This window comes from Pinus tabuliformis, chromosome X (assembly GCF_031772625.1).
Source record: "Pinus tabuliformis cultivar Carrire ecotype Pingquan chromosome X, CPIR1, whole genome shotgun sequence".
Classification (NCBI taxonomy): domain Eukaryota; kingdom Viridiplantae; phylum Streptophyta; class Pinopsida; order Pinales; family Pinaceae; genus Pinus; species Pinus tabuliformis.
Window position 1 is genome coordinate 908,540,923 of NC_142308.1, and position 72,089 is coordinate 908,613,011.

Below are 72,089 nucleotides of genomic sequence, written 5' to 3' on the forward strand. Positions count from 1 at the left end.
TGCATACTCAACATGGGGACAATTAGAAATGTCAAAACAATTTAAAATATGAAGTTGCTGCTAAATTAAAAACTTTAGTGCAATAATTTTGTGAGAAAGCTTAAATAAGTAGAGAAAAAATTCAATTTACTTTAAATTCATCAAAATGGTTTGAACGAGCGACAAACTTTGCTGAAACATTGTGGAAACACTCGAAATCCACTTTCAATATTTTGAGAAAACTCTAGAACGTAATGTATAACAAGATTATGGACTATTTTATGTGTTATGCAATACTTACAGGAAAATATATTGCTATCCTAAAAACAAGATGGATTCACATTAAAATTTCAATTTGTCGCTCTATTTATAATAGAACGACCACTCTCTCAAGAGTTATCTCTTGAGCATTGGCTAACAACACTTTATAGCATCAACGCTCTAAACAATCAACTGCTCCAAATTCCATGGATGGCTAGGGTTGTGGTTTTCTTTCTCTTGATATGACGACTTCTTCGAATAGAGGAAGCTACTCATGATTCCTTCAAAAATATTGTGATTGATATTTTAATAGTAGTCAGTTAAAAAACCTTAATTTCATCTATTTCTTATTTTCTATAAAGTTTTCAACTTTATTATCTCTTTTGTGTTGGGTTGTGTTATATTCTTTCCATGACTGACCTACATAGTAACCTGGGGATTAGAGGGGGGGCGGAACCCCCCATTCATTGAGCCGATTGCACAGCGAAGGGTTCATAGGGGAGGCTGAAGCCTCCCTATCCTGGGGGTTTGAGGGGGTTGGGTAGCCCCCATCTATGGGGTCCGGGGCAGTGCCCTGGGAAAAAAACAATTTGGACCCTATATTAGGTTGGGTAGACCTACCTATGGTTTTTGGTCCATGGTTTTGGATGTGATGGTTTTTGGTCCATGGTTTTGGACGTGATGGTTTTCGGTCCATGGTATTGGATACTTCAGCATGTATAAATATGTATTGTAACATTGAAATAAATATAATGAAAAATCAAGCTGGTAGCCTCGGTTTTCGGATCCAGGGGAAAATCTTTGTGTATATTTGTTTTATGCGTTATGCTCTCGCATTGTTTATTTTCTATGTTTTAGAATTTGTATGCAACTAATTTCTTTACGGGGTTCAAACCTACATTTGGTATTAGAGTTTTTTTGGCTTCAAGGGGATGCCATTGTTGCTGAGGGGTATCGCTCGACCTGTGGTAGACTCTATTCAGTGAGAGATCTACGGGATCGATTCTGGTGGTGAAAGAAGATGGCGAGCAGTGGAAAGATAGAGATCGAGATGTTTAATGGTCAGATTTTTGAGTTGTGGAAACTCAAGATGGAGGATTTGTTGGTGGATAAAGATTAGTGGATTGTGGTAGATCTAGGTACTAAACCAACGAGAGTGTCCGATGAAGAATGGAAGAAGTTGGATCAGAAGGCTAAGAACACAATACGATTGTGTGTCTTAGATTCAGTATTGTTGAATGTATCAGGGGAAGCTATGGAGAAGGCTTTGTGAGAGAAGTTAGGGACTTTGTACCAATCTAAGTCTCTGGTGAATAAACTATTCCTATGGAAAAATCTATATAACCTGAGGATGAAAGATGGAGACTTGGTGACAGAGCATCTGAACGCATTTAATACAGTGGTAAGTCAGTTATTATCGGTTGATATTAAAATTTCAAATGAAGATAAGCGCATCAGTTTGTCGTGTTCTCTACAAATTTGTGGGATAGTCTAGTTATTGTAATAGGTAGCAATGCAATTGCCTTGCAGTTTGATGAAATAGTCTCATCCTTGCTGACGGAGGAGATGAGATGGAAAAAATATGGAGAGCTAGAATGGTGATGCCTTATCTGTACAAGGACGGTCCTAGAACAAAAACAAAAATAAGTCATCGAGTGCGAGATCTAAATCTCCAGGAAAACCTGTAAAGGCGGTATGCTGGAAATGGAGAAAGGAAGGGCACTACAAAAGGGACTGTAAATCTAAAACTCTTGACAAAGGAAAGGGATCTGATGATGCTTCTTCTGCAAAGGTGAAAACCACCTCGGATGAAGGTGGGGATGTGTACTTGGCTTCTTCAAGTACACATGTAGATCATGAGGCATGGTTGATTGACTCAGGTGCATCCTTTCACTTCACTCCCCATAGAGAGTGGTTCTACGAGTATGATAAATACGATGGTGGTGATGTCTTCTTAGGGAATGATAGGAAGACTAGAATCGTTGGTCACGGAAAAGTAAATTTGAAGTTGAAAGGTGGAAGGGTTAGAACACTTCCAGTTGTTCTACATATTCTTGCATTAGCCAGAAATATGATTTTTGTAAGCAAGCTCGATGATGCATGTGTAAAAATAGTGTTCGAGAAGGATACCTACAAGATGGTTCAGGGAGCATTGTTATTGATGTGAGGATTTTGGACTAGAACTCTATACAAGCTTAAAGGTAGCACTATTGTTGATGGGTGAAATAGTTCTGTGGTTCCTGAATGTGGAGCAAAAAATCTAGTGGTATCTGGAGAGAAGACCATGTTGTGGCATCAAAGGCTTGGACATATTGGACAGAAAGGCCTTCGAATACTTCATGGTAAAGGTATGGTAGAAGGTATGAGTAATAGCTCTCTGGATTTTTATTTCTATGAAAATTGTGTGTATCGGAAGTAGAATCAAGTGAGTTTCCCCTCTGGTGGTAAGAGGGCGAAACAGATATTAGAACTTATGTACAGTGATGTGTTTGGACCTGTGAAGGTTCCATCACTGGGTAAGTCTATGTACTATGTATCATCTATAGATTACTTCTGAAGGAATACATGGATATATTTCCTTAAGAAATCTAAAGTCTTTGACAGGTTTAAAGAATTTAAGGCTCTGGTGGAAAACTAGACAGAGAAGAAGATAAAGGTGTTGAGGACAGATAATGGTGGAGAGTTTTGCAGTAAGGAATTTGAAGAATTCTATAAGAAGTGTGGTATAGCATGGCAAAATAATACTCCATATACACCTCAGAAAAATTGAGTTGCAGAAAGAATGAGCAAGGCGTTGATGGAAAGGGCAAGAAGCATGCTCAGTGGTGCTAGGTTAGGATAGGAATTATGGGTAGAGGCAATGGAGACAACTTGTTACCTGGTCAACAGATCACCTTCATCAGGATTGGAGGATAAGACTCCACAAGAGGTATGGACTGGTAAGAAACCCTCTCTTTCACATCTAAGGGCATTTGGATGTGATGCATATGTACATGTTCCAGAGGAGAAATGAACCAAGTTGGATAGTAAATCTGAAAAATGCATCTTTATTGGGTATAAGGATGGTTTAAAGGGTTATAAGCTTTGGAACCCAGCAAGAAGGAAGGTTGTGTATAGCCGAGATGTGGTGTTAAGAGAGGTGAAAGATGTTATTAAACATTAAGTCCAACTAAAGGTACCTGAGAAAATAGAGTTTGAGCTAAAGGAGGAAGAATCAGACTCTACAACAGAGGAGGAATCAGAAGATGAAGAGCCACAAACTCCAAGTGTAAGAAGATTAGTTCGAGAAAGAAGGCAACCAGAAAGGTATAGTCCATATGCTTTTTGTTCAAATTTTTCTTTATTTATTACTGATGATGATCCCGAAACTATGAAGGAAGTAGTAGATTCAAAGGATAGAAAACTGTGGAAAGATGCCATGGTTGATGAAATGGCATCTTCGCACAAAAACGAGGCTTGGGATCTGGTGGGGTTGTTGGCTGGAAGGAAACCCATTAGCAGCACATGGGTGTTCAAGAAGAAGACAAATGCAAAAGGAAAGGTGGAGAAATATAAATCTCGGTTGATAGGAAAAGATTATTCCCACGTGCCGGGAATTGATTTTGGTGATATTTTTTCTCCTGTTGCCAAGATAACTTCTATTAGATTACTATTATATGTTGTTGTTGCTTTTGATTTTAAGGTAGAGCAGATGGATGTGAAGACAACATTTCTTCATGGGGATCTGGAAGAGGAGATCTACATGAAGCAACCTAAAGGATTTACGGTTAAAGGTAAGAAAGAAATAGTATGCAAGTTAAAGAAGTCTGTGTATGGGTTAAAATAGTCACCAAGGATGTGTTATTAGAAATTTGATACATTTATACAGGACTTGGCTTCACCAGAAGCAAAGCAAATCACTATGTGTATTTTAAATTAATTGGTGACCGTGTTATTTATCTGGTCTTGTATGTGGATGATATGTTGCTGGTTGGAAATGACAAAGAAACTATCTAGGATTTGAAGACCCAATTGTCCTCCAAATTTGACATGAAAGATCTTGGTGCTGCAAGCTATATTTTGGGCATGGAAATTAAAAGAGAGCAAGCAAAGAGGAAGCTCTAGTTAAACTAGAGGAAGTATGTCGAGACAATATTGTAGAGGTTTAATATGCAGGATAGTAAACCGGTGAAGGTTCCTATTCCTATAGGTGTAAAGTTATCTATTGAACAGTGTCCCCAGGCACAATAAGAGGAAGAGGATATGTCCCATGTTCCATATGCAAGTGCAGTCGGTAGCCTAATGTATGCAACGGTCTATACTAGACCAAACATTGCACATCCAGTGGGAGTATTGAGCAGGTTTATGTCAAAACCAGGGAAGGAGCATTGGACAACAGTGAAGCGGGTTTTCAGGTATTTCTGTGGCACTAGTGATTATGGTTTGTGCTACAAAATAAGACCAGGATTGGACAAAGTTTTGGATATCCGTGGCTTTGTTGATGCAGACTCGGCTGGAGATTTGGATCAGAGAAGATCTATAAGTGGGTATGTGTTTAACCTATTTCGAGGTGCAGTCAATTGGATGAGTAAGAAATAATCTCTAGTGGCACTATCAACTACAGAGGTAGAATACATGGCAACCACTCATGCAAGCAAGGAAGAAGTTTGGTTGCAGAGATTGTGTTCAAGTATGGGGTTAGTATAGGGAGCTATAAGGATTGATTGTGACGGCCAAAGTGCAATTTTCTTGGCAAAGAACCCCGCTTATCATTCAAAGACAAAGCACATTGATGTTTAGTATCACTTTGTCAGGGATATGATAGAAGACAAAATGGTGTTGCTGGTAAAGGTGGACACCTTGAAGAATACTGGAGATGCATTGACAAAATCTGTGAGCTCTGAGAAGTTCTCCTAGTGTAGAGAAACAATGGGCATTTCAGGGCTATAAAAATGACTAATCTCACTTGTGGCCCCCTGTGGAAAGAAAACAACAAGTGGGAGAATATTGGGCTGTGTTATATTCTTTCCACGACTAACCTACGTACCGAACCAGGCAGTTAAAGCGGGGGTAGAGCCCCCACTTTGTTGTGCTGATTGTGCAACGGGGTGGTCACAGGGGGGGCAACAGGCCCCCCTCTCCGGGGCATTTGAGGGGGGCGGGTAGCCCCACTCTAGGGTGTCTGGGGCAGTCCCCCTAGAAAAAAAAGAATGGACCCTATATTACGTTGGGTGGACCTACCTATGGTTTTTGGTCTGTGGTTTTGGACGGGATGGTTTTCTATCCATGGTTTTGGACGCGATGGTTTTCAGTCCATGGTATTGGATGCTTCGGCATGTACAAATATGTATTGTAACATTGAAAGGAATATAATGAAAAATCAAGCTGGTAGTCCCGGTTTTGGGATCCAGGGGAAAATCTCTGTGTATATGTGTTTTATGTGTTATGCTCTCCCATGGTTTATTTTCTGTGTTTTAGAATTCGTATGCAGGTAATTTCTTTACGGGGTTCAAACCTACATTTTGTAGATAGGAGGAAACCTGATCCGATATTGAAAAAGGTATTATAGACTATGTGTGAAGTTTCGTATATTACTTAGTGCAATGCATCGAAAATATTGCAAATAACATAAACAGTTATAAAACACAATAAAACACATCAACAAAACCAAATTTGAGAAAGGAGTTTGCCAGACTTCCTGGCTACATCTCTTGGGCTTTTTTATTCTAGTTTTGACCTCTTTATTATGTTCTTCAAATAGTTGTTACATGTGTGAGCTCAAAACCGAGTCTCAAACATGAAAATGGATCTCAACATTGTGTTTAGCTCGAATCTTCGAGTCGAAACAAGTATACACTCGACCGTACTTCGTCACTATGACCTCCAAACCCCCTAGAACAGTTCACAACACCCTCTATCAACTTTCTCTTTGTTATGGTATTAATATACCACATCTAGTTACAAACTGTGCTAATCACAGCCTAATACATTTACATTAAAAATAGAGTATTAACCAAAGGACCAGTGAGCACGGGGTGGACACCGACCGTTTGCCATTTTCTCGGTTCTGATCTCAAGATCAAAATATCTGACAGCTATCACGTCTCTTTCATCAATAAATCTGGACATTCTGCACTGTTAATTTGTCCTGTGGGATCCGACAGCTGTCCCACGATCTCACGCTCCAACTAGCACATGTGCTAATTCCTCAAATGCATGCAAGAAAGTAGTTTCGGGATGCTATGTGTTGACTGTTGAGTGGGATCGAGTAGATTTCTAAAAAAATGTTTCCTGCCTTGAAGCCACATGATAAACCACTTACCAATTCACTGCCGAAACTCAAAGGAGTTTAACTTCTTTTCCATAATTTTATCACGTCTGTTTTCCAAGATAACCTACTTGCATGTTTCGACGTGATATGCATCAATCTCCTTTGATTGCATGATATCCACTATTATTCGCTGATCCAATCGCCTATGGTATGAACCAATCGCAAACTGCTACATCAATTTCTGCGCTGACATCATCAAGAACCTGTGTCTCTTTCTCAGGTTGACACATGTCATGTTGATGTAGGCATTGACTTTTTGGCCTAAATATTTAATTGGCTCTAATTTCTTCATATGAACTCAGATTTACAAACTTTTTGCACCTTTGGATTCATATTGACGAGCACTTCAACATGATTCCACTTTCACCTATATTTGAAGAATTTTGATCTAGAAGTTATACGGAATCCATTTTGGATCACTCCTCCCCACTAGAATATTTTTGTCCACCAAAAGTTGGTTTTAGCTATCAAGTAAGTGAGCATAAAGTTCCTTCACTTTTCCACTCTCTATTCATCATGCTTTACCTAGATTTGTACCTTTCAGTACAACTCAAAGATACTCAACATTCCCCCATCGTGAAGTTCTTATCCTCCTGTCAAGAATTGTGTCCTCCTGTAACTCATTGAGATACTCGGGAAACATATCCTCAATGCAAGGTAGCTGACCTTGCTCTACGAGATCTTCAATCAATGAAGGTTCATACAACTTCAAGTTTTCAACATTTATGGTTGAATAGATTTTCATATAAGATGGTAGATCTAGGTGGAAAGAATTTTCACCAATTTTATGAAGTATTTTGAAAGGACCATATCTAATTGGTTTCAATTTTTTACCTTCCCCTTGTAGTTTTTCTTTGCTGATGTACAACAAGACTTGATCAACAATTGGAAAACTATGCTCAACTCGATGCTTTTCATGTCGCACTTTATAGTTTACTTGGCTTCATTCCATTTGTTCCTATACTACCTAGTGAATTTCCTAGATTTTTTCAATGAACTTGGTTGCTTTTTCCACATCACTGTGTCCATCAACTGCTACGTCTTTACCAAAGAAAAAACCCAAGGGATACTTTGGTATAAAACTAAAACAAGTCTCAAAAGGAGATCTCTAAGTAGAAGAATGTTTTTCATGGTTGTAAGCATGTTGCACATAACACAAATGCTCATCCCAAAGTTTTGGATGCTTGCTGCAATATCCTCGAAGCAAATGTATTAATGTCCTATTGACCACTTCTGTCTGATCATATTTTTTTGGATGAAATGTTATGCTCTTATTTAATTTTGTTCCCATTAAATCCCATAGACTCAACCAAAATTTCCCAACAAATCGAGAATCTCAATCAGATCCAATAGAAGTGGGTAACCCAAAATGAACCCATACATTTTGAAAGAACAACTTTTCATTTGGTCAACTATGACCTGTTTATTACATGGTGTCAAAATACACATCTTACTGAAGCTATCCACAAATACATACAAATAATCGAGACCCCTTCTAGACTTTGGCAATCCCCCAACAAAATCCATGGAAACACTTTCCCAAGGGTGAGAAGCAATTGGAGGTGGAGTAGACAAGCCTAATTGTCTATTACTTGGCTTGCTTGTAGCACACATAGTACATCCTTTAATATATCTAGAAACTATCTCATTCATCCGTGGCCAATAACAAAACCTTTGTAATTGTGCAATTGTTTTACTTACACGAAAATGACCTCATATGAGAGAAGTATGTGCTTCTCGAATTATGTTAACTCTTTCATTTCGTGGAATGCATAACTTCCCAAATGATATAACGGTTTTTCCTTTATATAATAATCCAATTCTTCTACCTGCATGCCATGACTTCAAGTTGCATATACATCCTTAAAATCTGTATCTTGAGGATATTGTTCAATGCAACTTTCATGAATTATTGAATTATGCTTAAGTATTGTGGAAGAATTTATTATTAGTCTTGATAACATGTCTGAAACCTTATTATGTATGCCCTTCCTATATCTGATAACAAGATGAAATTGTTGTAGAAAACCCATCCACTTGTAATGTATTGATTGTTGCAATTTAGTTTGTTAGTGTAAATATTGAAGTGGTTGATGATCTGTGTGTATGATTGTTTGTTTACCCATTATGTAATGTTTCCACTTTTTAACACTTTGAACTAATTCATACAACTCTTTATCATATGTAGGATAGTTAACTACCGATGATGTAAATGTCTCATAATGAAAGCATATAGGCTTCCTATGCTGCATCAACACTACCCCTATGGCATATTCACTTGCATCTATCTCGATCTCAAATGGATGTTGAATATCTGGCAGTGCTAGTACTAGCATTGTACTGATCCTTTCTTTCTATGTGTCGAAGGATTTCTGTTGCTTTCCTCCACACTGAAACACTTGTTTCACACTTTTCAAAGCACTTAAAGGTGCTATAATCAACGAAAAAGTTAGCAATAAATTCTCTCCAATACTGCGATGCCCCTAAGAAACTTATAACTTTTGTAGTAGTATTGGGTTGAGGACATTTTACAATGACATCAACCTTACAGGGATCTATATTCAATTCACCACCCCTACAATATAACCCAAATAATTCAAAGATGTTCTACCAAATTCACATTTTGACAGTTTCACATAGATATTTTCTCTTTTTAAAGCATCGAAAATCTGCTTTACATGCATTACATGTTCATCCCATGTCCTACTTGTTAGCACCTAAATCTACCTTAGGCTGAAAGAAGGCAGAAGTCATGGTAACCACAAACCACACTCAGTATGTTAGCTAGCCCTACCAGAACAGGGGAGGGCTTTCTCCGGGTCACACTCAGGAAAATAAACAATAGGGTCTGAGATGACTCAAAAATGAATATTGATTTTAGGCTAGGTAAATAAATATGAAAGAGGTATTTTGAAAAATGACTGAGTTTTCTGGGATGTGTGGGGGCCAAGGAACAGCATGAGCAGAGAATTTAACTCAAAGACGTAGATTATTTCGTGAGGCAAGATAGGTGGAAAGTCTAGCAATTAGATTCGAAATAATATGGAGTGGAGAGATTGTTTAAGAGTGTGAAAAGGGCATAAATACATGAATCCTTTTCAACAGAATAAAACATAGAACGGGAAAACTATCCCAAAGCAGAGCATTACACTGAATTCGACCCTTTTACTTAGAAAGCTTTCACTGGAAATGAATATGAATGAAAATATGAAACATAACGAAATACATATGAAACATAAAGAAGATACATTTGCTAGACTCACGCCAAAGGAATCTCGTGAACCAGAGCTGCAATCTCTCATTAATTCTCTATAAAAATATACAGTGAGTGACTGGGTGTCTCCCCACAGTTTCCCAGAAATTCCAACCAACCCTTTGAAAATGGTTTGCATATAATAAATAGACTATGCCATTGGGAAACAGAACGACCTAGAGTTGGGGAGTTTTCCAAATGATTACAAACTGGAAATGGAAAGCCGACCATTAGTTACAGGTGCAATGTTACAAAAATGGCAAATGCCTAGGGTGATTGCTCACCTTCCTTTTCCAATTTGATAGGAGCCCACCTTTAGTGAAAATATTTTTTAAACATTGCCTTAGTTGCCGAGAAAAATATAGTGTAAATGAGCAAGCCCACATGGAGAAAGTCGCGAATCGAAATGTCATGGAGCGGAAGTGATTTTCGCCTTTAGGTCTATATGCGCCATGCCTAAATCTATATGCGTCACACCACATTGGAGGTGATTTTGAGGTACATGCAGGAGTCCAATTGTGCCCAAGTGTGCTTGTTCGAAATCCCTACCTGTCTACTTTCCAACCCAAGTGGAATTTCTGAATTTGGTGCTCATTTGCCCCTCCAAAACTTCATTTTCCCAAGAATGCTTCCTGTGTGTCAAAACTTGCCCAAACTTCTTGTCCATACACTAGTAGTCATGATTTTTAATTCTGAATCCAAAAATCCAAACCATTTGTGATTTGGAGCTCCCAATCCTAAGCGGGAGAAAAACCCTGTTTTTTGCACAAAAAGTTCCAAAAACACCAAAACTGCCCCAAATTTCTTGAAATTTGGGCTAGAGCTTCCTTATCAAGTGCTATGCCAGGCCAAAGAGGCTTCAGCCAATATCTAAAGTTGATTAATCTCCCTTTGCCTCTTTTGCTTCTTGATTGCCTTCCTCAATTTCGCCTTCAAATTCCTGATTTGGCCTGATTTGGGCCTTGCACACTTTGTTTCATGCCACGTAGTGGAAAGCCATGTGTCTCAACAATGCATGGTCCTTATCGGCCTTGTCCAGTAGCCTCTCCAAATGCATGTTAACTCTCTCGATATTGGCCTCCCGATCCTCATTAATCTCTTGCTCCAATGACGTGAGCTCAACTCTTCTCCTTTGTGCAGCTTGGCGATGCTCACGAATGTTTTGTAGCTCCATTATCGCTTGCTGATCCTCCAGCTGTTTGTTCCTCTGCTCCAGATATTTCGTGTTCCATTTGGATCTTTCCAAATCAAGGGACAAGGCCTGAATCTCTGCTTGTTGCTCATGGATGATATCTTTAAGCTGTGCACTTGTCGGTTCTGTATTTGTATCATCATCATGAAGGAGAATGAATTCGGTCTCTCATTCACCTAATGGCTCACCTGAAGGCCCCTCATCCTGCATTGGCTCCTTGCCTTTGCCCTGTTCCTGTGATGCTGATGGAGGAAGTGAGGCCCCTTCCACCCTGGCTAGAGATAACACTCGCTTTGCCGCTGAAAACAAACGTTTGGTGCCTTTCTGATATGTGATGAAAACGAGCACACTAGTAGTCTCATGGCGTTCATACCGAGGAGAAGGTTCACCCTCATGCTTAACCTCTCCAACATTCGATATGCCGATTGCTAATGAGACAGTTTCAGGTGTCAGTGTGAAGGTGACACCGGCCAAGATAGAGTGATCTCCATGTAGGTGAAGCACAAAAAGACAGGCCAACTCATGATGAACTCGAACATTAGCCACTCTTTGATAAAACTCAAAACATGATAGATGCTAGAAACATGACATAGCAAGAGGGCATGCCTTCAATTCTATGAGGGTGGTTGGATCATCCCTAACATGTTTTCCACTTTTATGATGTCTCCGGGGAGCCTATTCTTCTGAGGATGAATCACTTTGAGTTTCCACCTTGTACTCTGATGAATGCTCAGATGCCATGACTGCTGTATATGGACTGTGCTTGGACTACCCTTTGATGATGGTAGTGAAAATATGTGTTGTTATGAGATCTGCCACCAAGGGGAACAATGCAAAAAAGGGAGTGTTATGAAGGGGAATAATATGATGGGAATAGGGGTTATGGGGGGGAATTTTGTTTAGGGATATATAGGAGGGTTTGCGAATTTTATAGGGTAGGGTTTTGGGGTTTACATTGACCAACGAGTGGAGGGATAGGGAATATGGGTTTAGTAATGTTTTACGGTAGGAAAAATAGGGAAAAATGGGATAGGGGGAAGGGAACAATGGAAAGGAGTGAAAATATGAGAGGTGAAAGAGTATCCTTGGCATCAATACCACAAGTTTGCAACCCTGGCAACAATGGCTTTGATGTTTTCTAGTGGTAGGTTTTAGGCATTTTTATTGCAACTATAAATGGCCATGAACCATCACTACATTCCATAATATTTGATGAGCAAGCCAAGATATAGAGCCTACCTGTCAATTTGAAGGGTTTCAAAATGATTGGTTGCATGTTTGGCACAAATTCAGGCCTCTATGGGTGTGTGTCGCACAACAAACCCAGTGCGTCGTGCTCGGTATATGCATCGACCCCATGTTATCTTTACACTACAGGGTCGCACTCTGTGCACCGTGCTCCCTATGTGCTCCGTGCCCCTCTGTGTGTGCGTCGTGCTCTTGAAAATGACTCCAAACTCACTCCAAATGTGTGCTTGCACTCTCACACTCACTTTGCAATGTTTCTCTCTTCCTTGGTGTTCACAATGACTTTGTTTCTTGTGGAAACTTGTACATAAAGGCTTTGAAGTCATGGGTTTGATTTTCTCTTCTCCAAAACCCAATTTTCTAATGTTTTGTTTTGACACTTTTCATTGATTTAATGCAACACTGAATTTCACTTTTCCCTTTGAATTTTTAGCTAAAATGATGAAATTTTTTGGCACTTTTGCAGGGGTCGCACGACATGGCATTTGGCCAAGGAAACCATGACTGCACCTGAAGAAATCAACTAGAGAATTTTTTGAAAATTATCACAAATGACACATTGTTTGACTTTTCTTCAAAATAGAGTTTTGAAGAACAGTCGTAATATGTCAACATGGCGATGAAAATCTCTGAATCATAACTTTGTAAGGGCCTCCCTCTAGCCTGCATGGCTTTATTGGACATGTTTGAAGACCAATTTATCTAATCCCTAGACTTAATGACTGAAAATGACTCTCGTCCATTAAAAGATCGAACATTGACTGTCATGGACTTTAGTGAACCTTGACAAAAGACTTAAGCCAGCAGGTGCTAGACATGAGGTGAAATGACTGACATGACCTTTCTGACAAATTATGGCATGCCCCTAGAGGAATGTAGCTGAGTGAATGGAGCGAGACACCTAAAAATGAAATGCAGAAAGAGTTTTGATCTCTGACGGAGGACTGACAAGACCAACTCTAACATTGGCTCCAATGGGGATGGTAGCTCCTTGGAGGTGCCAAGAATGGCAGATCTTTGGGAGAGAAGACAGTGCCTTCATCCATTGGGCTATGGAGTCATCATTTCAACAAACAACACAAGACTTTGACACATTTATTGACTGGAATTTGACTTAAACCAACATTAATTATGAAACCAACATGACTGAAAAAACTGACTCAATGTAAAAGGAAATGACTCACGACTGACTTAACTAAGACAAGAACTGACAAAAATTATTCAATGGTATCAGTCCATCAAGATTTGAGGGTTTCAAATTATGATGACAACCACCTGCATATTAATGCAATATGTACAATCATGTGTAATGTGTCTTCCAATATAACCAATCAAGCAGATGCCTTCTTGATTGATTCTCCTGATCAGATCTCCTGGTCAACAACAGATACTGGTAACTGGGCATCCAAAAACACAGTCGACCATGATCTCCTTCATCACTGAATACTGCAATAATCACCTTCACTGCTGACTGCAACAGATTTTCCATTGGATCATGAAAAACATGAAGATTTACCTCCTGTTTAGGAAACAAGATGTCTTTTTCTTTTGATGCTGATCTTCCTTCATAATGTTCTTCAGAAAAAGTATGGTCCTGGTCCTCAAAAATTTCTGAACAAGTGGATGAGCAGATTTCCTCTTCAAAAAACATTTCAAAACATGAGACATATGAGGAAGAATCTGAAAGGGAATCCTAAATAGTCTGGTCTACTAAAGTCTGAATATATGGTAGGTCATCTTCATACAATATGCCAGCCAGATTCTCATAACATTCATCACATTCATCAATAATGAGAAAAGCAACTTCAGATGCTTTCTGAAACCTAACACTAACATTTCTATCATCTACCATAAATTCATCCAAAGGAACTTTTTTACTTGCTTTAGCAACGATCTCATCTTGCTGTTCATGAGCTGACTGGATTACCTCTTCGTGAAGACTTTGTTCTGCTGACATGAGAACATTCGGATCCAAAACTCTGTCTTCTTCATCCCAGATGATTTCAGCAGCAGAGTTCTCTTTCATGGGACTTAGTAGAAGGTTTTCTTGGTCATCACAATCTGAATCTGAATCTGAAATGGGTGACTTGACATTATCGCATTCTGGAATTAGAACTGGACTTCCTTGCATGCTGTCTTCTTCTATGGACATATCTGAACTGACGCTTTTTCTTTCATCAATTTCAACCATATGGAACTCTTCAACCTGCTGATCTATTTCATGTAATTCATGTTGACAATCAAGATGCAAAATTCCTTCATTTTCCACCGTACAAAGATCTTGATTCTGTTGCAACGTTTCCTGAGCATCTTGATGGGACTCCTTTAGCTTCTCTTCATGTTGCTGAAATGGATTCTCGTACAAGACTTCCATGATCTCATCATCCATAAAATTATCATCCTCATAGTATTTTTCAAGGCTTTCAATAAAAGTAGAAGCATGTTTGCAACAGTCATGAACTAGATTTAATGATGGATAGGATTCTTGATATCTTTCAATGAACAAGGCATGAAAATCCTTTAAACAGTGAATATAAGCAGGTGGCAAACTTTCATACCAAGTTTGGGCTTCACCTTACAGAGTGGCCAGGAATATCTTCATCAAGCAATCTTCAGGAAAATCAACCTTCGACTTGTGAATATGCATGTGAAATCGAACTAGATGTAAAGCAACGTCCTTCTTACCATCATCTTTAAAAGTAGGTAGATTCCTTGACCAATCTACCTTCAGAATTTTATTTGGAAAACCTGGGATGTGATCGCGGCTCAAGGGAGCGTATATTCTTGTTACACGCTCCGTTTTGAAAATCTCAAAGCTACTGATCTCTCTGTAGTGGAGTCACCATGAAGGATTGATTGTTGTATTATTCAATGAATGGAGTCACCAGGTGAATGATTTCAGCCTTCTTATGTCTGATCGTTGTTCACCATCAACAATCATCTCTGAACTTGAGATATGTACTGGGGAAAAACAAACTTCAATCAAACCATTTTCGATCCCCAGTGGAGTCGCCACTATGTTAGCACCAAAATCTGCCTTAGGCTGAAGGAAGGCAAAATTCAGGGTAACCACAAACCACGCTTTGTCTGGTAGCTAGCTCTACCAGAACAGGAGAGGGCTCTCTCCGAGTCACACTCAAGAAAATAAACAATAGGCTCTGAGATGACTCAAAAATGAATACTGATTTTAGGATAGGTAAATAAATATGAAAGACGTATTTTTGAAAAATGACTGAGCTTTCTAGGATGTGTGGGGGCCAAGGAACAACATGAGCAGAGAATTTAACTCAAAGACACATATTATTTCGTGAGGCAAGACAGGTGGAAAGTCTAGAAATTAGATTCGAAATAATATGGAGTGGATAGATTTTTTAAGAGTGTGAAAAGGGCATAAATACATGAACCTTTTTCAACAGAAGAAATCATAGAGCGTGAAAACTATCCCAAGGCAGAGCAGTACACTAAATTCTACCTTTTTACTTAGAAAGCTATCACTAGAAATGAATATGAATGAAAACATGAAACATAACGAAATACATATGAAACATAAAGAAAATACATTTGCTAAACTCACGCCACAGGAATCTCATGAACTAGAGCTGCAATCTTTCATTAATTCTCTGTCAAAATATATAGTGAGTGACTGGGTGTCTCTCCCAAAGCTTCCCAGAAATTCCGACCAACCCTTTGCAAATGGTTTGCATACAATAAATAGACTATGCCATTGGGAAATAGAACGACCTAGAGTTGGGGATTTTCCAAATGATTACAAACTGGAAATGGAAAGCCAACCATTAGTTACAGGTGCAGCGTTACAAAAATGACAAATGTCTTGGGTGACTGCTCGCCCTCCTTTTCCACTTGAATAGGAGCCCACCTTTAGTGAAAATGGTTTTTAAACATTGCCTTAGTTCCCAAGAAAAATATAGTGTAAATGAGCGGGCCCACTTGGAGAAAGTCGCGAATCGAAATGTCGCGGAGAAGAAGTGATTTTGGCCTTTGGGTCTATATGCACCACGCCCAAATCTATATGCATTGCGCCACTTTTGAGGTGATCTTGAGGTACCTGCAGCAGTTCAAATTGTGCCCAAGTGTTCCTGTTGGAATGCCCTGCCTGTCTACTTGCCAACCCAAGTGGAATTTGTGAATTTGGTGCTCATTTACCCCTCCAAAACTTCATTCTCCCAAGACTGCTTCCTGTGTGTCAAAATAGGGGCAGAGAAATCATTTTTTGAGTGTTTTTTATTTCCCAGGGACTCAAAACTTGCCCAAAATTCTTTTCCATGCACCAAAATTCATGATTTTACATTCTGAATCCAAAAATGTAAACCATTTGTGATTTGGAGCTCCTAATCCTAAGCGAGAGAAAAACCCTGTTTTTTGCACAAAAATTTCCAAAAACACCAAAAATGCCCGAAATTTCTTGAAATTTGGGCTGGAGCTTCCTTATCAAGTGTTATGCTGGGCCAAAGAGGCTTCGGCCAATATCTGAAGTCGATCGAGCTCCCTGTTCCTCTTTTGCTTCTTGATTGCCTTTCTCAATTTCGCCTTCAAATTCCTGATTCGGGCCTTGCACACTTTGTTTCACGCCATGTAGTGGAAAGCCTTGTGTTTGAGCAATGCATGGTCCTTGTTGGCCTTGTCCAACAGCCTCTCCAAGTGCATGTTAACTCTCTCGAGATTGGCCTCCCAATCCTAATTAATCTCTTGCTCCAATGACGGGAGCTCAACTCTTCTCCTTTGTGCAGCTTGGCGATGCTCACGAATGTTTTGTAGCTCCATGATTGGTTGCTAATCCTCCAGTTGTTTGTTCCTCTACTCCAGAATTTTCATGTTCCATTTGGCTCTTTCCAAATCAAGGGACAAGGCTTGAATCTCTGCTTGCTGCTCCTGAATGATCTCTTTAAGCTGTGCACTTGTCGGTTCTATATCTGTATCATCATCATGAAGGAGAATGAATTCGGTCTCTCGTTCACCTGATGGCTCACCTGAAGGCCCCCCATCCTGCATTGGATCCTTGCCTTTGTCCTGTTCCTGTGATGTAGATGGAGGAAGCGATGCCCCTTCCATCCTGGGTGGAGATAACACTCACTTTACTGCTGCAAACAAACGTCTGGTGCCTTTCCGATATGTGATGAAAACCGGTACACTAGCATTCTCATGGCACTCATACCGACAAGAAGGTTCACCCTCATGCTTAACCTCTAATAATACCTATGAAGTGCTGAAGAGGTCACGGGAGATGAAATCATCCCAAGTAATTCCCTGCAATCCCAGATGATGAACCACCAAAATCTTAATAAGAGCAAAGTGATAAACACTATTAAGTTGTTGCTGAGGGGTCTTGTGCTGCATGAAGGTGTTCATCCTCTCTATGTTCCTACAAATGCAATATGGGATGTTCATCATCCGTACCCTGGTAAAGTGCATGAGCAACCTGATCTGATAGGCATATAGGTGAGAGAACCTCCCCTCACCACTGAAGTACTTCATGAGTGGAGCATATTCATCTTTCAAATATCAGAATGGAAAGACTCTTGTGAGCGGCCTCAAGAAAGTGGCCTTAATGTAAGGCTCATAATGCTGCCGATCAACCTTCTGTTTCTTGTGCCATGGCTCTCCAACATTCGGTATGCAGGTTGCTAATGAGACAGTTTCAGGTGTCAGTGTGAAGGTGACACCAGCCAAGATAGAGTGATCTCCATACACGTGAAGCACAAAAAGACGGGCCAACTCATGATGAACTCAAACATTAGCCACTTTTTGACAAAACTCAAAACATGATAGATGCTGGAAACATGACATAGCAAGAGGGCATGCCTGCAATTTTGTGAGGGTGGTTGGCTCATCCCTAACATCTTTTCCACTTTTATGATGTCTTCGAGGAGCCTGTTCTTCTGAGGATGAATCACTTTGAGTTTCCACCTCGTACTCCGATGAATGCTCAGACGCCATGACTACTGTATACGAACTATGCTTGGACTGCCCTTTGATGATGGTAGTGAAACTATGTGTTGTTATGAGATCTGCCACCAAGGGGAACAATGCAAAAGGGAGTGTTAGGAAGAGGAATAATATGATGGGAATAGGGGTTATGGTGGGGAATTTTGTTTAGGGATATGTAGGAGGGTTTGGGGATTCTATAGGGTAGGGTTTTGGGGTTTACATTGACCAATGAGTGGAGAGATAGGGAATATGGGTTTAGTAATTTTTTAGGGTAGGGAAAATAGGGAAAAATGGGATAGGAGGGAAGGGAACAATGGAAAGGAGTGAAAAAATGAGAGGTGAAAGCGGAGCCTTGGCATCAATACCACAAGTTTGCAACCCTAGCAACAATGGCTTTGGTTTTTTCTAGTGGTAGGTTTTAGGCGTTTTTATTGCAACTCTAAATGACCATGAACCATCACTACATTCCATAAAATTTGAGGAGCAAGCCAAGATATAGAGCCTACTTGTCAATTTGAAGGGTTTCAAAATGATTGGTTGCAAGTTTGGCACAAATTCGGGCCTCTGTGGGTGTGCGCCGCGCAACAAACCCAGTGCGCCGCACTCAGTATATGCGTCGCACGCATGTTAAATTTACATTTTGGGGTTGCGCTCTGTGTGCCGTGCTCCCTATGTGCGTCGTGCCGCTCTGTGTGTGCGCCACGCTCCTGAAAACGACTCCAAACTCACTCCAAACACGTGCTTGCACTCTCACACTCACTTTGCAATGTTTCTCTCTTCCTTGGTGTTCAAAATGACTTTGTTTCTTGTGGAAACTTGTATATAAAGGATTTGAAGTCATGGGTTTGATTTTTGCTTCTCCAAAACCCATTTTGCTAATGTTTTTTTTTGACACTTTTCACTAATTTAATGCAACACTGAATTTCACTTTTCCATTTGAATTTTTAACTAAAATGATGAAATTTTTTGGCACTTTTGCAGGGGTCTCAAGACATGGCATTTGGCCAAGGAAACCATGACTACACCTAAAGAAATCAACTTGAGACTTTTTTGAAAATTATCACAAATGACACACTGTTTGACTTTTCTTCAAAACAGAGTTCTGAGGAACAGTCGTAATCTTTCAACATGGCAATGAAAATCTCTTAATCATAACTTTGTAAGGGCCTCCCTCTAGGCTGCATGGCTTTATTGGACATGTTTGAAGACCAATTTATCTGATCCCTAGACCTAATGACTGAAAATGACTCTCGTCCATTAAAAGATCGAACATTGACTGTCATGGACTTTAGTGAACCTTGACAAAAGACTTAAGCCAGTAGGTGCCAGACATGAGGGGAAATGACTGGCATGACCTTTCCTACAGATTGTGGCATGCCCCTAATGGAATGCAGCTGAGTGAATGGAGTGAGACACATAAAAATGAAATGCAGAAAGAGTTTCGATCTCTGACGAAGGACTGACAAGACCGACTCTAACACTACTAAAAACAAGAATATCATCTAAATAGACTATTACAAAATCATCAATAAATGGTCTAAATACATCATTCATGACTCGCATAAATGTAGCAGGAGTGTTAGTTAAGCCAAAAGGCATAACCAACCATTCATAAAGTCCTTGCTTCATTTTGAAAGTAGTTTTCCATACATCCCATTCTGCAACTCTGATATGATGGTAGCCGCTTCACAAGTCTAATTTAGAGAAGAAAATTGCATTTTTTAAGTGATCTAATAAGTCATCAATACGAGGAAGAGGATAATGATTCTTTATTGTGATTTTATTTAGTGCTCTAAAATCAATGCACATTCTCCACGAACCGTCTTTCTTTCGCACCAACACAATAGGTGATCCACACAGTGATTTTCTTGGTCTAATAAACCCTTTATCGAGAAAATCCTCTACCTGCTTCTTTATCTCTGCATTCTCTAGAGATGATAACTTGTACATTCCAATGTTAGGTAGTGGAGCATCTTGCCGCAAATAGATTTCATGTGTTATCTCTCGCTTGGGTGGAAACCCTTTAGGCTCTTGAAACAAAATATAATAATCGGAAACAGCTTTAACTAGATCTCCTTTTTGTTTAGGATTACATCCTTCAAATGTATTGGATTTATCAAGATCCTTTGCTTTTATAATCATAAGTAAAAATTGTTTACTTGAATTTACAATTATTTTCATCTGTCCTAAATTTATGAGAGAGAAGTTATCTTTAAGTTTACGAGCCCTTAAAATATATTCAATTCCATCTTTAGTGAGTTGATACTTATTTTCATCTCAATAGAAGAGAGCCTTTCTATCGTACAAGTATGGACTTCCTAAAACAACTCCACATATGTCCAATGGGACTATGTCTAACTCAACCTCATCTACAAATGTTGACCCAATAGCAAAATGAAGTTTACATTGTTTCGTAACTTGTAGCTTTGTTTTATCACACACCCAACCTAATGGATATGGCTTTTTATGAGGTTTTGTTTCTAGACCCAACTTCTTTACAATTGTTTCAGAAATCATATTAACTTGTGACCCACTATCAAATAAAGTATCAATTTTAGTGTGCTTGGAAATGACTCTAATATGAAATAGCTCATTTCTTTTCCTCTCATTACTTTCATTATCAATAGAATGCAAAAAATTACTTGTAGATGCTTTAGAATCTTTATCTTTTATGCATGTAGTTGTAACAGTTGTTTCGTCACCTGAGTCTGATCCCAAGGGCTTTTAAATAGCAGCAGCATTATTTCGCTCTTTACTCCCGAACTTCTTATGTTTCAATTCTAGATGCAAAGACCAACAGTGTGCCTCATTGTGTTCTTCCTTCTCACAATGAGTGCATGAAGGTTTATCCTTCTTCACTATGTTTGTTTTCCTCTCCTTCCATTTCAGTTTCTTCTTTCCTTTATTCTTGTTCTCAATAGATTTGGATGATTTCCCAACATCTCGGGTTACATTTTTACCTCTAGCCTCTAGATGAGTTGCTTGAACTCATACATCATCTAAGCTAGTGGGATTAAACATAAGTATAGTATGCTTCAAATAACTATGAAGACCACCTATATATTTTAGCAATGTCTCTGGTGAGTCCAATGATATGCCTAATGTTAAATCTCTGTTACGAAATTCTTGAGTGTAAATTTCAACACTTTGACCCTTCAAATGATGTAGTGTTTGCCAACTCATCATTTCTTGCTAAATATAGCCAAAGGATAAAATTTCTTTTTAATGGTAGAAAAAAATTCATTCCAAGTTGAAATGATTTTACCATGCTTTTGGAGATCTGCTTGTGTCTTGCCTTCCCACCACACAAGTACAGTTCCTCCAAGTCGAAGGCTAGCCAGCTGAATCTTCTTCCTTTCTGAATCAACTTTTTGCACCCTACAATATACATCAATTTTCCTTATCTAATTATCAAGCTTTTCAGCTTTAATTTCTCCATCATAAATTGGCAAATCAAAATTTACATCTAATTTGATCAAAGAGGATTTATTTCTCTTCTTCTTAGAAGAAATAGTTTTATGAGAAGAAGACGATGATGATGACGATGATGGTGATGATGGCAGATATGGTGGAGGCTGGATTCTTCATTTTCCTTTATTTTCTTTATCTTATTTATCTGGAGGGACAAAAAGAAAAGGTTCCTCTGCTCCTTTGTCTGGTCTAGGTGATGAAGTGCCTTCGCCTTTACCCTTTCTAAACTAATGATACATCTCTTCCACCATGGCCTGTATCATCATGAAACTATCCAAGAACTGGGATTCTGACCCAACTGGAGTTTCATCTGCCATCCTTCTTTGTGAAAATACGCTTCCAATCTTTGGATTTACCTCAACAAGTTCACCTTAACCTCATCCGAGCCTCGACCTAGTAAGCATTCAAATCTCCACACAAACTTGTCAAACCTTAAAAAACTCAAGCTCTGATACCACTTGATCCGATATTGAAAAAGGTATTACAGACTATGTGTGAAGTTGCCTATGTTACTTAGTGAAATGGATCGAAAAGATTGCAAATAACATAAACACTTAAACAATTATAAAACACAATCAAACACATCAACACAACCAAATTTGATAAAGGAGTTCACCAGACTTCCTCACTACGTCTCTTGGTCCTTTCGCTTTAAGTGTTGACCTCTTTATTATGTTCTTCAAATACTTGTTACAGATCTGAGCTCAAAACAAAGTCTCAAACATGAAAATGGATCCCACCACTCTATTCAGCTCAAATCTTCGAGTCGAAATGAGTATACACTCAACCATACTTGGTCATTATGACCTCCAGACCCCCTGGAATGGTTCACAACACCCTCTGTCAACTTTCTCTGTGTTATGGTATTAATATACCACGTTTAGTTACAAACTACGCTAATCATGGCATAATACGTTTACATTAAAAATAGAGTATTAACCAAAGGACTAACAGGCGCAGGGTGGACCCCGACTGTCCGACCTTTTCCCCATCCTGATATCGACATCAAACTATCTGACGGCTATTGCTTCCCGCTCATCTACTAATCCTGAAATTTCGCACCATTGATCTATCCTATGGGATCCATCGGTTGTCATGTGATCTCGCACTCCAACTAACACGTCTACTAATTCCCTGAAGGCACATGAGAAAGTGATATCGGGATGCTATGTGTTGACCACTAAGTGGAATCACATAGACTTCCGAAAAAGCGTTTCCTTCCTTGAAGGCACGTGATAAAGCATGTATCACTTCCCTTCCGAAACTCAAAGGATTTTAACTTCTTTTGCATAATTTTATCACGTTCATTTTCCAGGATAACCTGCTTGCATGTTTCGACGCGATATACGTCGATCTCCTTTGATTGAACGATCTCCGCTCTTGTTCACTAATCCCATCACCTATGGTATGAACAAATCACAGACTGCCACATCACCTTTTGCGTTGATGTCGTCAAGAACCTGTGACTCTTTCGGGTTTCCACATGTCCTGCTGATGTAGGCATTGACTTTTTGGCCTAAATCTTTAATTGGCTCTAATTTCTTCATCTGAACTCGGATTTACACACTGTTTGCACCGTTAGCTTCGTATTAATGAGCACTTCAACATGATTCCACTTTCACTTATATGTGAATACTTTTGATCTAGAGGTCATAGTGACCAAGTACGGTGGAGTGTATACTTGTTTCGACTCGAAGATTCGAGCTAAACACAGCGGTGAGATCCATTTTCATGTTTGAGACTCTGTTTTGAGCTCACATCTGTAACAACTATGTGAAGAACATAATTAAGAAGTCAATACTAGAAGCGAAAGGACCAGGAGACGTAGCAAGGAAGTCTGGTGAACTCCTTTATTAAATTTGGTTGTGTTGATGTGATTGATTGTGTTTTATAATTGTTTAAGTGTTTATGTTATTTGCAATCCTTTTGATCCATTACACTAAGTAACATAGGCAACTTCACACATAGTTTGTAATACCCTTTTCAATATTAGATCAAAACCACAAAATAATGGTCTTCTCTAAAAGTATTATGATTCAATTAAATTGATTCAAAATACATAATTAAATAGAACCAAAAAAGTTTATGATAAATATGTTAATCTTAAGTCACACAGCTATGACTAATTAATATATTTAACATTTTAATGATAAGTTAATTAGATTGTACCCTTAAAAATCAAGTCATATGTTAATCTTAAGTCACACACGTATGACTAATTAATATACTCAACATTTTAATGATAAGTTAATTAGATTGAACCCTTAAGTTAGCTCTGACTAATAATATACTCAATATTTTAATGAAAAGTTAATTAGATTGCACCAAGTCACAGAGGTATGACTAATTAATATATTCAACATTTTAATGATAAGTTATTTAGATTGCACCTTTAAAAATCAAGTTTTGATGTAATGAAGCAGGTTTTAATACTTAAATTTGATGTGTATTTATTCTCATTTTCTTTATTTAATTATCAAATTTCCACTATTTTAAAATCTACATGTCTAATTTTTCAAATGGTGAATTTGATGGGTAAATTTAAAATCTACCTATATACATATATATATATATATATATATATATATATATATATACCCAAAGTCTACCTATATATATAGATATATATATATATAATTTCTAATAAAATTATAGAATAAAAAAAAAAGTTAGTGATTTTGTTGCCTATGATACTATGCAACACCCACAAAACTAAAACTTTAAAATGAGACTTCAAGATTAGCATAGACTTATCCATTTTGAATCTATGGTGTTATTAGAAAAATCTCATCTATGTCATGTAATAGTCTTATGCTTTTTGAATCTATGCTGTTATTAGAAAAATCTCATATATGTCATGTGATTATATATTGTACACATTTAAACATAAACATTAAATCCTCAAGCTTAAAGGTTCACAATCATAGTGCATGCCCACCCCCATGAGCCATTAGTATTATCTATAAAACACTTAGTGGCTTTTCTCGTCTATCTAGGTGAGATAGTTGTTTTTGTTTGATTTTGAAAGATTAATGTAGCTTTTGAAGTGTTGGCAAAGATCTCAATTTTTATAAAATGGGTCTATTTATTAGTTTTGTAACGAATATCTTTTATGGTTCCATATGGAAATCTCAAATGAGTAGTTATTGAGGATGTGAGGCTTTACATACATTCATACTTGAATCTAAACATAATTGGGTTTGTGTCTTTTAAGAGTTACCTTGTCTTCATAAAGCTCTATTATTTTTTCTTGTTAGAAGATTATGAATTTCTTTTAAATCTATGCTTGCATATTATTATTGCTTGAAGTATTAGAATCCCTTATTTAAAAGTTGCTTCAAACTTGTTTTATTATTTGTAGAGTCCTTAAATCCAACTCATTAAATTAAAAGTTAAGGTCAATTTTCCTTTTCAAAATACAGTACAGTTAAAGGATTTGATCAAGCTATTAAAAAAAATGAAAATAATTTAACACAATCTGTAAAATCTTTAAAATTAAATAAATAATAACTATACACCATTGTAACAAAATCATTGACTATTTTCATAATAAACATAATTGAATATATTTCATCAAAACATATAAATATACAATAGTACTCGGTTGAAGTTTGTTTTATCGTAAATCCAAGACGTAAAAACATTGTCTAATACAAAACACAAAAATTATACTAACCAAAAAATATTTTTACGTTTTTTCTGCGTTTACAAACCAAAAGACATATAAACCTATGATAGTACTTGGCTGAACGTTGTTTTATGATAAATGCAACTTAAAAAATATGTGTAATACAAAACACAAAAATTATATTTGACCAAAAAAAAATACTTTTACATTTACAAACCAAAAAAACAGATGATAAATATAAGAATAAACTTAAAATTTACTCTGGCAATTTTTAGAAGCATGCGTCATTTAATAAAAAATCATTTACTCTACGAAAAGAGTGCCCATCAAATTTAGGGATGCAGCAAAATCATGGCTAACTTTTGACGCGGTCTTGGTAAGATTATCTTTCAACGGGGCACCAGGGGAAGCTTCCCCTCGATCATGGTGCACATGGCGCTTCCCAACACAATGGGGGGCGGTGGACCTCGCTCTTTCTATTACAATGGGACCAGCTAATAGTGAACCCTAGTAGCTGAAACCCAACTCGAAACCTAATCCCCAAAGCCCGAGCTTCACGTTTTGAGATACAATCTTCTTGCGCTGGTTCAATGAATATAGTAAACATAGGAATACTTTAACTATGCAGCTTGAAATATTTTAAAACTCAGTGACACGTTCTTGAAGGGGGCGGTAACTCCAAAAATCCTTTTCGAGGAGCAGTTGATATTTGCCACTGGTTTCCAATTTCCAGTTCGCCAGCTGTACGTCTGTCTCTATCATCGATAGCTCGATCAGAGCATTTTACCATGACTACTGCATCCATTGCAGTGCAGGATGTTTACAGCAACATTGTTTTTCCGAAGTTTGCACGTCCAACATTTCAAGCTTTCCTGGATTGTCCCAAGGGCTCGGCCTGTGCACATTGTGAACGCCGTCAATAATCTGATCATCGATGCCGTGGAGCAGAAAATTACCCAGCCTCGGAGCAATTCAATTCGAGCTATTTAGCGAATAATTTAGAATGTAGGATGTTCGGACATCTTTAGATTTTATTGTCAATAAAATCAAAAGTAATTGAGTATTATGCTTAGCGCTCGGTCTATCCTAGAAAAGGGTTTCTAGATTTTCAATTTCAGAGTAGGATTCCTAGATTTTCAATATTTTAGAAGTTATAAATGTTTTAGATTTAATAATTTGAAATATTTTTAATAATATACATTATCTAGTGGTTAAAATCAAGGGTTTTTCTCCTCTCTACGCTTTACAAATTTTCAACCTTAATAAAAAAAACATGAATTTAGAACAAAACTTATAAAATATGAATTGAAATTTTGAAACACACAACAGTTAGCATTCTCAACGTGTAGCTATTATTGAGGAACAAATGGCAGGTTTTCACGCACTACCGTCCCCGTGTTTTGTTGGCTCCGTAGAAAATCATGTTTATTCGTTCCCTTACAGTATGCGAAAAGAACTGTACGGTTTTGTTGCAATAGGGTTAGACGTCGCTTCAATCATTAATTTTTCTGTTTCATTTTGTTTGCGAGTTGTTATAGTTAGTTTTAGTTAATTTCACTGTTTTCAATTCTACTTGAGTTTATAAAATTTAACAAGGGAAGCTATGACCCAGCAAGTCCCTGCATCAAGTTGAGCCTGCCTGAGAATTGGGAATAAACGGATATGTGTTTATTTCTGATGGCCAGCTAAGTCTGAGCAGGGCAACCTCGACTTACAGAGGTGGAGTTAGAAGATCGATTCCCTGCCCTTGCTGCGGGCTTTCTCTGTTTCAACTTTCTCTGTTTCATATAGACTAAGTACTGATGAATCTACTTGCTCTATTGTTGGTTTTGGATCATTGACTGGAGGATTTGAATCTGGAAGTGGATCTTGAACGGGTATAACTGAAACTACTTCTGCTAGTGCGGGTGATGCTTCAACTTAGTTTCAACTGAATCCGCTACTGAAACAAAGACTTCATATAATAATGGCAATAACTAACTCTTAAACTGGTGATGCCTCTCCTGCATCTACCTCTGTCTTTGCTACCGTTGCCTTCGCAGGTTATGTATTTGGATCTTGAACAACATCTGCGCGTTTGATTCATTAATGCTTGAACGATTATTAAGTAGTCACGAACTGGAACTGAAGTATCTAAAGAAACTGTCTATGAGCTAAAGCGAGGATAAGTATAGATAAGAAGGATTGAATAGGATAGCAGATAAGAGGATGGGAGTTAAGAATATAGGAGTGAAGAAGGGCGGGTCTGTCGGCTGTGGATGCGCTTAGAACGGGTTATGTTTACACTTTATGGCGCTTGACTGACATTGATGATCGATCGGAATACATTGTGGGTGACGGATGGCAAGTTGTGCATATTCTGTTTCGTGAGGTGGCTTTAGTTCTGGCATAATGAATGGAGAGAGTGTGTCGGGCATACCATACTACATACACACTTCTGGGTCATAAGGTAGTTATAAAGCCAAGACCCCACTGGATCTGTTGCTGGTTCTCTAGTAGCTGTTCGAGATCGAGATCCAGACCCATAACCTGAAAGCCAGAAAGCCAGCCAGCTACGTAGCATAAGGGATAGGTAGCATAAGTACCAATAACATAGGCAAAGGCATCACAGCCAACAGCATAGGAAGCAAAAGGATAGACACAGGTGGGAGCAGCAGGGTCAGAGGGCAAGAGCATAGTCATAAGTAGCAAGCGTAAAGGTGGGAGAGAAAGCAGATAAATAGCCATATTATTCAGATACTTTACCATTTCGCTGAATTACGTATATAGATAAGCTCACTAAGGTTGATCCAGATCTTATAGATCGGATATATTGATTGGGAAAGAAGAGCCAGCACGATCGGTGGTAAGTAAGGGCAGGCACAATCGGTAAGTAAGGAAAGAACAATTCATCGTACTAAGTCCTTTCATAGCTAGATGAATTAGCCTGAAAGGATGAGTAATCGTATAGCTGTGAACCCGTACCACTGGAAGAATAATCGATATGTCAACCCCTGGGTTCAAAGGCCTTGATCAAGGCTTTTTGAGTTTGAGTGATGGCTACTTTCACAGTTGCTTCGCCCAGCGCCAAGCTTGGCTTATGCATTGACAAATCTGACAATCCGACCTATTCACGGAAGGGCCTAGTGAGACAAGGAGCTAGTCAACTTTTAGAGCACAGATAGGAGGTCACTGCATTTTTCCTAGCTATAAGGTAACAACCAACCTTGCATAACCTTCCTTGCTCACATTATGAGAAGCCCTTGTATTCCAGTATCACCTGAAATAAAGAAGTTGATTTTGAAACAAACGCATTGGCACCAGCTAGATATGGACCTTTGGCTTTCCCTTAAAACTTGCATGACCTCCCAGATAATTATCTAAACTTGCTACCAAAATATGATGAGAGAAATAACAAACTGCACTTAAAAAAGAGGCTAGAAATCTTGTTGAACCATATGATTCTTAAAAGTTCGTCAGCAAGATATAATTTCCATAGGTTTATTACAAACTGAATTTGCATCATCCTTTACAAAATCTTAGAATTTCATCTTTTCTTGCTAGAACATATACTACTCATTCAAAATATAAAATTACTTAAAATATTAGTTCTACAAGCATTCATAGCCTTTTAAGAAAAAGATACAAGTCATTCAACCAAGGAAATTTTCATATTTCCAATCAGGGCAGTCTGCAATGCCTCTCCTTTGTCAACTTGATATTCTAGTTTTGTGATCATTGACATCTCCCTACGCCTGATTAACCAGTACCAAGTGCAGTTCTTAAAGTACTTGTTTTCTGTTTCTTAGGAATTTCTGTAACCACATGAGGGATGCTGTTTGGAACCTGCCTTGATGGTGAAGGAGAAAAACCAGAAACTTAGCAAAACCAGAAACTTGAATTGGCTCTGGTGGCAGTGTCATGAAGACAACAAGCAATCAAGCAACTTTGATATATGAGGATACAAAATATTAGTGTTTATGCTGTGAAGAAGTCAACAACCTCTCTTAAAATTGAAAAGCATGTGAGGTTCGAGTAACGGCATTCTTTCTAGAAATGAGAGCACTTACTAATCCATAGAAGCAGTGACACATATTTGGATTGAAACCAGGGTGGTTTCTTTGGAGAAGAATATAGGACATGACTTTGTGTATAGACCTGCAACAGAGAAGGAAGACGGGAATTAAGACAGCGCGTAAAATAATGCAAAAATATGCGTGAGATTCAGAATTTTGAGAATCTCTGCTGAACAATGTGAGTTGTAACTCAAATATACCCCATAGTCATTGTGCAAAACCATATGCAGAATAAGGAAAAGAATTGAACCCAAAAGGCAGTTATTTCTATTCTTTGGCAAAGATGATGTAGAGGCAAAAGCAGTAGATGCATAGTCTAGTAGCCAAGTACTTGTTGTAGATTCCTGTGCTCCTCGTTCAAGATGTTATTGTTTTCTTGGTTTCTTTTTTCTTTGTGCTTCAACTTTTACGATGTCCATAATCAGAAGAGTCATGAGAACAAGTGCTAAGAGAAACAATGCTACCAGTTGAGTAAGTTGGCTTATGCTAATGGATTCCATGTTATGTGAAGCAGAGAGATGTATGTCGAGATGTAGGTGCAGAAGGTGGTTTTGTTTTGTAGGCAAGAAATTAAGCATTACTTGTGTCAATTTATAAAAGAGTTAAATGTGTTTGCAAGCCGATTGTAAGTGTGAATGGAACTGAGTTTTTGAGAATATTTTAATGTACAACCAAATAAGGAAAGTCGTGCAAGATCGGAAGCCTTGAATGCGGGTTAAATTTCTGACACGTGCAGAAGTAAGTACCTATACAGACTGATTGGAAATGGAACTGAAATACTTGAAGATCAGATTGGAGAGGATATAATCCAATATGAAGAGCATTTATTGGAGCAAACGGGTATTTAATGATCGCCGTAGAACAAGAAACTTATCATTTCAATGTTGCAAGATGGAAGGTGCGGAATTTGATATGAAATCGGTGCAGTTAAGTGAGCAATCGGTGCAATTAAGTGATCTATCTGACTGTGGAGACAGGTGGCATATGAAATGATGTATGTGATGGTAAAAGTAAATCGGAAATGAAGTGGTGTATCTGACAGCGGGGGCAAATCGGAAATAAAATCTTGGTGTTAGATTGCAAGTGAGGTTTTGGCAGTTGAGTGTGACAGGGACCAGTGCATACCAGCTCCTCTGATGTCGAGTCTTCATGATGATATTTCGTTAATATTTAAAGTAGCAGATTCATCATATTAAAGGATTTTGAAGAAATAGAGTGTAATGACAAAGCAAATTACAGAATACAGGCTTTTCCGTGAAGAGAATACTTGTTCAAAGTATGGCTTTGACACCTGACTTAGGATGACCTGCTATAGTATGCGTTGTTAACAATTCATCAAAATGCAAAACATAATCTCATGCTTCTTATAACAGTGATCCATGCACTAGAGCATTCCCAGATATCCTTTCAAGATGCGGACAAGCGACTTCGTTCGGGGATTGGGGTGGGTTGGTAAATAGTCATTTTGACTTTCCATCCATGGATGCATAGTATACACCTACTTGCTGTAAGTTCTCAAACAGGTACCATCAAATTTGAACATGCCCATGTCCTCGAAGAAGTTGCCTAATGCAACAAGAATGCACATACTACTTGCTTGGATAGCCAAGAGAATAACAATGCATGTCGAGTCTTCATGATGATATTTCGTTAATATTTAAAGTAGCAGATTCATCATATTAAAGGATTTTGAAGAAATATAGTTCCGTGAAGAGAATACTTGTTCAAAGTATGGCTTTGGCACGTGACTTAGGATGACCTGCTATAGTACGCATTGTTAACATGTCATATCTAGAAATAGAGGAATTTAGATTCAAGAATTCATCAAAATTCAAAACATAATCTCATGCTTCTTATCTTCATAAGTTGTACGAAAACAAGGATCTAGGGTAAAACTAATAAGCAACCGTTAACTACTTTATAGAAATAAAGTGAAATCCTACCGGAACAGAATTTGTAACTAGCACTGCTATCCTCTCGTCTAGCGAGCAAATATTTACCCCCGTGGATGGAAATACTTCTTGATCTGGATTGACGTAAGAGTACAACTACATTTCCAAAATCCATGTTGTCTATTCGGAACAGGTTGACCCCTTCGCTCTCTCGTGGTACAATCCTCTTCCCGCTGAGCCCTCACTTTTCCACGAGTCCACAAAAACAAAATATAGGACTGATGTCGTTAACTAGTAAGGGCGTCTTCAATTTTCACACCAAAAAGCAACTAAAACCAATATTTCAAAATTAGCAGGAGTAAAAACATAAAGGAAAGGAGGTTGAACGTCAAACTTGCAGAAGAAACCCTTATCAGTAAACTTACAGGGCTGCTGAGGATACTCATCATCTGTCCCTTGTTTCTCATGGCAATTACTGCAACTTGACGTATGGAACATCTGCAATAGGTCCCACTGGAAAATGACGGTGAACTAGACCATCATGTACAAATTATGGAAGACACTCCAGGGAAGGTTCATGAGTTGAATCAACTGTAACTATGTCTACTATAAAGTCTACTATCGTTTGAAGACGTGGCCTTCAATCAAGAAACATGTGCTGTAAAATACCATATTATTCCAATTTAGTTAAATAATGAAATGTATGTTTCATCATTAACAAGAAGCAATATAGACTTAGAAATCACTGCCTAAAGAATACTCAGAAATGTCGATCCACCATGACAGAAAATCTGAATCCGACACCAGCTCATCAGGTTGAACTTCTTACTCATATTCAATCCTCTTGAAGAGAGTTAACTAGTAAGGGCGTCTTCAATTTTCACACCAAAAAGCAACTAAAACCAATATTTCAAAATTAGCAGGAGTAAAAACATAAAGGAAAGGAGGTTGAATGTTCACTTGCAGAAGAAACCCTTATCAGTAAACTTACAGGGCTGCTGAGGATACTCATCATCTGTCCCTTGTTTCTCATGGCAATTACTGCAACTTGACGTATGGAACATCTGCAATAGGTCCCACTGGAAAATGACGGTGAACTAGACCATCATGTACAAATTATGGAAGACACTCCAGGGAAGGTTCATGAGTTGAATTAACTGTAACTATGTCTACTATAAAGTCTACTATCGTTTGAAGATGTGGCCTTTAATCAAGAAACATGTGCTGTAAAATACCATATTATTCCAGTTTAGTTAAATAATGAAATGTATGTTTCATCATTAACAAGAAGCAATATAGACTTAGAAATCACTGCCTAAAGAATACTCAGAAATGTCAATCCACCATGATAGAAAAAATTGAAGCTTCAACTTAAGCTGATCCTTATCAATATCCACTCTATTTTTCATGATAGTAGGTTCAATTGTGTTGTTAGACATATGGAATAGTTGTCCCTGCCTTGTATTTTGAATTGGTGTAATTTTACGAACGTAAGTACCATGATATTATAGTGGGCATCTTGATTGAATTTTTTGTCTTTTATTAGCTACAAAAATAATAGACCTCACACCCTGCCAAGCATATGAAATATTCATGATATAGGGTGAAGATAGAATAAAATATTCAAACTTTCACCTATCACAAGATGTATTAAAAAAGGTGAAGCTACGTTTCACACAAAAACAAAAAACCCTTTGCTGATGACTGATCCCTGATCAATGCATTGACATCTAATCAGTCCAGGCGGCAAGGAGATGAGTTCTGTTCCTTGAAGATGTGGCAGAAAGAAATCGAATTGAATCATTCTTTATAGCTTGGATTTGCAAGAGCATAGCCAGGGCACAGTTTTGTGTAAGATTCAAATTCACATGTTATTAAAATAATTGAAAATTTCCAGTTCCTTACTGAAATTATTCACTCAATTGTCAATTAAGAGGAAAGTGTTAAAAAGCACATAATACGCCGGATTCCTTGTCACTTCATAAATTTGCTCACCTTACAGCATATTTTACCTACTTTTAGCTAATAAGGCATAAAATTATGGTTTAAAGACTAGCAAATGCCGTAAAACATTATGTTCTTCACTTCAAAGAAAAACAACAATCAGCTCTTCACTGTAAAGAACAAGAAGACAAACGCAGGGAGTCTGCCACAAAAAGCAAGAAAAATGATGCAGGATACTTTAGAGGCAAACATCATAGAGTCAATTAGTATCGATTAAAGAGCGAGCACGAGCAATGATGAATGAATAGAAATGGAAGCTTATGACCCCAACCTTGTGGAAAATAATATCACAGTGACTTGCGAAGACATATAAAAGTCATGTTACATAATAGAAATTATGCAGACATAGGAAAAAGGTAAAGAACCGAGTACAGTAGTCTAGACTGAAAACACAAATGGTAAGTTAAGGGTTTGAAACATATGAATATGTTGATCATAGCTTCACTTTTTTTAATACATCTTGTGATAGGTGGAAGTTTGATGCTCTGTTTTTATTGAGTCACAGTCCTTACATCACCCAATAAGGAACTACATCCAAGCACCAATCTTAATGGTACCACAGTGGTTAGTCATGGAAATGAGACAACTCATCATTCCTGATGTGATAAACATGGAGAACAGAATCCACAGAGAAAACTAAAAGAGATGAATTTGTTTGAGATTGAAATGCAGTATGAAAGCATCAAGCATAGGCATGGTACTGCCAAGTATTTAGGGAAAATATATCGAAGTCATCTCTGAAATTGTGAACCAAGTTTCCCTAGGTCCATCTATCCAATTAACCTTGAAAAAATATTTCATAGAAGACAACAAAAATATTTTTTAATAGAAGCCTAAACCTCGTTGTACAGGAGGCTCCAAGAATAGTCATGCATTTTCAAAAATAATTTTATTTTTTTTGCTCAGGTTGACCAATATTACGCCCCCCTACAAATGTGTATATATATGGTAGTCGTTAAGCATCAAAGGGCAAGAATTTGTGGCATCTTTTGTTCAAGAATATCGTTGGAATTTGTCTAAGGCCAAGAATATCTATAGAAGAAGGTTGAGCTGCTAAGATTTTTGGAGCTAATCATTTCATTTTTCTATTGTACTTTACGTTGAAATAAATCAAGTTTCTTAAGCCTATTCTGAGGCCATTCTTGAGCCTAAACTGAGCTCATGTCTGAGGTTATTTTTTGAACCTTTGTTTGATGTATTCTTAAGGTAAAATCAAGGCTGATTTGACAAAAAGCCTCCCAACATACCTGAAAGACAATATTCTATTAGGCTGAAATAAGCCAACTAAATTCCGGTAAAAAATCCATATTTGGAAAAGTATATGAGTGGAAATAAAATGCACATTGCATACCATTGTGAGAACAGTTGAATTTTTCAACCAGTTTGGATTTCCAATGAATGAACCTGCAAAGAACAATCCACAGATTCCTTCACTTCCCAAGTAAGGGCGACGGAAGAGGGTCGTTAAGTCGTATCCGTTGACAGAGGCAAATAAAATTGAAGAGTAAAAATGGAAAAGACTTGCAGTTTGCCCTGAAAAATTGATACTGCCAAAATAATGATTCTCAGAAGTGCCAAAGAGTCCAGATTCTTAAAGAGACTACAAAGTTGGATGCATATAAAATTGTGAGAAAAAAATGGAAAAGATTTGTTGTTTTCCCTGAAAGCATGATACTTATATGCCCAAAAAAGGGTTCTCAGAATTGCCCTAAAGTCAAGACACTTAAAGAGTCTTGACAGTGTGTGCAAATAAAATTACAGAAAAACATAACAAGGAAACTCATGAAATTTGCAGGAAACAAATGACACATAACAAATGATGCAAAGGGCACTAAAACTTGCAAAACAAGATCCTACAAACAAAACACAATTGAAGGATTTTCTTTTATGATTGGACAACAACAACAAACAAGGTATCAAGACAACAAAACAACTAACATTTCCTGGACAGAGATACAGATTGCAAAATTGCTATACCAAATACAATGGAGAAATACTCGCAACATGCCCAAACAATAATGAGAAGTTCATAATTTCTACACCCCAATTTGAACAATAAAACTTAGACAGAACTATAGAAAGCTAACACGCTTTGAGTAAACATGTTCCTACCTGAGACATCAAATGTCCCACCACCAAGATCAAACACAAGTATTGTTTCATTATTCTTCTTCTCGAACCCATAGGCCAGTGAAGCAGCAGTGGGTTCATTGATAATTCTCAGGACTTCCAACCCAGCAATCCGGCCTGCATCCTTTGTGGCCGTTCTCTGAGAATCGTTGAAATATGCAGGAACAGTTATCACAGCCTTGTTGACCTTATCATTTAAAAACTTGGTGGCATCATCAATGAGCTTTCTCAAAACCTATATCACAAAAATCCCAACTGCAACTTATTAAACACAAATGCCTATAAAAGCAAACCTTAAATTACATTTTCAAACCAAACCAAATCAGTAATAGCCAAGTGTATCCTAAGACACAACTGCTTGGCAATACAAAACTTAAATTATAACATTAAAAACATTTTTAGAACCAAACAAATTCAGACGCGTAAATCAGCAATTTCTAACCAAGTGTGTCATTCACGGCCCAACGCCCTCACAAAATCAAACTATGCATAACAGGGGCCTGGAACATAATAAGGGAAACATGACCGCATGCACAGCTGTGCACCCATAATTTTACACCAAATGTTTCCTTGTGCCAAGCTATTCTAAACAAAGAAAACCAGTGCTTCATTACATCTGTATAAGCTTTACTCAAATCAAACAGCATATCTACATTATTTTGATTTAAACTTGTAAAATTTAAAACTTGATTTTGTTCATATACTAGCACAGATATGACAGATGAACACAACAGAAAAAAGATTGAATCGCACCAATATCATTAGTATTGTAGGAACATTGGTTTATTTTAAACTGTCCTGTAAATCCGTCAAAATTCACGTGATCAATCAAAGCAACATGACTCATGTCTAGGCGAGACTTTTAATATCAACTATATTTTAACCATTTACTTATTCTACAATCTCTATTGTGAATCTAACAGAGCTCAACTCACCAACCAAAGAACACTTGCCTTCACTCAAAATTTTATGGGTTTAACCACAATAGCCCTGTTTGAATGAAATTCTTCACAATTGTTTTTGCAAATCAACAAATTTTATTCTTAAAAGCCTCCCAACATACCTGAAAGACAATATTCTATTAGGCTGAAATAAGCCAACTAAATTCCGATAAAAAATCTATATTTGGAAAAGTATATGAGTGGAAATAAAATGCACATTGCATACCATTGTGAGAATAGTTGAATTTTTCAACCAGTTTGGATTTCCAATGAATGAACCTGCAAAGAACAATCCACAGATTCCTTCACTTCCCAAGTAAGGGCGACAGAAGAGGGTCGTTAAGTCGTATCCGTTGACAGAGGCGAAGAGTGAATCAATGGGGCAGAACCCTGGTAAGCTCTCAACTGAGAAACGACAATGCAACATGAAATTTCAAATTTAAATAAAAATAAGAAAATAAATCGATTTCAATAAAAATAAAAATGAAAGTCGAAACTTTTATCCACCTTGTGGGCCCTACATGACGGCCATGTGCCTAACACCTCTCTCCATAGCATAACACATGCAAGCTCTACAGCAGGCCACCTAAGGTTGCATCAGGTTAACAGCTGTGATCAGGCAGATTGAAACCTGAAACCCGAGCAAGAAGATTGAAACTAGTGTAACATCTGTAATCAGGCTAACATCTGTGATCAGGCATATTGAAACTTGAAACCCGAGCAGGAAGACCCTGCAATGTAATGTAACGCCACCTAATAAATCTACCACAAAGCTCTTGCGGAATGTTGCTGCCAATACTGCTGAAATAATACAGAGACCCACAAGCAACACTAGTTCGATTTTCACAGAAGGGGCGTCGGCGGGATTCGATACCATGATGAGGTTGTGCAAAGTGGAGACACAATTTTGGCTATTTTGCGACCCTAAGTTAGAAGAAGAAGAAGAAATTAGGATGCAAGTCTCTCGGCCATGGAGGGAAGGTGATGGTTTCTCCTATGGCAGAATCGATGAGGGCTATGCGGCCGTGATGTGATTGTAGTTTCTGAAAAAAATAACACCCATCAATGTGCTTCACTAAGAAGATTTCATTTCTGCAGGCGGTGGTTGTTGTACAGGTACAGGATCTGTTCCACCGTCACCTGAAAGTAGTCCTGATGATGAAGATGTTGTCGGCAAGTAACTGAGGATACGAGGAGTCCAAATGTGGTTGTCCAAGTTCGTGGCCTCATCAAGAGACTGGTCCTTATAGATGAAGCAGAATAAGGCGGGTGTGCCCCAGCTACTTCCGCCTAGACCAATTTGAGGGATGGCTGCTAATCAGCGCTCGATCCGAACCAGAATTGCTGCAATTGACCGGTCTACATCAGTGACTTGTTCTGCTGGGCATAAAGGACAGAATTCTGGCCAATATTTTCGGTCAAACTGTTCTCTAGTCACTGAGCGCTTCTCACTATTCCGATAACCCACAGGCTCTGCTCGGGCCAGGACCGCTCGCTCCCTTCTGCGCTCTGATACCCGGCCTCGGCTAAGCTATCCTCGGAAAGGTAAGCTGAGGTAAGCTCTGCCCTCATAACTTAGTATCTTACCAGCCATTCCGCCATTGCCATTTTTGCTATTCCCTTCATGGCAATCAAATTTGGTTTTCTCCTCAGGGCGGTTTCCTGTAATCGGCCAGCTTCTAAAAACCTATTGTCGCGGCATCGTCAGCTGGGCATCTGTCTCTAGCTGCTGGCTGGCCACGGCTGCTCAGGGACCTTAGCGTACGACCTCGGCTCCTCCAAATCCTCCAAATCCTCCACTCTGCAAGAGACCGCTGCAAAAAGAAACAAGAAGACAGCAAAGGAAGAGCTGGTAGGGCAATCGAAGCAGCGAAATAGGCGGGTTGAGCGAAAGCGGGTACCTGATCCAGCAACAGTTGATTCGGCTGCGCCATGCACGGACAGCTGCAGCCCCTGCATGCAGAACACCTGCCTGCCAATACGCCCAAACCAAAATTGCAAACAATACAAACTGCAAACAATCCAAACTAATGCTAAGAAACGCTAACATTAAAACACGAAATCCTCTGACGGTCAGCAAAAATAAACAAGCTTAAGGAAAATAACCTAAGCTCAGGCCTCTCCCGCCTCGGGAAGAGGCCGAATAAGATGGCAAACCTGAGCACTTTGGTTATCCGAGCACAGAGCATTTTAAAACCTTGCTCTAACCAACGCATTCTCCGAAATAACACCTGGAATTAATGCTAAATCAACGAAAACTGATTACTATAGTCCCTGGCCATTGCCAGATGGCAGGGACTAATAATGACGAAAAAAATCAAATACACTATAAATTAATATATAAAATCAAATATATCATTGTATAATTTTATTAGGCTTTATGATTAACAACATGAGTTTCTTTTTAGATAGAAAGAAGTTCGAATTTCATGAGTTACAATATGTAAGCAATAACTATATTATGCAAATGACATCCTTCTCCCACACTCATCCAAGTGAATTCCCTTACTAATATTATATATATTTTTTTATTTTTTACCTAATTTTTATTTATTTAAAATTTATAAATATGAATAATATATTCTTTTATATATAAATAATAATAATAACAATTTTAGTAATAGCAATTTTAAAATATATTTCTCAATTTCATATCATTATATAAATAATATAAAAAATTTCTAAATAATCGTGCCTTCATTACATTTATAAATAAATTTTTGAAGTGTTTTTTATCATTACAATTATAAATAATGAATAATCTTTTATTCTATTAAAAAAAAAAGCATTTCATTCTTTTATAAACATAAACTTTTTGTTAATATCATTACATAAAACAAACCTTCTAAACTAGTTTTTTCATATTGCAAATATTCTTATTCTTAAACTATTTTAATGTCATTACATTTATAAATAAAGAATATTAGTTTACTCCCTTAAATGTTGGGAGGCTTTCCAATCTTTTCAGAAATGTAAAAGCCTCTACCAAAACACCCTAAATAAATTATAATGACATAATTTGGGCAGAAATATTTTTTCCTGATTCTATATAATTATTATTAAAATTGAAATTTTATAGTGAAATTATTTATTAAATCTAACAGTTTCACCAATTTTATTACTAATTTTAGTAATTAAAATAAGGAATAATCAATTATAAAAAAAATCTTAATTACAATTAACAACTTTCGACAACTTCATTACTAATTCTAACACTTTCACAGATGTCAAAAATATTGCTCGCCACATTTGACGGGAATATCAACCCATAACAAGAAATTTTCCCATCAAATTACTACTTGTGAGCCATACAAGATTTGGGGAATCATAGTTATAAGTGTCGGCTGATTGTTGTTGATACTTTAACTTAACAGTTACACATTAACATTAACATTTACATTAAGCTGCTTTAACTATTTATTGTGCTTCATCTCTGACATCATTTTCAAACAATTAACTACTATAAATCAAATAAAATATTTAGGAAAATCGCAACTACGTTGTTATATAAAATATTTTCTTATTTTGAATGCATGTGTTCTTTTTTCCTTATTTGAATGCGTGTACGACCAAAATAAAATACACACCGGTGACCCCATGCGCCCTACAATTTATAGGAAAAATATATTTCAAGCTTCCATTTTATAAAAAAATAATGGAATGAAGTGCTCTATCCTACCACCAAAATAAAATACACACCGGTGACCACATGCACGTAAAATATATTTCAAGCTTCCATTTTATAAAAAATTAATGAAATGAAGTCCTCTATCCTAAGGATGCTGTCTTTATCGTAACCTACTGCTTGAAGGGATAGTGACAGTTGGAAGAATGTTTTTGTAACGTGATGGTTGAGATGACTCCTGTGATGGGCTAGACGTGTTGAAGTATGCTTTGTGGCCTAAAATAACTTACAATAACATTTACAAAATTGCATGCATGGAGTTGTCTATACAGATAAAATAATTAGAATACGTCAACATGTAAGCATGCCGAATAATTTCAAGAATAATCAATACCACATACATGTTCATTAGTACTGCATTAGTAGTGGTAAGTTCTCCTTTAGGAATCTTAATCTTTCTCTTTTATAGCGTGAAGAAAAAGGGTCAGAAGTAGACCGTATAGTCTTTTGCCTAAAGATAATAGTTACAATGAATACGATGGATCATGGATAATTGTATTGAAACAGTGTATGTTTTATTGTTGGGTCTTTATTTTGAAGTACATTATTAAGGTGTAAGTTGGACTTTTAAAAAAAGGAAGAAGCACAATGAAGATGTTGTAATGATAGAGTTGATAGATAAATTTAAGGCTCGTTGGGCCAGTTATTTTTGAGTTAAGATCTTATCAATGACTATTCATGTTCAGGGGATGCAACATCTTTGAAATCTTTTTCAGTTTTTTGAGGCCAGAAAATAGGTGGAGTAAAGGAAAGGTGGTTGGAGTGGAATGTAAAATGGTTGACCAATGAGATTCTTTAGCACAGGGGAAAGAAATCTTGAAGTAAATGTAGATGATACATGTTAGGAAGAGGAAGGTGGCGAATAATAAAGTCTATCGTTGGGAAAAATTAGTAGAGAAATTTCAAAATCCACAATCTATCCTTGGTTCGTGATTATAAATTATAAAGATTTTTCGGTGGTGCTTATAAATTATAAACAATAAGGTTTGGGAATGAGTTGGTCATTTTGGTTGTTGTAGGTTTTGGGACTTTGTTGCTAGGGTTGTGTGGTTATGTGTATCCTCTTATTAATAGTAGTATGTATGCTTTGTTTGAAACATTAGGTTTTTGAGGTAACATTATTATTGTAGGATTTTATTAAAGTCAAGTATTTGGTTTGATAGAAATGAATAGAATGGTGACCCCAATTAAAATCCTATTTATGTGTCCATTTTATGTGGATGATGTTTATTTCATGTTAGTTATTTCTTGTACTGCAATCATACATGGACTTGTATGTGATTATTGTGTTATGTCATTGAGGAATAAAAGAAATGAAAATATGGGTAATGGAATGATGGTTAAAGTAGTTACATGTGTCATATATCTATTATAGTTTTTATTGCTTTATCTATACTTCAATTTTAATTCTTGAACTAAGTGTGTGAGTTAGTACAAGATGAAATCAATATAGCACTAATGAGTTGGAGAGAATTTCTCAACCGACCAACTATTTTTAAACAACCCAATATCTACTTTTAAACAACCCAATATCTAATAAGAACTTAGAATTCTACCAATAAATAATCCCACAGACATTAAGACAATTGAGAGTTACATATTCTAATAAAATGTGGGTTTAAGAATTAGTACTTTTATATATCTTGAAACTCAAACTACCTTTATGCCTCTCTGTTTACAATTTGCCTACAATCACTAGAATGGATTTACTATTAAGGTATGATACCTTTACATCTCAAAATACCTTTATGCCTCCACGTTTTTAATTTGCATACAATTACTACAATGGATTTACCAATAAGGTATTTAATGCTAGCTGGTTATTATTTTTGTCTTCACCTTATTTGGCAAATGATTATTTATGTGCGTGTGGAGAAAGTACTATAAATTGGCTTTAACTATCATATGTTTTAATTTTTATTTTGGATAAAATTTTGGTAATGAAAATGTTCATATGAGATAGCATATTTTTATTGTTTAAAATATTTTTTTGAATATGTAAATGGATTTCCATAATGGGGTTAGAAGCATAGTAAAAACTCAACCCATGGAGGATGATGCCACACACTTGCGGATGATGTTGGGGCCGGAAAACCCCACGGTGATCTTAGTACATGGGATGTTAATATTAGTAGTGCGAACTATCCATCAATCTTGATGGGAGAGGAAGCACATGAACATTCTGGGTATTTGGAAAGTGGGAAACATATGTTTTGGAAAATGTTGTGGTTATTGTGGATGGTTGATGATCGAGAATAAAACTTTTATTTCAAACCGCACTCCTTTATTTAACATAGATAATTTATATTAATTATAAATGAATGATAACTAAAAAATTAAAAATAAAATAAAATAAAAATATTTAAATATTGTGAAAATTTATTATATTTTATTTTTTATTAAAAATTTAATTAAATAAAGAAATATTTTATAAATATTGTAAAAGATATCTTGAAATGATTTAAAAATGAAAAACAATGAATACAAAGTATATACAACTAACTCCATAACCTAGGGAGTGAAGCTTGACATTTACTCTATATTCTATTCGAATCCGTTTTGACCGCGAATAGAATTAAGTTTGATAACTATTTTTTACTCGAATTAATTACTCTTTAGTAGTGTTTGAGTTTTAATTTGTAAAATTTTACGAGCGGTTTTCATAATTTGTTCTTACAAGGTATCTAATTTGAACTTTTATATTGTGTGATATAAAATTGTACATAAGTAGATATAATGATAAGAGAGAATTGATATAATTAAGTCTATGTATAAATGATGAAAATATTTTTACATATTTTCACTATGGAAGTTAAGGCAAAGGTTGAACTATTGAATGTTAATGCACGCATTTTCATAAATATACTTTTCACGCGTAATGGGAATGATTTTTCATGGTATATTGAGTATATGTAACCATACTATTTAGAAAATATGTAAAGTTATAAGGTTAGTTGTAGAATCTGATCACAAAGGTTACGAATCTACTGCATTCGTAGATGAAAGGGGTTTTAAGAGGTTGAAAAATAACTTTAATTTTGCTAAGTACAATATTTTTCATCATTTATTAAAAATATCAACCAATCATTGAATGTAGTGAGTGGATTTAACTGAAATATACTTTCCCTTTTTCTTTCCCTAGTTATCATAGCAAATGGGTTGTGTACAAGTCTCGAGGATTGTAAGAGGCTCCATCAATATGTTTTAGGTTTTTTTTACCTTTATACATTTTAATTGAAAATTCTTAGGGTTGTTTATTTTTTTAATTGATTTGAGTGGATGTTATTTGTTAGAGGGGATATTTATCAATTCCAAGTGAATTAATAGATTTGGTGTTCCCCTATTATAGTTGTAGACCTTACTAACCTATGAGTGACGAGGTATATTTGTGGAAGATAAATATGTACATATTGAAGGGATAAAGGTGGAAGGATAAGGATGCTAACAAACGTTGAGTTGGATAGGAAACCATTCCCATCTCTTTATAGATTGTTTCTTTAAGATAACTAGGAGGTTGGATTCCTTCTAGATACACTTAAGATAACTAGAGGGAATAAATTTTGTAACATATTATTGAGAAAAGAACTATTCCATGCAATTGTTGATCTCTTTTCTTTTCAAGGACAAGAGTCATCCTCGTAGGGTATTATCAAATTTTCCTCTTCATTTTTAAAGAGATTGTAGTCCTCTTTTAAGTCATTGAGATATTCAAATAACTATAAGGCATAGATATTTCTTCATTTATCACATTCACCTACAAGAGGGAAACGTGAGATTTAAAAGAAATAATAGAAAAAGATAATATCATAAATAAATGAAAGCCTTGGGATGATTCCTTCTACTATACATTACATTATACAATAAGACGAAAACATAACTAAAGAAAATTCATAGATAAAGTGGAAGGAAATGGCCTATATTTTCAGATAAATCTACAATGCCATTGAAAGATCATAAACAATAATAAGAGAACATTTACAAGATTTGGCTACTTATTTAAAATTTCATAAACCATAAATGGAATGCACTCCAAAAAATATTTCCCTTCCTATATGAGAGTCAAAAATATAATTTAAATTTGAATATAATAAGTTCTTTAAAGAACTTTACAAAATATTGATACTTAAACATAAATCTAAATTCATTCATCCCTAATGGATTGGAATTGGGCTCCCATGGATCAATTAATAAGCACTAACCGGGAAGAAAAAGAGAAAATATAGTGAGGGATTGGCTTTATAGACATGTAAAATAATAAAAATGTTATATGATCAAACACTATGGAAAAATAAACTGAAATTGCTTCAAATAAAATAAAGATCACTCACAAAATTGTTGAAGGATGACTAGTGGAATGAATCCTCTCTCATGTGAAAGATTCTTCTCCTCTTGGTTTATAATCATCCACCCTTGTTTTCAAGTACTTAATGCTTATGTTTTTCCTCATTGTGTTAACTAAATGATCCAGCTTCGGCTGTGATGAAGGACCCTTCCAAGACATTTCACTTTCGTGATGTGTTAAATTGTTGTTTCAAAAGAACATAAATGAATACATCTGCATACTATAAATAAGAGGAACATAAGAATCATCATTAACATAAAATAACAAGACATTGATAACAGAGTTCATCCAGGAGAGACTACGGACTATGTCTCCGGGCCTCAGTGTCAAGATGGTGTAGGCCGCTGCATTAAGTGTTTTCAATAATAGTGATGTACATAGAGATAATGTCACTGTCATACAAGGATAATGCCCTAATGCGGGATTGGCACCAAGAGATGTTCCACAACAAGAACTCTCAGTCAAAAGACTCCTATTAGTATGACACAAAACTCATGCATGATGAGCATCTTGCCAACATGGCATAAAAGGGATCTCAATGCAAACATGCATGACGACAACATGAGTATCCAATCAACATACAATAAGAGATCTCAAAACACAAGATGAAGAATCATGACAACAAGTCATAAACATATGATTCTGCATCACATCAAGCAAGAATCATGAAAACGAGTAAGAACAAGATCCCACATCAAGCATCAATAGGGATCTCTATAGCATAACTCATAGCAAAAGAAGTACAGGAACACACTACATATACCTCAAAACCAAGGGCCATATAAAGAAGCGGGTGTCAAGTTGTTGGAGCTATTCGTGCCATTGATCTCACAACATCAATCACATGGAAATGGTTGCTCGCACATGAATGTCAACACCTGCACTCCACTTAGAAAAGTAGCTAGAAAATGAAATGAGAAAATGAGAAATCTAAGTGCACCATCAGATTTGTGGCATCGAATAGTGCAAAATCGACTGTTCAAATTCTAAATTCTGAGAAGTTGAGAATCTGGGGCTCAAGGAATCTTTTAGATTCCCCCTAGATTCCTCAAAGATTCTGTTGCATGGGTGGACTAGAAATCTGCAACTCAAAGGGAAACTCTAACCTTTCCATTATGATCCTTGCAGAAAACCATGAAAAATGACTATAAACTTGACTATATTTCGACATGGAGAAAAATTACCACCTCAGGAAAATTTCAAGGATCATGATTTCGGGAAAATAGTGTTGGGCCTGATCTCTGTAAATTATGTGTTGTAGTGATTATGTGTTTTTCCATCACTTGTTGGAGCAAAAATGATATTTTGGTTTTGTTTTCATAGTTGGGGTCTTGCATCCATCTTGATGTAAACTTGACCATCGAGTATGTGTTATAAACTCATGGCAAGTGTGGGACATTTGGGTCATTACTTGGTCATGAAAGTCAAGCATGTAATTTGAAAAACAATGTACTACAAGTTTTAGAGGTAGCAGGTGTTGGCTTGTCACTTAAGGCTCTGAGGAACAAAGGTGAAGGAGATGGAAGTGATACCTTTTCGGGACACTTGTGATGCAGAAAAGGTACAAAGAAGTTGTAGATTATTTTTCATGCTTTTGGAGGACCAAAAGCTCCTCAGTGGGGAAGATTGATCCAGGTGTTTCCAGAGGCACACAGGACAAATAGGGCTTATGAACTCTTGAAAATCAAAGTGCTTAGAATGACTTTGACCCATGACCAGAGCATAGATCTCATCGCCCTAATCACGAAGGTGTGAATGGTTTGTCAATCCGAACTCGTATGAGGGAGAATGACCCAATCAAAGTTGTGGTAAAAGTTGGGCTATGGGCGAGGTTTAAGTGTCCTACAATTTGACGGACCCTGAGGCATGAAACCTAGCTCCTGAAATTGGTCGAAATTGCAGCTTCGTTAATTTTCCCAATATCCCTTATTTTCTAAAACTTTGAAAATTACCCCTGGCACTCCAAAAAACAACATAAAAAAAAATATATTGAAAAAAAGGGCTGGGCGGCCATGACCCCACTGCCCCCAGAACCTTAACATTTAAATTTGGCTCGGCGGCCATCACCCCGCCAAGCCCTCCACCCGCACCACATACATATTAACCAAATGTTAAGGGGGTGGGCGGGCCACCTCTGGTAGACCTAGCCCACACCCCAACAGACCTCACACTAAAAATAAAATGCGACGTGGGAATATTGGTTAAGGGTGTCAGTAAGGGTCGAACCCGCTCGGCCCATGTGGCCGGCCCCCAAGTTGGTGGGCCTATTAATGCGGGATCCGGTACCAACGTGCCACAACCATAAAATACAATGTTGGTTCAAACATTAATGCGCCAGAACTTGATGCGTGCCAATGGAAATGGGCATGGGGCAGGCCGCCCAATGTAGACCTGACCCCCTTTTTAATTCATTCATTTTTTTTTAAACTATATTGTGTAAAAAAATGGGAGGGGCAGGGTTTGACCACCCATCCCCTCCTCAACTAATGCTTAATATTACCAATGCACCACAGCTACCTCATTGTTAAATCCGCCAGAGGTATCTTACATAAACCTCATTTGCACATTGCATGGTACAGATGGAGGAATCAGGAGCGGTCATGGATTTCGAGACAGAGGAGGCAGAATCTTGGCACGTAGTTCAAGGCAGCATTTTGCAGGAGGGGTGAAATTTCACTTTGTCAGATTTTGATAAATTTATATGGTTTTAGCACTTCTCGACTCCACGAATGTAATGGTGTTGTCCGTGTCTCCATCAAAGTTCTGCATTTTTTGGCCATTTTCAGTATGAGGGTGGAACCATAACTGCTGCAAAAATGGGGAGTAGAACAATGATCCTTGAAATTTTCTCGAGGAGGTAATTTTTCTCCATGTTGGAATATAGTCAAGCTTACAGTCATTTTTCATGTTTTTCCGCAGGGATCAAAATGGCAAGGTCAAATTTGCCTTTTGAGTTGCATATTTCCAGTCCACCTATGGTGTAAAATCTTTGAGGAATCTAGGGGGAATCTAAAAGATTCCTTGAGCCCCAGATTCTCAACTTCTCAAAATTTAGAAATTGAATAGCTGATTTTGCACAATTCGATGCCAAAAATCTGATGTTGTGCTCAAATTTCTCATTTGCTCATTTCATTTTCCAACCACTTTTCTAAGTGGAGTGAAGGTGTCGACATTCATGTCCATGCAGCCATTTCCATGTGATTGATGTCATCAGATCGATGGCACGAATATGTAGTGTGTTCATGTACTTATTTTTCTATGCATTGTGCTACAAAGATACCTATTAATGCTTGATGTGGGATCTTGTTCTTACTTGTTTTCATGATTCTTGCTGGATGTGATGCGTAATCATATGTTTATGACTTGTTGTCATGATTCGTCATGTTGTGTTTTGAGATCCCTTGCTATATGTTGATGGGATACTCATGTTGTCATCATGCATGTTTGCATTAAGATCCATTTTATGCCATGTTGTCAAGACGCTCATCGTGAATGAGTTTTGTGTCATGATAGGAGTCTTTTGACTGAGAGTTCCTGTCATGGAACATCTCTTGGCACCACTCCTGCATGAGGGCATTATCCTTGTATGATAGTGACATCATCTCTATGTACATCACTACTATTGACAACACTTAATGTAGCAGCCTACACCATCTTGACACCGAGGCCCTGAGACATAGTCCCTCTTGGACGAACTCCGCTATCAACATCTTGTTATTTTATGTTGCTGATGATTGACATGTTTGTCTTCTTTACAACATGCAGATGTATTCATTTATGTTCTTTTAAAAATGAAATTTAACACATCATGAAAGTTAAATGTCTTGGAAGTGTCCTTCGTCACACCCGGACCTGGATCACTGAATAAAGATCCATTTTTAAAATATGAAGTTAGCAATTCATCCCTCAAGTTGGGTCTCCCTTAAAATATTCTATATTTTCTATTTTACAAATTATGTTAAAAAATAATATGGTCATAGGTGCAAAGTTGCTCACAACTTTTGTTTTAATTTTCTTAGCTAAAATCTATAATTTCAGCGCTAGAAACCACTCATAGTATATTCTTCATAGCATAATTTCAGCCCTAGAAAATTATGCTATGTTTCGAAGAAAATATGGTTTTCCCCAATCACACATTAGGGACTCAAATTATGGCCTTTAAAAATTCATGACTAAGTGACCATTGATATGCACAAAGTCACTAAGAAATCATTGATCTACTCCATATGAATATTTTCCTTTTCATTTATAAATATACCTTACTCATATGACACACATTATGAGAGGATAGTTATAATGATTTATAAATACATGGACTCATTATATTATGCATAATGTAGTTTTTGGTTATTGCCTCAGTACCTAGTTACATGTGTCTAACTAATACCTTCCATGTGTCACCATGGGATTTGTCTAACTAGTTTCCATGAGTCATAATGAGATAATGCAGAGCTAAGATGTATGGATTCAGAAAATTAAAGTAAATAAAGGTAAAAATAACTTCTGAGGAAGAGGAATAAAGGTAAAAGTAACTAACTTATAAAACATGTTGTGTGAGGGATGTGCGAAGAAAAGGGTTTTTTGGAGGCTAAGTGATGTTTCAAGAAGTAAAGTAATGAATTTGTGGAAGAATATGAAGTGCATGGAGTAATGTGTAATATATATATGCAGAGGAATATAGTGTGAAAAGTAAAGTGTAACGTATGTGCAGAGAAATATGAAGTGGGGAATCCTCACAATTTCGAAAATGGCTAAGTAAAATTGGGGGAGGACGTAAGGTAATTCTAGATAAAATAATACTTATTTATCAAAATGGAAAATAGAGAATGAGATGAATAATGGAAATAATGACATAAATGGAAGTAATGGATATATTTGGGGAAATGGAAATATATTTGGTACATGACCTTTGATTTTAATTCCATAAAATGTTAGAGGAAGCTAATACATATGGATATATAATGTATTAACATGATATTTTTCTTATTTCTAATATCTTTACTTTTACTCTCCTTGCTCAGGAGTGAAATCATCCTTGTTATACTTGTGTGGAGAATATTTGCAACATTTAAATTGGCTTAATTTTTTTTTTTTGATAATCACTCTATTTGATGTGTCACATGAAAAACATCAACATTGAACTTCACATGTGGGATAATAACCTCCTGTGGGTTGCTAAGAACCCCAAAATTAAACTAACTATGTTTTCCTTTCATATATTGAGTGATCCCAAACTATCATCATGATTCTAGTGAAAAACTATTAGGAGAATTTTAACTAAAATAGAAAAATCATATACAAAATATACCTATCCTAACATGGAGATAATGAGAGATCTCAAGTATAAGTATACTTCCATTGAAACCATGTACTCAATATACTTATATGCTTACTTGCAACAATGTTTGAAAGCATTCGTTTATTGGAGATGTTCTAAAGATTATCCCGCATAAAACAATAAAAATTTTGCCATGATGAAGTTGTGAAAAATAATTGATGCTAGGAATCCATTGACAAATAGAGTGATGATTCTTGTTGTTTACCAAAAATCATGTTGTATTTGAAAATAAAGAATATGATCCATCTCTCTTGGTTTATATGTCCCTTTGTTGTTGATATTAGAAAAAACTCGTTTTCATTAAACTCTACTCGAGATAGTAATACATATATTGAAAATTAGATGTAAATTGGTAATGCTTGCTCATCTCATGCTTATATTCCTCTTTCAACTCAACAGAAAATAATTGTGACCTTTGAGAACTAACTACAATATTTTTACCACATTGATATTGAATAAAGTATTGGCGTATTTCTAGTGGAGTTTTATTTAATACATCTTTGAAGTCATTCTCAAGATGCAACAGATGTTATTCCTACAAAACATTCTAATTGTCAGCTTCATGAACCTAGTCTAATGTACATAAATTTTTACATATTTCATTAGATTTCCATTTTATTTTCCCATTCTTATTTGCTTGGAACCTATTGATGACATTGGAAACCACCAACAAATAGGGCATCTTCTTGATATAGGGTCCCAACTAGACCTCACACCATTTGGTGTATAAGTCTCATTTTGAATATGACACAATTACCGTTTACTTAAAGATATGCCTTGGATTTAGCTATTAGCAAGAGAGAGAAGCACAAATGTGCCTTTGAATGAGCAAGTGGGTGGGCATTGTGAATTTTCGATTGCAGTTGTATCAAGGTTTTCTTACCATGGGGGGGGAATAAAGTGAGCCTCTAAGAGAGAAGTAAGATTACTACCTTCATGAAGACACACATAGATTATAAAGGCTCATCTAACATCAAGTGAAATAGTTTACAAGGATGTGACAATCATTATAAACATAACAACACATTTTCAACAAGAATCACTGAACTTACTGAAATAGTTCAATTACTCCGATATTGATTAAAACAAACATGAATCATAAACATTCAAAGAATAATATTAGAAACATTCACAATCCATGGCTGAACACATGTTGGCCTGAAAGGCTTCGATATTAAGAAAAATTCCCAACATATATAAATATAATGAACACCACTAGCTTCAATAGTGGAGCATTATAACCACTACTCACTCCCCCGAATTGCTAACTCTGTCTCTCTAATTCCTTGTGGGAGAAGCCAATGTTAAAACTCATTTACATGAGAAATGAGGATCTATTCATAACTTGAGAAATGGCCTTTCACATTATTGTGACTCTCGAATTTCTAGCTTCTAGTAACCCTTGGACTTCTACAACCTTTGGAATTCCAAATGAATTTTGGAATTACATATGACTTTTAGTATTACATCACTTTTGGAAATCGATGACTCGTTGGTTCATACACAAATCTTGGTTTTCCACTTCTATATCTTTTACAATGATTATAATAATACACCATGACTTCCATATCATCATATGATGAGACTCGACATGTCACTATCTAGGATGATTGGGACTAATAATGAATGATCACGTAGACATTCTCTAGTGGTGACATGGATACCAATTGTATCTTCATCCTTTATGGAGCTTCTATCATTGATTTTCTCTACCCTCCAAAGGGTCTATGATCAAATGGAATATTTGGGATGATTTTATTATCAAGGTTCAAGTGTGTTCTTCATTATTTTCGAGCTTCGTTTGTGTTTTATCCTTGCCCAATCTCCCTCATGTGTGATTTCCATGATGTTTATGAACTACTTATATCTAGAAATAAATCATGACGAGAAACCATCATCCTTAAAATCACCTATTTTACCATGTTCCGTGTATATTTTATGTTCAGACCTTTCCGGTTCACTCAAGAGGGAAAAAAGGGGCTTCAGGGTGCATGGCCACACTTTGAAATGCTAAAGGGTTGAAGAGGGGATGTTTCATAGCTTCAACATGTGCTCATCCTCTCAACAAAAGAATAAAACCATGGTCAAGCACATTTCACAAGTTCAAAGAAGGAGGGGGAAAGATTTGGGCTTCCCAAGTGCATTGTTTGCTCAAGGGAGTGATCGAGGGTATCGGGTGCACTCATGAAGGCTAAAGGAGGAAGGCTTCAGGTCTTCAAGGTGTGATCATGCACTCAAGAGCTCCAGGAGGGCATAGAGTGCACTCCTAAAGGTTGAAGGGTGATGATGCATGATTTAAGAGTGCACTGATGTGCTCAAAGAGTCCAAGAGCACAGATGGAGCATCAAGGAAGGTTGAATGGTTAATCTTAAGGTTTTTTCAGTGTGCTTGTGTGCTCAAGGAGGGCACACTTTTTCGAGTCAAAGGAGTTCACTCAAGGAAGACTTGGTTCGAGGAGGGTGTAGCTCGGAGTAAGGAAGGGGGGAGAGGGTTAAGGAGTGCATCCTACACCCTTGGAGGTCACATTCCACACTTTTGAATAATGAAGGATTCCCCATCAAGGCTTCGAAGTGTGGTCATGTACTTTTAGTCTTAATTGATTTTCTTTGAAACCAAATATGTGTTTAAGTCTAGAATATGAGGCGAGGTGAGAACAATATGTGTTTAGACATTGAACCATGGGTGACATATACCAACTCCTCAAGAGAACTTAGAAAAACTTAAAAAATAATGCAAATACATCAAAACACCACTTTATACACATTTCCCTAATGCAATGAATGTAGTGTGTGTGATTGTGACCCATGAGTGTCGTTTTGTGGCAACAAAGGTGTTATTACCATGAAATTACCTAAAATAGGTTCTGATGAATGGGCTGACACTTGAGAGGATTCAAATATGATTGAAACACACATAGGATAACATGGAATGATAATTGGTGATCAAGGTGACTCTAGATTTGATAGTGATAGTAGGCTCCAAAATTCAAATGTAGTGAAATTTTAGAGGGTGTTGTAGCAGTGACAACACTTGGTGACACACTAGGTAGAATTTAGCTTCTGTGTCTTGAAATAAATTTTGGTTAAGGTTCATACCTTTAGGAAGTATTGATTGCCTCGATTTCCCCTTTTCAACCTAGTTTTACACATAACATCCCACTTTTCTCAACATGGTTGAAACACATAAAAGACACACCATATAACAATTGTTTCAATATAGGAAAGGGTAATGTGCATGGCGATATGATATTCAAAATACGATTTTTCATCTTTGTTCTTGCTCCACTACTAGTATGCTTGCACAATACCTCAATGGAGAAACTTAAGGAGCAAAAATGTTTCTTTTCTACCATCAATCCCGAAAAATACATCGATGAAGTCGCTTGCTTCACATCCGTACATAGGAAGCTTTTATCTTGTTTCACCCTTTATTTATTTATTTCAATACAACTGTGCAATGGCACTTATTATTTTCAAAGAGGTGGAAGAGGCATCCCAAATTATTGAGAGAAGAGGAGGTTTCCCTTTCAGTGAAGTATTTTAAGGCCTCTTATATTAGCCTACTCGCTTTATATTCTCCCCTTATCCCTTCTCTACTAGATTGGACAAGTGTTAACACACAAGTAGATTTACACCAAGTTGTTAGAAAATCATTAACGGAGCAATGAAACACATACAATATCAAAGAAGCAAAGCACAATATCACATAAAAAAAAATAGAGACACAAATATTTGGTTCACCCAATTTGGGTTACGTCCATGGAGAAAAATCTAGCCCTTCCTTTTATATTATCTAGGAAAGCGAAGAGATACAACCTATAACAAATTTTTTGTAATTTCCTCTTTTCTCTCACAGAGTCTCTTTTATCTTTCTCGCTCAGAATAATAATACACAACCACAATAAAATTCCCCCATATAAACTGAGTGTTTTCTTCTAGGTAAATAAACCCTAAATTTACATAAATTCTACCATCATATCAGCCACCTAATGAATGAAATAGATTGACTACAAAATTACAATAATTTACAAGGTAATTTTTCATCTATTTTTAGCTCCGATAGCTTTACCCCCAAACCCCTGCTAGCCCCTAGACGCCCTAGCCACCAGGGATAGGCCTCGTGGGCCCACGTGGGAGTGGGGGGGACAAGTTCACCCCACATCCCCACATGTGGAGTGGTGTAGAGTCTTCTTGGGGTATACACCCAACTGAAAAGAACTTTGAGTCGGGAAGATAATCAGGCTCCACACACATAACATGTTGAACAGTTCAGATACTAGCATAGGTACAGATCTAATAGGTTCCCTCAAGGTTATCATGTTGGATGAATCACATTTTCCATATTTCCGTGGCTCAACCTATGCCAATTTCCCAAAAAAATAAGGATAACAACAGAAAGCCAAGCGTTGTGGTTGTCACACTTCTATTTTATTACACTACAAATCCTTTTGAGCCATTCACTTTACACAAGGCTCTTATTTCTGTACACTGACCAAAAAACAAGACACAATAAGACATGACTTACATAACAAACGAATAGTGAATAACATAAAGAGAAACAAAACAATTTTACAAGAAATTCATCCTATAGCTGCTACCGAAGGAAATGCTTTAGATCTCGACCATTTACTAGAAGGGGATCAATCCTCCCATCTAATGATTTCAGATTGAAAGAATTATGGTCGATATTTTCATCAACAACAAATGGTCCAATCCACATAGGTTGGAACTTTGTGTGTTTCCCCTTTTCTTCATGGTATTTACCCAACTTGAGGACTAGTTCATCCACATCAAACATTTTTTGCCATGTAGACTTCTTATCAAACTAGTGCTTTGCATGGCTTTGATGTACAACAAATTGTTTTTTTCACCTTGCACGTTTATTCCTTCAGTTTAAGTAGCTTATATATCCTCATCCGAACTAGGAGGCAAGGTTTACCTTGTGACTCTTGAGAGAGTTGCAAGGCCAAAAGATAAAATTTTGGAGGCAAGATAACTTCTTTACCACAAGCTAGGAAGTATGGTGAGGTTCTCAGGCAAGGCTTTGGAGTAAAATGGTCAACCCAAAAAGCATTGTCCAAAGCTTTATGCTAGTTCCTTTGTTCAGAGAAGATGGTTTTCTTCATTATACGGATAATATTATTATTCATGGATTTAGCCAAACCATTTCCATGTAGATAATACTTAGATGCATGTTCCAATACAATTCAGTTTTCTAATGCTAATTCATAAAGTTTTAATGATGAAAAATATGTTGCATTATCAAAGACAAGTGACGTAGGAATGCCAAACTTAGTCATAATAATTTGTTGCAAGAAGTGGATGACTTTGTCATGTTTACTTGTCTCAGACGAACTTCTTCTAAACAACGAGTGAAGTAATATGTCACTATTAAAAATATATCAATGTTTCTTTAATGAATGAGAAAAAATTTCTCCAATAACATAAAGACCCCACTATTCGAATGGTTCTTCAACTGCTACTGGTAGCAGTGCAGTGGCTAAATGATGAGCCTCATAAATGGGTAATTATATGGGCTCATTATACCTCCTAAACTAGTCAAATCAACCATTCTCTTAGCTTATTGTATGATTTTTTGATTATGTTTATGTTTCTAGGGTGAGTTGAGTTAGTTATTATGCCATGTGGTCTAACATGTATTTAATGCAGATTATTAATGGATTTCAAGGTCAAAGTCAAGGATCTAATGGAAAAACTGCAACAATAACTCAAAGTAGATAGAGGAGAGGAATTACAGGAGGGAATATCCCTCATTTATTGCTCCTCACTTCAAATTCCCCTTCATTCATCTCGGAGTACAAGCAGCCAAATCATGCACTAGAAGGCAGTCGAGCAAGTGGAAGATGATTGAGAGTTATCTCGAGTTTTGGGAGCCAAGCCTCCCTAATTTTAAGGAAGCTATTGGTAGCTTCAGATGTATAAGTAGAGAGTCTTAGGGCCTCACTAGGGTCAATTTTTTTCTTATGTAAAATCTGCTCAAATTTCGAGCTCACTATTTTATGACATTTTTATGTAATCTTGCTATTTTTTGATAATGAAGATGGAATCCTTTTTGAGCTAGAATTGAGTTGCCTCAGAGGGCCGAAGCTCTTGGTTTAGGGCACAATCCAAGCATCCAAGCTCCTCTTTACTTGTATTTGTATGCTTTGCTTCAGTTGTAGATTAGTTTGTTGTTACATGTATTCCTTTTATGGTTACAAATAGGTTGCTTTTGATGATTTAGTAGTTTGCTTCCGTTTATGCCTTTTAGCATGTTAAGAAGTGATCAGAAAAGTTTCAAAAGGCTAGCAATAGTGCCTTAGCCTCTCTTCCTCCCTCTGGGACCATGATTCGAGGCAAAGACTCTCTTTCTGTCCCAAAAATATAGATTTTCCTCATTCTTAGGACTTATAGTGTTTGTAGCTCTCCAGTAGGTTGATAGTCCAGTTTTGCTTTGCTTTAGATCTTATTCATCAAGTTCACTTCCTAATTTACAACAGTCCTTTATCATACATTCCTTTATTATAGAATTTCCCAGCATTTCCTTCTATGCATCATAGTTTAGGCCATTTTAATGCAAAAATCTATTTTTCCTAGAATGCATTCATTTCGATAGTTGCCTAATTTTCTTGGTTCCTATGCAGCATATCTCTCCCAGAAGTAGACTAGCTTGCCAGTAATCACACCCTCCATCTGATTCATGCCCTATAGGTCTCCCAAACCTCACCTTAATTCAGCCCTAGTTTCCTTCATTTTTCATCGAACTTCTTCCTCTCTCCTTTAGCAAACCGAATCATCTTTCTCTCTCCTGGTGATTCATGGTAGACCTTAGGCGTCATAACACCTCATTCCAACCTTCATCCACCTTTTCCACCCACTCTCACACCCTCAAAACAACGGAAATTTCTCTCAACCTCCTTCTGTAGCCCTCTTGTAGTTACCCTATTTTCCTCCTGTAGCTTTCCTATGTCCTCCTGTATTTTTTCCTGTAGGCTTTCTTTTGAAGGCCGATTGTGGGAAAAGCCTCCAGAAAGCCACGTCAGACCTCCTAGGACCCATCCACACCATCCTACATCATCCCAAGCTCCAAAACCACCCTCTAATGTCACATGTTTACCACACACAGTAAATTAGATGTATGTTAAATTCACATAAGAACACATAAAAGTCCAAAAATATGTTTTCTTCTTATTTAACTCCAAAAATAGCATGGTTAGATGTTGTTTACTTCCTTGAGTAGGTAATGGAATTTCTTTCATGGTTTTCATAGTGTTTTTGGAAAAAGTAGAATTAGCTTGTTAATTAGGGTTTATTAGGTTTTGCTTTACATTCTAGTTTTTCTCCTTTCTGCAATTACAATGGCTTCTGTAGAGTAATCTTTCTTTTCTTCCATCATACATAGAACTTCTTCTGGGATCTATAGAATTTGGCTTGAGCTCCTAGTGATCTTTCGCCGGTTGACCAAGTGACAACCTGCAGTGAGAACTAGTACTTGTGCATATAGCACCGATGCTTCCAAGTTTGTTACGAACTACCAAGTTGATAAAAAGTAAAGTTGGCAGCCTAGTAGTTGCAGAATCCTTGCTGCAATACTTGTGCTCACCACTGTTTTTCACTGTTGCCAAGGAAGTGTCAGAGTATTCTATGATTACTACTTTCTTCTATTTCCTATTGCAACATTCTGCTAATAGTTTATTTCAACAAAAGTGGACTAGTCATTTCTTCTCTTTCAGTTCGGCATCTCCTTGCTTTCCTTTTCAATTTTGCAAATTTCCATTTAGCAAGTTTATTTCAGCTAGTTGCAATTTGTTTTGTGCAATCACAATTTCAGTTTCTGTAGGTACTTTCAAAGCGAGTAAAAAGAATCAAAAACCAACCAAAAATATTTCCTTTCATGTTATGAAACCAGCTCAAGAAAAGATAGAAAAGAAAGATCAACGCCTTAGAATTTAGCCTCTTCGAGGGGGCAACCTCCTTTACATTACATAAATGAACAATTCTTGGATGATACAAATGACAAAACCTCCTTTCTATATATAGGAGTCTAAGGAGTCACAATATAATCCAGCCGACCTAAAAATAATAATATAAAGCCACAAAAATAATAATAGAGGGATTCTATGGGGCACAGAAATAACAATATGTTGGTAATAGGGGCACAACAATATAAATAAGGGGTATAACTACAATAGTAATGGGGTAATCACTAGTATTATAGGGACCCAACATGCCCCTCTCCTTCACAAAAGTGTTGTCCTCAACGCTTGAGCAGTTCTGGATACTTCTGCATAAAATTCTCATCCTCTCATGTGGAATCTTTAGCAGATAAGTTCTTCCACTTGATAAGATACGATGAAATTGATCGATTTCGTAGCTGTCGAGTTCTTGTTTCTGTGACTGCTTCCGGTTCCAATATAATTTTTCCTTCCTCGTCAAGTTCTGGCAATATTGTTTGAACTGGGAGCTTGTCGCCTATAACCTTCTCTAAACATGAAACATGGAAAACTGGGTGCAATCGAGAAGCTGCAGGAAGCTCCAATTTGTATGCCATAGTACCAATCTTTTCCAACACCTTGTACGAACCATAATACTTTGGTGATAATTTATTATCCTTCTTAGCTTGCTTTAGGGACATTTTCTTATGTGGTTGTAGCCGTAGGAATACCCAATCACCTACATCAAAACTTCTTTCACTGCAATTTTGATCTGCCTGTTGTTTCATTCTATTTTGTGCCAACACGAGGTTATCCTTTAAGAGTTGGAGGACTTGTTGTTGATGTTTGATGTGATGTTCCACTGCTTGAACCTTAGAATTTTCTCTTAAATATGATGTGATTGATGGTGGTTGGTACCCATAAAGTGCCATAAATGGGGTCATTTTTGTTGTTGTATGGAAGGAAGTGTTATACCACCATTCAGCTAGAGGCAACCATTTGACCCATTGTGTCTGTTTATCAGATACAAAGCAATGAAGATATCCTTCCAAACATTTGTTTACTATCTCAGTTTGCCCATCAGATTGAGGATGATAAGATGAGCTATGAGCTAACTGAGTACCAAGACAAGAAAATAATTTTGTCCAAAAATTTCCAGTGAAAATGGGATCTCTGTCACTTACAATAATCTTTGGGTTTCCATGTAGCTTTTGAACTGTTTCCATAAATGCAGTAGAAACTGTACTGGCTTTAAATGGATGTGATAATGCACAAAAGTGTGCATACTTGGTAAGTCTGTCAACTACCACCATGATGACACTCTTTCCCTCAGACTTGGGTAAACCTGTGATAAAATCCATTGAAACCTCCTCCCAACGTTGGCTTGGAATGGATAAAGGTTGTAATAGACCCGGTGTCTTAATTGTTTCAACTTTATTTTGTTGGCAAACCAAACATTCTGCCACAAACTTTTGAATATCTGATTTAAGGCCATCCCAAAAAAATTCCTTCTTAACCCTGTGGTAAGTTTTTAAAAATCCTGAGTGCCCTCCTAAGGGAGAAGTGTGCAATTCCATAAGAATCTTTTGTTTTAGCTGGGAATTCTTACAGAGGTATAAGCGATCTTTGTACCATAACGAATCATTTTTCCAGCTAAATGTATCAGAAGTACTTGAATCTTGTTGTAGCTTTTGAATAAGTGCCCACACTTCTTCGTCATTCTTCCATTCCTCCTTTGCTTCGTTTATCCAATCTGGTTGGATAATAGAAATGGCACACAACAATGCTTCCACATCCTCATCCTTTCTTGAGAGTGCATCTGCCACCACATTTTGCTTCCCTTTTTTGTAGATGATTTCAAAGTCATAACCCAACATCTTTGTGACCCACTTTTGTTGCTCTTCAGAGGATAATCTTTGTTCTAAAAAGTATTTAAGGCTATCATGATCCGTTTTTACCTTGAAGTGTCTTCCCATTAGGTAGGGTCGCCATTTCTTAAGTGCATGGAGTATTGCCAACATTTCCTTCTCATAAATAGCTTTGCTTAAAAACTTTCCCTTGATTGGACGACTTTCAAAAGCAATGGGTCTTTCATCTTGCATTAGAACAGCACCAATTCCATTTCCTGAAGCATCACATTCCACAATAAAGGTTTTTGTGAAGTCCGGTGTAGCTAAGACTGGTGCTTGGCACATTGCCTCTTTAAGATGTTTAAAGGCCTTTGTTGCTTTCGGAGTCCATGAAAATGAATCTTTCTTCAATAATGTTGTTAGAGGTGCTGCTATTCTCCCATAATTCTTAACAAACTTGCGATAATACCCTGTCAACCCAAGAAATCCTCGCAGATGCTTTATGGATGTGGGGATTTTCCATTCCTTAATGGCTTTAATTTTGCTAGGGTCTACCTTAACTCCTTCATGAGATACAATATGACCCAAATATTCCACCTCCTGGACTCCAAAGAAACATTTGGATCTTTTTGCATATAATTGTTTCTCCTCCAATAGTTGTAGCACCTTGTCAACATGTTCAACATGATCCTTCCAAGACTTGCTGTAGATTAGTATATCATCAAAAAATACTAACACAAATTTTCTAAGGAATGGTTTGAAAATTGAATTCATCAAACCTTGAAATGTTGAAGGTGCATTGGTAAGGCCAAAAGGCATGACCAAAAATTCATAATGACCCTCATGAGTTCTAAATGTCGTTTTCGGAATGTCTTCAATCTTCATTCTGATTTGATGATATCCCGAACGAAGATCCAACTTGGTGAAGTAAATTGATCCATGCAATTCATCCAGTAATTCATCAATGACAGGAATGGGGAACTTATCTTTAATAGTGAGCTTGTTGAGCTCCCTATAATCTGGACACATGCGCCATGATCCATCCTTCTTGTGCACCAATACTACTGGAGCTGAGAAAGAACTTTGACTCGGTTGAATTATACCAGCCTCTAGCATTTCTGCAACCATACGTTCAATTTCACTTTTTTGGACATATGGATATCTGTACGGCCTGATGTTTGGAGGAACACTTCCTGGAATCAGATGAATAGCATGATCATGATCACGCATAGGTGGGAGACCTTTGGGAGTCTCAAATACCTTGGAATGATTGTCCAGGACTTTTTGGAGATCTGGAGAAATAGATGATTCGAATGTGGAAACATCTAGCGAACATAATTGTGCAATTACACCTCTTTGCTCCTTTTTTAGAAGCTTTGTCATGCCATTAGAGCTGATTATCTTTCCTGGTTTCCTTGCAATACCCCTTAATTCAACTTCCTTTCCTTCCACAGAAAATTTCATGAAAAGTTCTTGAAAATTAAAAGCTATTGTACCCAAGGATTGTAGCCATTGGACTCCTAGTACAACATCAGCACCTCCCATTGGAATGGAAAGCATTGGGCTAGTCAATACATATTCTCCCATGGATAGCTTGATATTATGGCACTTTCCAGAAAAACTTATTGTTCCTCCATTTGCAATCATCACTTGACACTCTGGTGCTGGATATATGAAGCAATTCAATTCTTTTGCTACCCTACAATGAATAAAATTGTGGGTGCTTCCTGAATCAATCAACACTATTACCTTTTTCTTCTTGATTTGTCCTTCTATCTTGATGGTTTGAGGAGTGGTAATTCCCGCCAATGCATTACAAGATATGGTTGGATTTATTTGTTCTTCATCTAGGCTTTGTTCCTGGAATATATCCTCTTCTTTTGACCTTTCTTGCTCCTTTTCTTCTTCCTCTTCACAATCTATGTAGAATAATTTCTTCTCAGCACACTTATGACCTTTTGTGTATTTGCTATCACAATTGTAACAAATCCCTTTTTCTCTTTTTTCTTCCAATTGTTGTGGTGTCAACCTTGTAGGTTGTGGAAGACTATGGGCAACAACACTTCCGTCTTTATAGTTGTGAATGGTATGCTTCCTAGTTGCCATAATTTTTCTTTCCATTTTTCTTGCTAACCTGAATGCCTTCTCTAATGAATCAGGTTCCCAAAGGCACACATCATGTTGGATATTATCCTTTAAAGACCCTATGAGCACATCAATCCTATGCTCCTCTGGAATATCTTTTACCCTTATGTGTTATAGACATTTTTGTGCCTAACAGCATGGAGCATGAAATGTCAATAATCTGAGGGATCCAAAGTCCCTAAACATGTTGTTCTTACCCCTAGAGGAACAAGGTCAACAAACCACAACACTGAAAATCAGTTCTCCACCTGAAAACACTCAAAAAACAAGCAGTTTCTGGATCATGTTAGCTGCTCCACTGAGCATCTGCGCTGAATGTCAACTGCTCCACTCTGTACCTGCGCTGAATGTCAAAACTAATGAAGGCTACCTGCGCTGGACGAGATTGGCCAAGTGGCACAGTCATTCTGCAAGGTGTCAACTGCCCAGGAAGCTTCCAAACTAACACTTGGGTCAAGGAATTTGCCTTGTGATGAGTAAGAGGGTCTTCATCTGCAAGTCGAAGCAAGAACCTCCAAGTGGACTCAAGAACTGAAGATTAACTAAAGTGGGAGAGGACACTAGTCAGCTTCATGCCAGTCTCAAGATGACTCATCCTTTCTCCAAAACCCTATATATAGAGCTCTCTCGTGAGGTCTAGGGAGGCTGGAATTTTGTGCAAGCAAGGAAGTACTATTGGTTTGTGTATAGAACTATTGGGTGATTGCTTGAAGGAGGTGAAGAGGAGATTTCTTTCTGCTGGGAGGTGTTGCTGGATTGGGCCTATTATGGTTGTAACTCTCTCATAACTTTACTTCTTCTATCAATAAAATATTTGAGGTTCTTCTATATGCATGTGTCTTTATGGTAAATAGATGCTTGTATATTTGATTTATGCTAATCCTTGAATCGATTATGGATGTATGCTTCTTGTAGTTTCCTTTTCTTGTGCTTTTACAGGATCTTTGTGTAGCTGGGCCGGTGAAAGAGCAAGGAGCTAGGAGCAAGCAGCAAGGAGTGAAGACTGGATCGACTATTAAGCGCAAGATAACGGTTAGTAGATCATCCCTTTCTTCCCTCTCTCATCCCATAAAGAAGTAATCTTGAATAGTTTTGCATTCAGTTGTTGCTGAGGTACTATCACCCTTAGAGTGGGATAGGGTCATTCCGTATTGGATACTTTTCCCAACAACAAATTGGCGACTCCACTGGGGATCGTATCTTGTTGGTTACTTTTGTTTTTGCTATTCATTTTATAAACAAAGGGAGTACCGAATCGCACTGTGTTCGAATCCTTCGAATGCAAAGTAGAGGGCAGTTACTCTAGCTCAGTTTCTGGGCAAGTTTATAATTTGAAGAGCTGATCCACAAGGACTCTAATAAGCTCTTAGTGATAGCTTTTCATCCTCCTTGTCATTCCTTAGTGTGTCCTTGACTGATAGCTTCTGATTTGAGCAAAAACTGTGAATTTTTTAGCAATCTGTGACCCGGAAACCAAGAGGGACGAAAGTCTCGTTCTTCAGTGCAGGCTGTACAAAGGTTGTTTGCATTTCAGCGCAGTTCCCGAAGGGGCTACCTGCGCTGAAGGTCAAACAGGCAGTGTTCCACCTGCGCTAGACCAATCCTGCCTTGTGCTGCTGGGGTTTCCTGCTATGTCTTGCCTTGTTTTCACTCTTGTTTTTGCTGTTTGTTACCAGTCAGTAGGCCTATCTGAAACCAACTTTCCTTGTCACTATTCCACCTCGGTTGTATAAAGAAATTGTGTTTGTTCTTTGTGTATTTCTTGTACATTTACAGTTTCCCATAACGAAAGTGAACTAGTCTTGCTGTGGCCTCTTAGATCTAGACCTGTGATAAAGTGTCGTTTTGATCTTAAGAGTTAGTTTGTTTGCTGTTCATAGCTGATTGAGCTTTTACTTTCGTCATATGGTTTGAATTTAGATATTTCTAGTGTCGAAACAAGTAAATCTTAAGGTGTCTTTTGATTTTGGACAAGCTTGTTTGTTTTCACTTGAAATTGAATTCAAAGTTATACAACAACTTTCTTTTTGCATTTCACCAACATTAAGAAAGAGAAAAGAAATACTTGCATTGTGCATGTGCATCATGACAGTTTGCATGTCGATTTAGGAAAAGATGCATTAGTGTGTGCTCTATGATCTGTGTGAAAAGGTGTTATCTTTCTTTTCCCTCAGTAGTTAAGGTTTTCAAAGTTGAAAGATTGAAAAGCTTGCTTATCATCTTAGACTGCATTTAGGAGTGTTATCATACATCTCGTGGTGATCCATAAAGGAAAACTGCTAAACAAGATCAACCTTAAAATAAATTGAATTTACATAACAACGCATTGAAACATAACGCAAACATCTAGAGGTCTAAGCTAGAGACGTGTTCCGGCGTCGTTAAACGTGATATCTTAGCGTTGAGTGGTTGGGTGATTCCTCCACGGTGAAGCGATAAGTATCAATACGGACTTGTGCTCCCACGTACCGTCGCGTATATATTGGGAGACCCCTATAGGATCAAAGCCTTTATCCATAGGAAACCGTGTCGGCCGCCCTACTGATCGCAATGCAGTGAACACAGCATTCGCGATGATCGACCACCCGTACCGTAAAACGTATTCTGTGGTTTTGCGAAAAGTTTGGCACACCATCTGCCTAGAACTCCAGAGCAGTTTCTTTTGGCCTTTTTCAAACTCTATAACTGAAAAAGTCCATCCGAGCATTTGTCACTTTGGGCTCGTGAAAACATCGAAGGAGACTAGAGTCATCTTTAGCTTTTTCTCGACTCTTAAAAAGTGAAAAAGCAAGTTGTGTCTAAGCGTCGTTATAAAATTTATTTTAAACGGAACATAATCACCTCCTATTCCCGCGTTGATCTTAAGTTGAGAACATGGAACGCCCCAACCAAGGAACTCCACATGATGGAAGTCCTAGTCCATTCTCCTCTTGGGGAGAAGTTGGTGCGCCCCACATGGCCACATTGTCGCTTCCAGGACTGACAATTGGCCTACCTATTTGGCTATTCTCAACTAATGTAGTTCAGACCACCATGGTTCCTGAACAGTCAAGTCAACTGTTAGATCAGTCTAGAGCTGCCCACTAGCCTTCCACTTCTTATAACTCTTCCTCTAATCCTTCATCTTCACAAGGTGGGGCTGGCAAAAGCCAAGCTCCCATGGAGAAGAAGGAAAAGAAGAAGAAAGAAAAGAAGAAGAAGGAGCCTAAGGCGACTGGGGGCAAGCAAAAGACATCTGACAAAAACCCACACACAGCACAGACCGGGCCTAAATCGCCATGTGTCATATGTAGAGTAGACCACTTCCATAGAGATTGTCCCTTTATTCCCCGGATACTAAGGGACTGGTCCCCTCGTCTGCACAATTCGGGAGCATCAACCTCTGATAGCCATGTTGATTGCTTACCGTCAACCAGCGAAAGTGAAGGTTCAAGACAAAGAGGGGGAGCAAGATCCCCCTGCAGACTGTGTGAAGGCGGTCATGCCATCCACCGTTGTCCCTTCTTAGACGAAGCGAAGAGAGTTTTGGAAGATCGTCCGGTTTCACCGGTAATACTTCCTCCTCGATACAAAAAACTCGTGCCAAGTCCTTCGTTGGTTGAAAATACAGCTGGCCCGCTCAAGTGGTCGGCTGAAGCGTCAGTCATTGAAAATGAACCTACTGAATCCAGACCAGACGAAAGTCTAAAGGTCGATACGGCAGTTGACCCGGTTCTTCCTTCAGAAGTTTCATCCCCAAATGACACCGTCACTGAAGATTCATCTTCAAATGACACCCTCACTGAAGAGAATAAGGATGACACCATCCAGATTCTTTTCATCAACAAAGATTCTGATGAGCATCAGGGCAATGCGCCCATTCCTTTATCGTAGGAAGGAACATCGTCAGGATCGTATCCGGCCGTGTATTCGGTCCCACCACCAAGCAACCTGGTTGTGTCCTTTGATTGGAACCAACTAGGCAGACCCCGGTTACCAGCCAGTATACCATTCAGAATCATCGTCCAAATTTATAGAATGATAATGGCTGGAACTATCATTGATGAAGGGGCATCTGTGAGTATCCTTTCCTCTATTGCTTGGAAAGCACTGGGTTCCCCAGAGCTTTTGCCTGAGATAAGAAATCTCTCGGGTTTTGATAAAGGAACCAATCGACCATTAGGAATCCTCCCCAATGTGCCTGTTACATTGAAAGGGAAGACCGTTCAAATGAACGTGATGCTCGTTCAAGGACCCTTGGATTATAACCTACTCCTTGGATGAGACTATATATATTGCATGGGAGCTATAGTCTCCTCACTCTTTAGAGTAATGTGTTTTCCACACGAAGGAAGAATGGTCAAGCTCGTAGACCAACTTTCATTTCCGGGATCACGCATCGCAAATAGTCAAATACCAACCCTGAATGGTCTATTCACCCAAGAAATGTCTCCACCCCCAGTCCTCCTTCCCGATGAGTGCGAGTGATTCGGAAAGATGGGACTGGAACGCAGGGGGCATGCATCCTGGTCTGCTTCGGGCAGAGGAAACCTTGGGTATAAAATAGAATTTCCGCGGAAGAATATGACTAGTCCGTACCCCGTCCGAAAGAAGGAAGAGGGGTTGTTCTGGAACAGGATTCTTTTGATAAGGTTACTTGTCTGACAAAGGTCATTCACCATTGTCTACTTCGGTAGACAGTGCCGAGGAAGTGTTTTTGTTTGATGGTGTTAACAAAACAATCTTTGGGTAACCAGGAAGAGGCAAGCCTCACCCTTTAAAACAAATGTTTTATCGGATAAGTAGGGGCAGCCTTGAGATTGTATTTTATACCTGGGGGCATGCAACCTTTTGGAGTGCAAGCAAGGGACGACTATTTATTTTTTAAATTTTTAGGTCCTCCCTTTAAACCTGTAGGTCTAACCCTTTAAACTCGTAGGATTAGCCGTTTCCAAACTTGCATAAAGAAAGGATGTGGGGCAAAGGTCAAAATTTGCCAAATTAGGAGCATAGCTTCGTGAGATAAAGCTCCATAAAAAATAGCTATCTCACAGGAGACATTTCTTATCTTATGACTGGTATAATCGAGCAGTTTTACCGCGGAATTTATGCTCGTTAAAAAATAGAAAAGCGAGATCCAAGAAGTTTTAGCGTCATAGTTCATGCTCGTTAAAAAATAAACATAAGCTTTTGAGCAGTGTTTTGGCGCATTCAAGCTCTTTAAAAAATGAACCCAGTACCGGTAAATAACCATTGTGATCGTAAATTTATTAGCCATAAGAGCCTTGGTCGTGTTTTGCACCTGCCACCTCCATTCCATTTGGCCTATCGTTCACCTCCATATGATTGTTTACCCATTTTGAGGAACAGCTGTGAAGAGTGATTTCACTTAGCCATCCTTGTGACACTGCCGTGATTGGAAAATTCCAACCTGTACCTGGAATCTGCTGCTATCCCTGTTTATCACTCGTTCCTCAAAAGACGAGTCTTCTTTGAGCTCTTTTCTCCTGACTCGTAAAACATGAAAAGTTTGCCGAGTTTTGGCCTTCCAGCTCGTTAAAGTGACCGAAAGAGCTATCCCTCCTCTAGATTTTAATCTTTTTGGACCCGAGGGATTATTACACAAAAAGATCGAGCGCTTGTCTTGTTCGGCTCGTTAAAACTATCGAAAACTCATCCCTTCTGTATTGTTTTATACTTTTTTGGACTTAAGGTATTAGATGACGAAAAAGGAATTTTGGAGTTAACTTTATGTACCTTTTCAGACTCTCTAAAAATGAAAAGGACCGAGTTTTCCTTGTCGTTAGACTCGTTAAAATGATTAAATAGCGACAAACTTGTCTTTAGACGAGAACGAGTTTCCCTATCGCTAGGCTCGTTAAAACATAGCGATGGGCTTGCCCGAAGGGCAGGTTATAGAACAAGCATATGTTATCCTCCTCAAGCTTGACAAAAATAAAGAGGTACTGGTCAGAAATGACTGGGGAAAAATTGGGAGAACCTCAAAGCTTTAATGGTAGCAAGTCGCTCTTGAACATGACACTTTGTCCTCTGTATCACATCAGGTTGGGTTGTTTCATTCACCGGTCTCATCACCATGGTCCTCGCCAAACCATCCACGTTTGGGGTAATGCTACCGATCCATCACATCAGTGTCGTTATATATTCAAGAGATGTGTTCAGAAAGAGTTAACCGTGTCCCATCCACTGCCATACATTATCCTTCATCCACCCATGATCGCCACCCTGAATCATATTTCACAGATTGTTTTCACCTCCACTAAAATCATTAGCTCCGTTCCGTGTCACTGATGTGGGATTCATTAAGGCCCTCCTTTGACGGATCGCTTCTTGTTGACTTCAGCTCATTATCCAAGAAGTTGATCTAGGAACAACCCCCCCAGTACTTTGAAGCTTGCATGCCTCAATGGCAAGTTTCTCACTTCCGGCGATAGGTATACATCAATGACCTTCGACCAGAATATTTTTTTTGGTGTTCGACGCCATGTCCTTTATTCACACCACGTGAATTGTACTGCAGTACCTTGAGGGTCATTGTCATTATTGGTGATCCCTCTCGCGCTTGTTAACGGTTTACATTATTGACTGGTAATCAAGCGATGTCTTTCCATGTTCGACTTCAGCACAATTCTCACATGGATCGACTTGTACTTAGAGTGAAGATCGAATGAGATTGAAGACCCCGGATCTAGTTTCATCCATCCGGGCTGCGATATATATTCAGGAAATATAAAGACATTTGATATGTACATCATTGCAACAGATGATCATCCTACTCAAAGGATGATAATTTCAGTAGAGAATTATCAGTCTACCATCAGACGATCGTCTGATCTATGTACCAAAATGAATTTATAAAGCTGAGCATGGGAATGCCCGCCTCAGCTAGATCATGAAAGCAGAATGAAAAATAATGTATTGTATTGTATTTTATTACAGGGTACCTCTCAGCAATTGAATGAACTTCGGATCCTCCTGATAAAGCATTTCACCCGATAAACGACCTCATACTTTAGGGGGCAACTGTTATAGACATTTTTGTGCCTAACAGCATGGAGCATGAAATGTCAATAATCTGAGGGATCGAAAGTCCCTAAACATGTTGTTCTTACCCCTAGAGGAACAAGGTCAGCAAACCACAGCACTGAAAATCAGTTCTCCACCTGAAAACACTCAAAAACAAGCAGTTTTTGGATCATGTCAGCTGCTCCACTGAGCATCTGCGCTGAATGTCAACTGCTCCACTTTGTACCTGCGCTGAATGTCAAAACTAATGAAGGCTACCTGCGCTGGGCGAGATTGGCCAAGTGGCACAGTCATTCTGCAAGGTGTCAACTGCCCAGGAAGCTTCCAAACTGACACTTGGGTCAAGGAATTCGCCTTGTGATGAGTAAGAGGGTCTTGATCTCCAAGTGGAAGCAAGAATCTCCAAGTGGACTCAAGAACTGAAGATTAACTAAAGTGGGAGAGGACACTAGTCAGCTTCATGCCAGTCTCAAGATGACTCATCCTTTCTCCAAAACCCTATATATAGAGCTCTCTCGTGAGGTCTAGGGAGGCTGGAATTTTGTGCAAGCAAGGAAGTGCTGTTGGTTTGTGTATAGAACTATTGGGTGATTGCTTGAAGGAGGTGAAGAGGAGATTTCTTTCTGCTGGGAGGTGTTGCTGGATTGGGCCTATTATGGTTTTAACTCTCTCAGAACTTTACTTCTTCTATCAATAAAATATTTGAGGTTCTTCTATATGCATGTGTCTTTATGGTAAATAGATGCTTGTATATTTGATTTATGCTAATCCCTGAATTGATTATGGATGTATGCTTCTTGTAGTTTCCTTTTCTTGTGCTTTTACAGGATCTTTGTGTAGCTGGGCCGGTGAAAGAGCAAGGAGCTAGGAGCAAGCAGCAAGGAGTGAAGACTGGATCGACTATTAAGCGCAAGATAACGGTTAGTAGATCATCCCTTTCTTCCCTCTCTCATCCCATAAAGAAGTAATCTTGAATAGTTTTGCATTCAGTTGTTGCTGAGGTACTATCACCCTTAGAGTGGGATAGGGTCATTCCGTATTGGATACTTTTCCCAACAACATTTGTTCAATTTTTGGAACTCCTCAATGTGCTCCATTATTGAACCCTTTTGTTTGAGACTTATCAATTGGCTAAAAAAAGTGTTGCTTTTTGTATCCTCATAATGTGCTATCAATTCTTCCGTAAAAATTGCCCAAGTGATAAACTGTTTACGAGAACAAAGTCATTGATACCATACAAACTGATTTGGTTCCAAATATAAAGTTGGCATACATACCTTTTGTGTGTTTTGCACATTATTGAGATCGAAGAATTGCTCCATCTGTAATATCCATGTGGCGGGATCCTTGCCATCAAACTTCCCCATATCGATTTTTGGAACATGGTGAGTCTTCGATCCAACATTAGAGTCTATGGAATCATGATTAACATTTATTTTGTTCTCATCATGAGTTTCCTTTAGTACTCTTTCACCCTTAGTGACCATTTCTTGTAGCAACTTATCCATCTTATCATCCATGCCATCAATTTTAGCGTCCATGCCATTCACCTTAGCTTCCATGCCATCCATCTTAGCTTCTACACCTTTATTTAAACCGTCCATCTTAGCTTCTACATCTTTCCTTAAACCATCCATTTTAGATTCTGTTGCTTTTTGTGCAAGTGACACTCGTTGCACTTGTTCTTGTAATTTTGATATATCATATAGCATTTCTTCTTCTTCTTCATGAGTCATGCTAGAGCTTTCAGGCTCCTTACTAGGTGTTTGCATTTTCTTTCCTCGGGGCATCAGTTACCGATAATAATTCTCTAATATGCCCTTTGAATTCCTTCAAAATAAATTTTCAAACCAAGCTTAAGCAAAAATTAAAGAAAATCTACACACCTTTTTTCACTTTGTAGGAGCTCGATATTGCCTCCGATGTATCTCTGTACTTTCTAATTATCTAGTTTTTAATTTGTGAACTATAGTAGCCCTCTGTGTCCTCTTTCCAATGCCACAAGTCTGACCCAAATTGGATTCTCCAAGGAAGAGTTATGCGAAATCTCCCACAGTGACTTGATTATAGCCTAGTTCAGTAGAGCGAACTTGTACGATGTGCCACATGTCACTGTTTCAACCTTTGACTCTGAAAAATATATAAAAGAAAACTAAAGTCCGTCCTCTCTCTGTAACTTCTTACGAAATTTCAATCCGATGCTCAGAAAGAACGTTATGATGATTTTCCCCAGGTCACCTGTTTTGAGTGTAATTTAGGAGTCTGCAAAAAGACCAACTTCCTCAGATCATATCTCCGAAAATATCGCGCGAAATACTCTGAAATTCGGACCCAAGGTTCAGCGTGATTTCTTCTCAAATGGGTTTTTTTTGCGACTTCGGAAACATTACAAAAAAAACGTTATAGCGAAAATTCCACTATGACCTGTTTGGAGCAGCGAAACCCTAGAATCCAAAGCTCTGATACCAAATGTTATGAAACCAACTCAAGAAAAGATAGAAAAGAAATATCAACGCCTTAGAATTCGGCCTCTTCGAGGGGGCAACCTCCCTTAAATTACATAAATGAACAATTCTTGGATGATACAAATGACAAAACCTCCTTTCTATATATAGGAGTCTAAGGAGTCACAATATAATCCAGCCGACCTAACAATAATAATATAAAGCCACAAAAATAATAATAGAGGGATTCTATGGGGCACAGAAATAACAATATGTGGGTAATAGGGGCACAATGATATAAATAAGGGGTATAACTACAATAGTAATGGGGTAATCACTAGTATTATAGGGACCCAACATTTCATGTCTCGTAGGAATAGAGATAACTCAGGAAAACTTTTTCCCAACACCCCCACTGCTTCACACAGCCAACCTTCTCTCTTCTTCGGTGTCTACACTTAAGAAGAACCCTTATGTGAATAGCTAGAAATATTTGAAGAACCTATAGGGGAAGAGGAATAAGAAAACATTCCTCCTAAGCCAATGGCTGGAAACATAAATGCTAGGTGGAATGGAGAAATAATAGAGGGTACCTTCCCCATTCGAGAGACCAATGGGGACACCAAAATGAAGAATATAAGTCACTCAACCCTACCCTACTTCCATGGTCTAACTATAGAAGATCTTGACACCACCTTGTTTGAGCTTGCTGTCATCTGTCGAACTTATGACTATGCAGAAGACGAGCAAACGTTGAAACTATTCCCTTCTACTCTCAAGGATGCAGCATTGCGTTGGTTCATGGGATTACCTGGAAATAGCATCACAGCTTGGGCTTAGATGCAAAAAGCCTTTAATGACAAGTATTGAGACTATTGTAGGTCAAAACATACTAACGAAGAAATCTTTCAAATTACAATGGGAAATGATGAGTCCCTGGAAGACTATGAAGAGAGGTTTCAGCTCAGTTACAAAAGGGCCAGGTGTACACTTGACCCTGAGTCTCTGAAGTTGGT

The 72,089-nt window shown here is 37.7% G+C and overlaps 1 protein-coding gene across 4 annotated transcripts; it reads right to left on the reverse strand.

Annotated features, from left to right (window-relative positions):
* Positions 1-31,538: 31,538 nt before the first annotated feature.
* Positions 31,539-37,473, reverse strand: LOC149142634 (stromal 70 kDa heat shock-related protein, chloroplastic-like). 4 transcript variants are annotated; one of them, XM_089448974.1, is made up of 5 exons: positions 36,818-37,473; positions 36,537-36,715; positions 35,352-35,604; positions 32,227-32,314; positions 31,539-32,131 (listed from the first exon to the last, which is right to left on the reverse strand). In XM_089448974.1, the coding sequence occupies exons 2-4, from the start codon at positions 36,537-36,539 to the stop codon at positions 32,274-32,276; spliced, it is 297 nt and encodes a 98-aa protein (XP_089305100.1). In that variant the 5' UTR covers positions 36,540-36,715; positions 36,818-37,473; the 3' UTR covers positions 31,539-32,131; positions 32,227-32,273. The 4 variants fall into 4 exon arrangements, 2 of the variants coding, with proteins under 2 accessions (XP_089305100.1, XP_089305099.1); XR_016264638.1 differs by lacking the exons at positions 31,539-32,131; positions 32,227-32,314 and adding an exon at positions 36,305-36,432 and having other exon boundaries at positions 34,315-35,604; XR_016264637.1 differs by lacking the exons at positions 31,539-32,131; positions 32,227-32,314 and having other exon boundaries at positions 34,315-36,432.
* Between the last annotated feature and the right edge of the window lie 34,616 nt (positions 37,474-72,089).